Here is a 57,308-nt window from a genome sequence, read left to right on the forward strand (position 1 = left end):
GTCTTTCTGTAAACGAAAAGACCGTGGCTACTAACATGAAATAATTGCGCTTAGAATTATGTTATAAACACGTTCAAATCAAAGCAATCTATAGAACGTTAAACAAATCGACAAGAAGAAGTTCTTTTATTTTGCAAATCGATGTTACGTCAGAAGAACCGAATTATTTAACATTTTATCAAAAAATGTGCTTTGTTGATCAATAATTAAAAAAGAATAATGAAATAGCTATATAACACTCACCGAAATTTTGTCGGGCGATCCTTATAACTATTAAATAAATTCTCGACAGAACTGGTACGTTCATGCACCGTACTGTAGTTAACGAATGTTACATTAAAATTATGAAGTTAGCTACAAACAGACGTCATTTATAGTACGAAAAGAGAAATGATTCGGATGATAACATCATGCAGAAAAACGTACAAGCTGCCTTTGCCGGCGCAAACTTCTAACTACGTTGATTCAACGTCACGAAATACAGAGTCGACACAATGTAACATTTTGCTGAAGCTGAAGGACAAATAAACGACTAAACGAAGCGGCGTTCACAATGTAACACAATTGGCATTACGTAGCTGCTTTAACATCAAAACAAACCAGTCAGTTGAGGTCAGTTGCCTAAACACTCTGTTTGTGGCACAAATTATCCACAGGGGTTTTCAATCAGTGGGGACATTCTCTTTAAACGCTCGAAACAAAGGAAATAATTTGTTTTTATTGCTTAGACATCGACTTACGATTTTGAATCTGGAAAACAATGATGTAATAAGGGTGCGAACAGTGAACATAACACATATTGTTGAAAAATGCCAATTTTAAATTACGTAATTACTTGCCCTTTCTTTTATTTTGAAAGTGCTTTATATACCTCCGCACAAACAAGTTTTACACACATTTTTTTATTTTAATCACTGCACGCTTTAAAAAATGGCATCAGGCTCAGGAAAGGCTTCGCGTTCAGCAATTTGGAAGTATTTTGAATCAGTAGAAAATGAAAATGCGTCTGTTGTGCAGTGCACAGTATGTAAAATTAAAGTTAAGCGTGGGAATAACACTATGAACATGTTTTCCCACTTGAAAAACAAGCACCCAACACAGTACTCTGAAGTGTGTGAAGTATCTGCTAGCGCAAAAGCAACCAGTACGACAGCTGCAGTCAACGATCAACGAACACTAGATTCGCATTTCTTTAAGGCACAAGTGTATGCCTCTACTAGCCGTCAGCACAAGGCAATTACAGATGCAGTGACAAGATTTGTGTGCAAAGACGGTTTACCGATATACACCGTGGAAAAGACTGGGTTCGTAAATCTTATGAAAGTGGTGGATGCACGGTATCAATTACCAAGCAGAAAAACATTTTCTACGAAACACATACCTGACTTGTACGCAGATGAAGTAGCAAAGTTGAGCACAGAGGTGACTAAAGTTCAGCATAATGACTCATTTTATTTCTCTGCTACTACGGACATGTGGTCTAGTGTTACCACTGATCCTTACATGGGGTTCACCATACATTACATTGATTTGGACTGGCACCTTAAGTCAAAGTGTCTGCAGTGTCTATATGTTCCCGAAGACCATACTGGCAAAAATATTGCAGGTGCAATACAAACCACGCTTTCTAACTGGAACTTGAATGAAGAAAGAATGACTGGTATGACAGCTAATAATGGCTCAAATATTGTGAAGGCGTGTGAGCAACAAAATATTACCAGAATGCATTGTTTTGGACATAGGCTTCACTTAGCCATCAATCACTCGCTCCAGGACTCCAGAGTGGAACGAGTACTGGGAAAATGTCGAAAAATCTGCAGCTATTTTAGCAACAGTTTTAAGCGAAAGAAAAAATTCACTGCTATTCAAAAAGAGCTAGGCTTGCCCGAAAAAAAACTGATCTCAGATTGCGTCACCAGATGGAGTTCAAAATTTGATATGGTCGAAAGAATTCGGGAACAGCAGTCAGCAATCAAGCGCATCATGTTGGATGACAGAACATCAAGTCATCTGGTCTTAACTTGGCAAGGATGTTCTTGATTCTGTCTGCAGTGCATTGTCACCACTCAGAAGCTTGACGGACCTATTGTCAGGTTGGTACTGCAAGCAGTCACGCAAGTTTGATGTTTTGAAACTTGAAAGTTTATGGCTGGTAATTTTTAATCTTGTCTAAACCAAATTCTTATTCCATTTCTCAATGAACGTCATTATGCTTCTATCGTTCTACTTTACTTCTATCATTCTATGTTGCAGGAGATCAAGAAGTCACCATTTCCTTGGTAGTTCCAGTGTTGATGCGATTAAAGCAAGAACTTCTGAAGATTCAAGAAGATGACACAGAACTTACGAAAGAGATGAAAACCATAATTGAAAAATATTTGTGGGACAAATATCAGCCAGAATCGCTGGACAATGCCCTCTCGGCAATGCTACATATTGCAACTATTGTTGACCCACCATTTAAGTGCAGCTATCTGGCCAAAATCCCTGCCTTTGAAATTGTTGCAGACTATGCTCGAAAAAATAAAATGATCTGGAACAATTGCAATGACATTATGCAAAGTGAGACTGAGAGGGAAGCTACTGCTCCTCCACCAGCCAAACAATCAAAATTTAATTGGTCATCTTTTTTTGATTCCAATGATTTGTCCCCTCCCACCAATCTTCCATCCACTGCACAACTTGACTACCAAGCACGATTAAAAAATGAGCTGACACTGTATGTGTCATCAAACACAGTTCATAAAGACAGTTGCCCGTTGAGGTGGTGGTCAGTGAAAGAAGGAAATTTTCCCTTCCTTGCACGGTTGGCAAGAAACATTTTGTGCTTACAAGCCACGAGCGTTGCCAGTGAGAGAATATTCTCACTGAGCGGCTCTGTCGCCACTAAAAGGCGTTGCCGTCTAAAACCTGAAAATGTTAATAAATTGACCTTTTTAGCCAAGAACCTTTAAAATGATTAATCTATACCTTTGCATTCTGCAAATTCAATATCTTGTTTTTCCATTGAAAGTTAATTGCTTTGATTGATTGATTAGCGTTTATTTTTGTTGCGAGTATAAATGCACACACTCATTAAGCAAAGTCAAATAATACAAACGATCACGTAGACTGTGTGGATACTGCAACGGGTGGCTTGTTTACTTTACGGAGAACGGAGGTGTTGGTTATTTTCTAGTTTTGTGTTTTCTTTTAGTTTATAGAAGTTGAGAGCCCCCTGTCGTATCTGTACATGCTTTTGTGATGATGTACCATAGTGTTTTACTAACAATTAATACAAGTTTCTCTGCTGTTCATTGTTCTCTGCTGATCATGACTCTGCAGATTTGAAAGTCCGGTTAATAAATCTGACTCAGATCACCCCCACTCAGCTTATATAACCTTGTAGCGTGTCTTATACCTGTCAAAACCGAACAGGTTACTTTTTTTCAGCTTGGAAACTCTTTTATTCTTTAGAATAAAAATATCTAAAAGTATCGAAATATCGAGTATTTTTTCAAATATCGTATCGTTTTATTTTTTTCAATATCGCCCAACACTATATAGGCATTTTTTCTTTTTCTCTTCCAAAGCAAAAGACGAGAAGAGTGCCTATATAAGTTCTAAATTCAACGTGTATGTTCAAGTGATTCTGTGTCGCGTAGGATACGTATCGGGCTGGTGCTCCAGAGGGAATGAGTTCGATACTTCGCGGAAGCATTTTTTTTTTAATTTTTATTTAAATTTTGACCCGAAGTGACTCAATCGTTAGGCTTCTGCATTTTTGTGGTCAATTTTTAATTTGAGTAGCCTACAGCCTAATTTTTTATATCTTTTCAAATATGAGTAATAAAGTTAGAGTTTTTTAATTTTCTTGCATTAAAGAATTTCTCTGGGTAATTTTCCGTTCATCATAAGAGGATGTGACCATGTTTGCCGAACGACGCAAAACTGTAATGACGAACAGAAAATTATTACAAACAGAAAATTACCCAGAGAAGTTCTCAAATTCCAGAAAATTAAAAACTCTTAACTTTATTACTTAATTTCATTTTTTAATTTTCTTGAATTTAAGAATTTCTCTGGATAATTTTCCGTTCGTCATAAGAGGATATGACCGTGTTTGCCGAATGACGCAAAAATGTAATGCGTCGTTCGGCAAACACGGTCAGAATATACGCACTCTTCTCGTCTGTTCGGCAAACACGGAACTTATATACGCACTCTTCTCGTCTTTTGCTTTGAAAGAGAAAAAGAAAAAAATGCCTATATCAAGCCTTAAAGCAGCCGGCGGCCATGGCCGCTAAGTAATGTTTGAATGACCGCCGGTGTTACCTTTTCAGTCGGCCAAGTTTGGCCGCCGGTTTCTTCTAGCCAATTATTTAATTTCGCAACAGAATGAACGTGGATTAACTGTCGAAAATATGTAGTATCAAAGAGTGACGCAGAATTAGGTTAGCGCGTCATAATCACCACTGTTGTATTGTGCGGGAACATTTGCTATTGTATATATGGAATATATCCAGTTGCGATCATCAGCTGTAACCGCGCATTCGCAAATGCGTGAGCGCATTAAGCCAACGCGCGACTCGCATTCACATCCATTGTGCGCGAATGCTCAAGTAATAGCGTTAATTACCGTGACGTGAAACTACAAGTCGCAGGTTTGCGATTTCTTTGCATGATTATAGAGCAGTACTAGACGAATATAATTGAACAAAAACAAGACGAATTTTCCGCTTACTAAATGACCTAGATCTAGAGTAAAGTTTTTAAAAAAACCTTCCCGCATTTGCCTGTTTGACCAAGTCTTGTTTGTAATTCCCGACGTGTATTTTAACAAAGTGTTAATACAAAGTGCTAATTTACATAGGCTGGCAAATTGTCGTTTTTAAATCGATGCAATGTTGGCGGACATTGAATCCTTGAAACAAGGAGAACTAGACTAGTTGACATCCGAGGGGAAAACACGTGTTTTCATAGTTCAGAAATGTTTCCGCTACGAGTTAGTGACTTCACACCTTCAATATTGTGATATCATAACGGTACAATTGGTCAGATTTTATGAAAGGCGGTATTCGGTAATGCAGTTGAAACAATTTACTGAGCAGCTGAAACAATTTAGTGTCGTTAGGTGGTCCCGCAATACCGGATTAATCCCGATAAAGCAGTTATAGCGTGGTACAAGTCAACGATTCTATTGTAGAACGTCGCCCAGACTGCAACAACGCTAAGTGATCATTTTAGCATTGTAGCAAGTTTAATTCTATTTACTTGTGCTATTGTTATTTGTATTTTGGCCTCCAAGCGTGCAGATTTGGCCGCCGAGAAGAAGCTCTCGGTAGGCCACGATGGCTGCCAAAAAAAATTACGAGTTTTAATGCCTGCTATATAGTGACGTTATGACCGGTCAAATAGTGTTTCGGATTCAAAGACCGGCGCCGGTCAAATAGCCACTGCCAAGCTTTTAAAAGTTTGTCAATTGCTGGCATTCAGGCATATTAATTTATTCTGCTGACAGGACGCCACTGTTTCGCCATTAAGGTCTCCTCAGTGCAATAAACCGTACACTAGTTAGGAACGCGTTATTACTACATAAGTAATGCAGCATAGTGATTTTCCCATTTATGGTATGCAAGGAACCACATTTGAGAACTTGCACCCATCTTGCCAAAGTTCTCAAATTACCGAACCGGTGAGCCATGCTCAATGCAACAGCAAGATGTCTCCTAGCAAAGTGCTCAATAGGCGAACCAAGAGCATTACATAACTGCACAGTGCACAAGGGACTCCACTGTTTCTACCTTAAGGTCTCCTCAGTGCAGTAAATCGCACACTAAACAGGATATACTGCTATCTTTTCTAGTGCATGTGAATGAAAATAATCTAGTTAACAACATAGAAAGACAATGAATAAGTGGATTGGTAAAGTTGCTTTAGTAACTGGAGCATCTTCAGGCATTGGTCAAGCAATTGCTCATAAGTTGACTGAAAATGGCATGAAAGTTGTTGGGTGTGCTCGAAATTTAGAAAAACTAAATGAGATTGCATCAAATGCAAATAAAGTTGGAAAAGGAGAAATGTTTCCGTACAAATGTGATCTAAAAAAAGAAGATGATATTCTTGGAATGTTTAAATTCATCAAAGAAAATTTTGGAACCATTCATGTTTGCATCAACAATGCTGGATTAGCACATATATCTCCTCTTTTAAGTGGAAAAACTTCGGTAAGCAGTGATTGTTGAAAGATAGTTTTGGTACATAAGTTAACTTTTTAATTAAACTGTAATAAACAAACAAAGCAAGCTACACCATTGCATTCAATGTCATCATCATGAAGTCCCTTCCTGGTATTGAGGGTTGGATATAGTGCCACATTGTTTTCGACTAGATGAGTTGTTCGTAGTGCACTTTCATAACTTAATTTTGTCCATTTAGTGACGTTTGTTGTCCAAATCATTCTTGGTCTGCCTTTGTTTCTTTTACCGTTTATCTTCCCTTCTATTAATGATCTTTGTAATGAGTTTTACCATATTGTGAAAATTATTTCGATATACTTCAATTTTCTTCTTTTGACTATTTATAAGAGAACTTTAAGAGAGCACTCAATATCATAGTAGATTAAAGCAACAAAAGTGAGTGGTTTTGGGTGTCTCTAGGTAAGCATGTGAAATACGATGCTAATTTATGCTGCATTAGATCTAGACAGCACTGGATTAAAATTGGACTAACACTATATCATACTGTATATATAATGAAAGAAAGGTTGTAGTTTATCTGAAGAATGGCTCCTACAAGTTTGTAGCGTCACTCTAACTTTGCTTCCCAAAGGTAAGAAAAGTAACATTATTATTTTTTTATTGAACCTAATTATATTTTGTTCTGCTTCAGGATTGGAAAGATATATTTGAAGTTAATGTATTTGCTTTGAGCATTGGAACACGTGAAGCGGTAGCTCTGATGCGATCCAGTGGTATTGATGATGGACACATAATCAACATTAACAGTATTTCAGGACATAAAGTATTTGTTAAATCTGTCATGTATTGTGCATCAAAGTATGCTGTGACAGCTCTTACTGAAGGGTTACGTCTGGAATTGCATGAATTAAAATCACATATTCGAACAACTTCCATATCGCCCGGTTTTGTTGAGACTGATTTTGCATTCAGGTGTGTGCTACAGTACAGTATGTGCATTGTGCCATATATATGTATTGTATATATAATATCTGTTTCAAAGTTGTTCTTGAATAATCCTAAGCTGTAATTTTATTTGTAAAATTTCATAATGTTACTTTCTTTGGAAAAATAGGCTCAACTTTTTTTCTGATTCAATATATTGAACTGATGGCATATAGACTACTCATTCTAAGTTCCAACCAAAAGTGGAATTCTAATCCACAGTTTCACATTACTACATAAAAGGAATAAGCTGTAATCAGTAAATTGATGTGTTTTAAAACTGGATTAATAGCATATTCATGAATCAGCTCTCACTCTCATGTATTATCTATGGATTTATCATTGATGCTTTTATGTTCCAGAAAGTACGAAGGTGACCCACAGGCAGCTGTTGAGGAATATGCGAGAATAAAATGTCTTCAGTCTGAGGATGTGGTTGATGCTGTAGTCTATGCGATGTCAGCACCTGCTCATGTAGATGTCAATGAGATTATGGTTAAGCCTGTTGAGCAATAGATTCCACACATATCATGCCACTATGTTACGTGATCATGAGCAAAGTTCAAATAATTTTTTAATCATGCAGTGTTGTAAATTGTGCTATGTCTAAGACTAATGATTTAATCAAACTTTTCATTCCATTTAATTTACATGTAGGCTATTTGACTCTATGCATAGCATAGCGTGTTACACCGCGGTTTAAAACTTTTGGTGTGACCTGTATTTACGATTTGTGTAGTCTGCATGCAATCTGTTGACTGTAGGTTACTTTGCGTTATTAGCCCACTTTTTGCCTGCAATTTTTTATTTCAGTCTGATCTTGTTATTAATAAATGTCAATATAAACATTTTTTCAATCAAATGGGACCAGCAGTGGCAGAGTAGTTAGCGCGTTGGGCTCGCAGTCGAGAGCCTGCGTGTTCGACTCCAGCCACCCGTACCTACTGTTGTTTTTTTGGGCAAGAAACTTTACGATAATTGCCTCTACCCAGTGATCGATTTCAAGTAATGGGTAGTACCAAATTTAAATCATAAGTAGAGTAGACAACCGGAAACAGACATTGCAGTCGGCTGCAGCGTGGGTCAAGTGTACGTCGGAAGGCGTACCGCCGTACACCGATGCATAGCGCTCAGGTCCGCTTTCCCGCAATGCAGGATAAAGATATAACAAACAAATGGGACCATTTGCTCATTTGAAGCTATCTGAATTAAGCTCGAGCTGGTGTGATTAAGCAATTTAGACTCTATTGTAGGCTACAGTATATACCAGACAGAAAAATCCGCCATTTTTACATTGATTCAACGTCTGCAGACCTTCAATCTAATCAATGTAAAAATGGCAGATGTCATTGAAATCTTATTCAAATATAATTCATTTGTGGACACAGAAGTCTGTCCTTTTAACTATGCAAAACAAAGCTTATCAACTTGAGGTAAAGGTCAACACGAAAATCCAACCCTGCAACGTCGCAACCAAACAAAGTGGGCGTTACAGGCTTTTCGTAACTTGTTTGACATGACCAACTTGGCTTTGCGATTAATATCTCATTTTGGTGAGTACGTAATTAATTTTATGTTATAAAGTTTTAAAAACCAAATTTGTTTTCATGTTGCAATTTGGTTTCGTATTATTGGTTACTTGAAAAAAATATGGAATACGTGGAACATATACAATGTTTTTGACTAACGAAGCCAACTTACAATACTGAAGTGCAAAATGAGCGAGCTTGCATACAAAGTGCTTGGTCAAGAAAAACAGCCTTTTGCTCGATTTTCTTCACTTCTAGTTTATAGCGATTACCACTGCCGTGTGTGTACGATTACCACTGCCTGCCGATTATCTCTGTGTAGACAGATTTCACCGTGTTCTTAAATTTTGTAATTTCTCAACCCTACAACAATTTGCGAGTTAAATTTAAAACTACTAATTTCAACCTCAACACATCTAGTTAGCCTAATTGTCTGTGATTAAAATCATTTTTGTTATTTAGAAAACCGCTCATTGTCATTTTCCTGAAGTAAAAGAAATTTGGAACTTTTGCGTGTGGTGCAGCAGAGAGTGACAGTCAGCGCGTAATTTCAATCCGTAAGCAAAGCGGGTGTCCAAGTCCACCAAGCGCGCTAACTTACAGGCCCTGTGTCAAGAGTCTCTACACTACAGGTATGCGAAACTACCAGGAATAACCAATCAAGGCTTTGTCAGTCCAAAGATAAACATTCAATACCAAACCATTCAAGTTTATGTCATAAACCTATTATCGCAAGGAATGTTGCAAGTTTTCTTTCAACTATCGTTAAAGCATTCCAGTGACAAAAAGGAAACCCAAACATATGCTTAGACTACATGGCAGGAAAAATCTGAAACAGTGCCTATCTACAGCATTGATTTTAGAAGTAGCATAGGCTATTGACTCATTAACTACCGATATGAAATAATTTGTGGAGGGACCACAGAACTACCAAAAGCTTTTATGTCACAAGTAGGCTATATCATAAACTTCATAATTGATACTATGTTGTCTAGACCGTCTATAAAAAAGCCTATAAGCTACTAAAAGAAGCACCTTTGTGTATGAGTAGGCTAGGCATTAAAAAAATCCAAGGAAATTAGCAAAAAACTGTTAGACTACCGTACGATAGGCCTACCTACGTAACGTACCCAGAGATGTAGGGGAAGGGCGGGACCTACGAGCCGATTTTTACAAAATCTCATATATTTTTTGTTTAGTGTCTAAGATTCGTCTCAAAGTTTGCGTATATCTTCCTACCTACAGTCTCCATACTTTCATGGATTTTAAGCATGTTCCGGTGGAAGCGAAAGTCCCTAGAGCGAAAAATGTAGCGTCCTCCAAAGTGGGTTCATACGACCCGCAAATGAGGGTCCTACGACCATATGTGGAGAGTCTTCTAAGCCGATTGAAAAAAAAACAGGCAGTATTTTCGATTTTCCATCTATTTGACAGTTTCATGTTGTGCTGATGATGATGGCGTATGAGCGATCTTTCCAGGTTAGATTGGAGGGCAGGAAATCTTCAGGGGGGGAAGAACAATCTTCGGGGGGGAAGAACAAGCACCTTCTCGTGGTCCCTCCCGTCAGTACCATATCTTTAAGAAAAAAGATATGCGAAGCGAAGCTTGTCACACTCGAGCAAACCAGGCCCAGGTTCAGCGCAGGGTGGATAGGGAAACGCCCTTCTCAGGGCGCGGCAGCTCCTCTGTCGAAAAGTACCGACGACCCACCGTATACTGCAGCTGAACACCGAGGGCATTACGGCCAGCAAGCTCAGCATCATCATGTTGTGCTGTTGTCATGCTACTACAAGAAATGTCAAATGGGAAACACTAAATGTATGCGCTCATCGGAAAATCTCTCTGTTAAGAACACAGATGATTTTACTATCAGCACAAAATAGTCCGTGCGCAAAGTTTAATTCGGAATCAGCAAATTGGACAAACCAGACTGTATTTCATCACCACAAACTTGTTTATTCAAAATTGTACACAGAGAAGTCAACAGGTATCAATTAATCTCTTTGGATTGTGTTGTTGACCCAAAACAAAATGGTTTGCAGGTCGCTCCAACAGGGAGGTTCACAGGTCACGCACCACATGACTGGTATTTTTTTTTGCTCCCAGCCTAAAACCTGAACTTCTAGTCTCACTCAACATAGCTAAAAACAATGCTAGTTTGTCGTACATTAATCACTTGTCACTGAAAGCCAAGACATCACTCAAGTTAAAAAACTAGAAAACATGTTGTAGCCTACGACCTCAAAAAATTACAAAATTATATCAAAATCAGCAATAAGGTCTCCTGTACACAAATCATCTCAAAAAATGACGTTACTTCCTAGGAAAACCTAACGAAGCGTGTCAAAGCCAACAATATCCACATTTGGCACTAAAGATTTGTATAAAAAAAATTAAGGGGAGTGGTTTGCAGGTCACCCCTGTTCACAGGTCTCGCTCTTTCCCTATGTATACGCCGCAAACTTACGTCGTAGACTTTTCGTTTACGCTAACGCTTGCGACCACATTCTTTTGGATAGTTTGCGCTTGAGGCTACGCCGTAAAGTTTTCGCGTTTTTTTGCGTCAACGTCAACGCATAGCGCATAGCGTCAACGCATACTTTTTAATGTATTTTTTTCGCTACAACACGCCAATACCTTCCAGCGCTGCAGTTGAAAGAATGTTTTCAATGGGCAAAGACATAGGCTACTGGAACCAAAACACAGCAAAATGGCAGATGAACACTTTCAGATGCTTGTGTTTCTTCGTGGAAATTCAAAATAAAACTTGTTTGTTTCGAGTGGTTTATACCGTGTGAATGTTCGGCACCTAGCAAACAAAATGAGTTTACGCTAGTGTATGCGCTGACGCCGCCAACTTTTTTTATAAGTTACGTTGACGCATACGCCGTATGGTTTTTCGAACGTTTGCGTTTACGCTGACGGCGTCAATATTTTTTGTATGCGCGTACAGCACTGACCGTACCCTATAAAAAAAACAAGACTAAAGACGCCACAAAGATGTTTAAGTTCTCAATTATTGGATGGACCATTTAATTCTCAACAGAAGTTGACAAAATGTAATTTTTTTTTTTTTTTTTTGTAAATTAATTATGTAAATTCTTATCAAGCAAAAATTGTCAATAGCCTACCGGTATTAGGGTACAGACAAATCGTAGCCTACAGCCTGCGTTACGCTAGAGAGAGATACATCCTCATCCATTCCAAAATCCAGTGACACTTTTAGGTTGAAAAAAGACACAACAGTCCCCAATTTCACACCTACACAATAAATTTGCAGGTGTGCCTTAAAAATGCATCAAAAACTGATGTGACACTGGAGACTTCAGCGATGCAATGGGCCTTTTTTTATTATATCAGAAAAGTGGTCTGTTTAGTTACCACAAACAGTAAAAACTTTTAAAATGTCCAAAAAATTTAACACAAGGGGGTAAACGTTGTTTTTCAACGCTAAAAGTAAGATTTTTGTTTTTTTGCATGTGTCTCCATGTTTTGAGAGAGTTAGAACAAAACTTTTGGTTCAAATCCCCCCTACTATAACGACGTTGAAATGGTAGTGCAATCGAGTGATATCATTGGGTTTCAAGGTGGTTTTGACTCCACCAGGTAGTTGCATAGTGCTTCCTAATGTCAAGACAAAAATAACGGTAGCGCGCTACTTTCAAAATAACGGCTGCCAGCGTCTGCAAATATCCACGCACAAGACACGCAAATCACCAAAACGAGAAACATCAATTGCTCATTTGCTACTAGTACCAAAATATAAGTTATCATTCGCTCATCAAAACTAGCAACTCGTTTGTAGATCAAATATTTAGTCTGAGATATAGCAAGAATGCAAGATGATGTAGTAAGAAAGCCAAGGCAATGATAGCAAGCAGTGGCAATACTGCATGACGAAACAATTATCTGAACTTTGCTCATGATCACGTAACAATCTGCATAGTGGCATGATATGTGTGGAATCTATTGCTCGACAGGCTTAACCATAATCTCATTGATATCTACATGAGCAGGTGCTGACATCGCATAGACTACAGCATCAACCACATCCTCAGACTGAAGACATTTTATTCTCGTGTATTCCTCAACAGCTTTCTGTGGGTCGCCTTCGTATTTTCTGAAACATAAAAACATCAATGATTAATCCATAGACAACAAATAGGACTGATGTTGATAAGTACATGTTTCATTTTATGGCTGAATTTACGATTACGCCAGTTGGCTCAGTGGTAAAGCGCCCGGCCCCGACTCAACGTAGCGCTGGTTGTTTGTTTGTTTTTCATATCTTTATCCAGCATTGCGGGAAAGCGGACTTGAGCGCTATGCATCGATGTACGCCTTCCGACGTACACCTAACCCACGCTGCAGCCGACGGCAATGTCTGTTTCCGGTTGTCTACTCTACTTATGACTGAAATTTGGTACTACCCATTACTCGAAATCGATCACTGGGTAGAGGCAATTATCGTAAAGTTTCTTGCCCAGAGAAACAACAGCAAGTGCGGGTGGCTGGAGTCGAACATGCAGGCTCTCGACTGCGAGCCGAACGCGCTAACCACTCAGCCACTGCTGCTACTTTCAGGACGCTTCTCTATTCTGCGGTACCCAGTGGATAGAATACTGTAATTCCTCGGCAACAACATTTCAACAATTGGAAACTTCACTCTGCCAATCTTGGTAACTGGCCCTGCTTCAAAAGCCTCTATAAGTATGAGAAACTACCAAAAATAACCTATCAAGGCTTTCCCAGTCCGAGGATAAAGATTCAAAACCAACCAACCAATCACTTTCTAAATATTGAGTCATTCTTCTCCAAAGCTTCAAGGTCAAGCGGCGCTGGTTCGACTCTCGGGGTGTGCGCTTGAGCAACGCATGTTAGAGACTGCTCTTCATTCAGCGGCATCTAATGGATGGAATAATTCCCCGGCAACAAGACTTCAACAATCAGAAACTTTACTCTATCAATCTCGGTGACCGGACCTGCATCAGTGGTTGAAAGCATCTACAAGTATGCGAAACTGCCAGGATTAAGCTCTGCAAGAAGCTTTCCCAGTCCGAGGATAAAGATTCAATCAATCAAAGGAAATAAAATTAGAACATCAAACTTAATTCGGCCGAATATGCCTCAGCTGTATGGAACCGCAGCAGACACACAAAAAAGATGGATGTGTGCATTAACGACACCTTGCGCATCATCACTAGCTGTCTCCGCCCCACACCTACTGCTTATCTGCCAACTTTGGCTGGCATTGCTCCTGCTCATGTCCGTAGGGAAGAAGCCTCTCACAAACTGGCTCTACATGCGAGACTCGATCCTCAACACCTTCTCTACAGTCACTCCCAAACAAATGGACCAGTCAGACCTCAACGCCTATCATCAAGGCGCCCATTCAATCGATATGCTACACAACTTGTGGATAAGAACTTCAGCTGCATGGAAACATGGACCCAAGAATGGAACGAGCTGCCACATATCCCTCCCCAGTTTTCAGTTATGCCAGCACTCTCCATCCCTCCTGGAGCAGACCTCTCAAGAAAGGCATGGGTCACATTGAACAGGATCAGATGTGACGTTGGCTGTACTGGAGCTAATTTGTTTAGGTGGGGGTTGCATAATTCGCCGATATGTGTCTGCGGAGCGGTAGAACAAACAATGCAACACATACTCCACGAATGTCCCATCTTACGACCCCCAAGTGGAATCACTGGTATTCGACAACTGGACCCAACTACCGTATCTTGGCTGCACGAGGAGGCATTGCCAATCTAAGCTACTGCAAGTCAAACGAGAGAAGAAGAAGAAGAGAAGAATCAAACTTAATAAACAAAATCACAGCTACAACGCTCTTTAAGAATAAATACATTTACTCTTCTTAATCTTCAAGAATAAAAACAAATGCATTTATCCTGTACAATGCAAATACTGTAGCAGTGCTTCCCAACCGGTGGGTCGCGAAGCATTTCTAAAAGTTACTGAATGTTAAAATTTTCTAAAAAAAATACCGACATTAGGCTACTATGGATCTCACAAGCCGCAGTTTGATCTTGAACAATACTGCGCCTTCGCCATCGCTACTCTTATCTTCACTTCATTTGTTGACTTTCCATTTTCATGAATTGTGCACCCTGTTTTCTATTAGATCGGGAAATTATTGCATTATGATTATGTAACAATTATGCAACTATGTAACAACAATGTAACAATTAGATGTGTTGTGTCGCATTAACTATTTCAGTATGTACGCCAGAAGTAAAGACTAAAGATGCCATAATAAAGATGTCATATCTCATTGTGGGTGGCGCAATAGAACTTGCATTACGAGTGGGTCGCGAACTTAAAAGGTTGGGAAGCACTGGTTGGTTGGGAGGGCATGCTGTAGTACAATGTGTACAATACACACAGTCAAACACCTGAATGCAAAATCAGTCTCAACAAAACCCGGTGATATGGAAGTTGTTCGAATATGTGATTTCAATTCATGCAATTCCAGACGTAACCCTTCAGTAAGAGCTCTTACAGCATACTTTGATGCACAATACATGACATAGCCATCAAACACTTTATGCCCTGCAAGGCTGTTAATGTTGATTATGTGCCCATCATCAACACCACTGGATCGCATCAGAGCTACCGCTTCACGAGTTCCAATGCTCAAAGCAAATACATTAACATCAAATATTTCCTTCCAATCCTGAACAGAACAAAATGCTAAAAAAACATTTCAAAAAACAAACAATATTTCTTCAGTATCTCTAGTTATTTGTGTTCAGGTTTTAGCCAGTGTTGTGCCATTGCCGAGCGTGGCAAAATTTCGGCAAATCCGTAGCGTATTTCATGGACTTGACAAGTGAAAAACCATATGGCCAAAGCAACCACACATTTTTGTTTTACACGTTACCACGTTCATGTATGGTCGTCGTCGTCGTGTGAGCATCTGGGGACGAGGGTCTATCCTTTTACCACTCCAAGTGGTGTGTGTGTGGACGAGGCATGTGAAACAATTCTATTTAGTGTCACATTTGCTAGATAGGTTCATTGTAAATGCTCCAGCATTAGTAGGACTTGGCTCAAAGAGGATTCCAACTTAAAAAAGATGTTGCAATGAGATCCCTCGAGTAATTTTTTTGTCGTAGTCAGGCTTACGGCAGGTAATTGAAGATTTAGATTAAATGGATGGGAAAGCAAGGAAGTCAATCTTTGTGTCCACCTTAAGGCATGCCTTTAAGTGTCCCGTCAAAAGACACATGCACTTGAGCAGTGTCGAATCAGCTGTCTTTTGAACGCCGAGCCAGGGCTTTTACTATTTGGCTATACAGCCGACTATGCTATCCACTATGAGATGTCACAAGAAATTCGAAATTTGGTGAAAACTTTCGAAGTTGTTCTCACCTTCTGCTATCTTGGTGACATGGTTAGCCTAGTCAGTCAGGTGATTGCAAGGATGACTTCACAATTAGAATTTCTAAAATCTCTTTCCTATTCTGAAGCAGGAGCATTTTCTTCCAAATTCGAGGATAAGTTCACAATATGTGTGTCAGAAACATATAATATTGCTTTATGCTAGTGATATATTGTCAGTCAATGAGGAGGGTATCAACAATTGGGTCATAATGACAGCGTTATCATGAGGTGAATAGGCTATGTATAAAGCGACTGGCGGGTAGCAATCATAGCATACCATAACAAGAGCTGAAAAAAAAATGATTGGCATCAAGTAAGTTAGATGTCGGGCGATGGGACGGACAATGGTTTGACCACGTAGGCTACAATGAACGGAAGACTTTTGGCCTAATTTCAGTTGCCAGATAAGTGGAATCTACATGGAAAGCAGATGTGGTGTGATGACCTATGGAGGAAAAACGTTACAGCCGTCAAAGTCCAGAATCACAACGCATACAAATTCGCTATCTAGTAGCATCATCACTTGCCGATTTCCACTGCTCGCAATACAGGAAAAAAATAAAAAATGGCTCCCCTTAGCTTTCGTTTCCTTATAATAATTCAATAAATTCAACCACTGTACCAAAATTTGATTTCAACAATTAGTCATTACCGAAGTTTTTCCACTTAGAAGAGGAGTAACATGAGATAATCCAGCATTATTAATGCAAACATGGATTGTTCCAAATTTTTCCTTGATGAATTTAAACATTTCAAGAATATCATCTTCTTTCTTCAGATCACATTTGTATGGGAACATTTCTCCTTTTCCAACTTTATTTGCATTTGATGCAATCTCATTTAGTTTTTCTAAATTTCGAGCACACCCAACAACTTTCATGCCATTTTCAGTCAACTTGTGAGCAATTGCTTGACCAATGCCTGAAGATGCTCCAGTTACTAAAGCGATTTTTCCTATCCACTTATTCATTGTTTTTAACAAAATTATGCTTTTACCATGAGCTGAAAATATGAGCAGCATTATCAGAATAAATTATACTATATACGGTTACACCAGTGATTTTCAAACATTTCAAAATTTTGCATGGCATACCTATTGAATGTGTTCCAGTTACCACTTAGGCTACTTTACTGACCCACTTATTCATTGTCTTTCTATGTTCTTAACTAGTTTATTTTCATTCACATGCACTATAGAAAACATAGCAGTAGCCTAATCATCATAGTTAACTAGGCCGAAAACTGGGGTGGGTGGCCTATGTATCCTTCCCCAGGGGACGATATTGGTTCAAGAGGAGATGCCGTCAGCAAGAACTCCTGTCTATCCAGGAGCGCCGGTGATTGAAAATCGATCACACACGTGGAGGCTCCGTCTCAATAGCTCCCAGTAGCCTAATAACTATAGCCTAATAAGAATAATTTTATATGCCTGTATACTAACGGTAAACAATCTTTTCAAAAACTTTGCATGGTGCAGCTTTTGGATTTTTTACTAATTTGCGGTCCATTAAAAAGCAATAACATGAAAAATTACAGCATAGTAAAAACCGCTATAGTTTAAATAGCCTTGCTAGGCCCTAACCTTTGGCACAAATCATAGTGAATAACAGCAGCCTATCAAAGCATCTACAAAAGAGGCAGCACAATCACCTTTAGCTTTTCCCATTATTTCAAATGGCTTGCAGTTACCACTCAGCTGCTAGAATAGTATGAGCAGGGCTGTGGTGTTGGGCGAAAAATATATGACTCCAACTCCTTGAACAAAGACGGTTATTTTTCTTCTTTCAATTTCCTTGATTACTTTTGCACTCCTTTTGTCACGTGTACTCCGCGAGGCAGTACTCTGTTCTATTCGTATCATTTCATTCTGGCAGGCTAGCGAACAACAGCTTCTTTTGTTCTAGTTCTAGTGTTGAGTTTAACAATCTTACGTTGTGTATTTTGTTGCAGAAATTGCGATTCGATCATTTTTCTTTTGTTAATACATTTAAGAAAAATAACCGTCTTTGTTCATGATCGAATCGCAATTTCTGCAACAAAATACACAACGTAAGGTTGTTAAACTCAACACTAGAACTAGAACAAAAGAAGCTGTTGTTCGCTAGCCTGCCAGAATGAAATGATACGAATAGAACAGAGTACTGCCTCGCGGAGTACACGTGACAAAAGGAGTGCAAAAGTAATCAAGGAAGCATGCTAACTGCAGGCATTTGTGCATCCCCCCAGCTCGTAAGGCAAAACTGTAGACTTACGAGCTCGAACCCTTGATTACCCATTGACCAGAGGATGCGTCTAAATCCAATGCCGGCCGTCGGGACCGCGTAGAACGGCGCAAAACAGGCGATTTTTCAATATGAGGGACTCCACTTGTGGGTTCGGTTGGTTCCACTGAATCGAAAAGTAGCGGCTGCTTTGGAGGTTCAGGTGAGTGCTGTGGCTCACAAAGCTTCGGGCTTGAGGCTGGTGTGGGGCAGGAGAGTGCAGGCGGACTGTGATCTGCATCGAGAGGCAACATCGGTGATTCTCCAATTTCTGGGCTAGGGCCTATCTCGAGATGCGGAGGGTGGGGAGGGCAGTAGTCCGTTTCAGGAGGCTGGGCAAAAGAAGATGATGGGAGGCTCTGTGGGTGAACATTGATGTTTGGTTGAGGAGGGATGGGATCGGCACATGCTTTAGTATGTGGAATTACTCGCAAGAAACGTCGATTCCGTTTTGTGATTCTGCCCGACCCGTCAACTTTCACTACATATTTGTCATGCGGCAACGTTTCGACAACCATTCCCACTTTGTCCCATTTTCGAGGATAGTTACCGTTTTGGTTTTGGATAAATACGCGGTTTCCACATTGTAAAGTACGTAAAGGACGAGTATGCTGAGACAGCGCCTTATCGGTTCGACCAGCTCACAGGCGAAGGGCGTCTTCCTTTGCCTTCCATGTATCCCGCCATGTACGACGAATGTGACGATTGGAGAACTTGACTAGGCGGTTTACAAAACCGAATGCGTCGCGCAGAGGGTGACCGAACACGATCTCTGCTGGAGAGATATCACAGTCAGGATCAGGTGTGTTACGCAACTGTAACAATGCACGTAAGAAGGAATTGTTGTTCAGGTCTCCGTTTGGGCTCACATTAGTCATGAGCAAGCGTTTGACAGTTTTGACAGCCACCTCAGCTCGACCATTAGATTGAGGGAAGTAAGATGACGATATGCGGTGCTGCACACCCCAATTTTTAAGAAAGAGTTCAGTAACGGCAGCAGTAAATTCGGGACCCCCATCTGTAGATATTTCCTCAGGAACACCAAACGTGGCAAAGTACGAGCTCAAAAGTTGAGTCAAAGCAGCTGCTCCTGCGGCACTCGATCCTGATGGCGTGGCAAATACATCCGACCACCCCGAGAATCTGTCCCCAATGACCAAAAAGTGACGGCCCCCATAGTCAAAATAATCTGCAAAAATTTTCTCAAATGGTGTAGCTGGGGGATCACATGGCGTCGGGGGAGGAGCTGCTTGAGATGGAGTATTACGATTACATGATGTACACGAATCACGAATAGCATGGATATCATTAGTCATACCGGGCCAAAATACTATAGCACGTGCCCGGCGTTCCATGGCAGACACACCTTGATGACCAGCATGCAACGTTGAAAGTACTCTAGGCCTAAGCGATGGTGGTACAACAATACGATCATGATATAGAATAACGTCGTCTTCAACAAAGAACCCGTCACGATAGGGGAGATATGGGCGAATGTCGCCGGTCTCTTCTTCTTCTTCTTCTTCTTCTTCTTCTTACAAGTCAAACGAGAGAAGAAGCTACCATTAACTTGCTAAGGTTTGGATCGGCGGCTGTTTCCCGAACGATTTCAGACCATTGCAAGCAAAAGGTATGGGCGGCATCTGCCTGTATGGTAGTAACCAGCGCCATTTCTGCTACATTATTTTCTGCACACGACGCTACAGCAATGAGATCGCATCGGAGACCGTACGTTGGACGAAATCACTAACAATCGCCTGTTTTGCGCCGTTCTACGCGGTCCCGACGGCCGGCATTGGATTTAGACGCATCCTCTGGTCAATGGGTAATCAAGGGTTCGAGCTCGTAAGTCTACAGTTTCGCCTTAACGAGCTGGGGGGGATGCACAAATGCCTGCAGTTAGCATGCTTCCTTGATTACTTTTGCACTCCTTTTGTCACGTGTACTCCGCGAGGCAGTACTCTGTTCTATTCGTATCATTTCATTCTGGCAGGCTAGCGAACAACAGCTTCTTTTGTTCTAGTTCTAGTGTTGAGTTTAACAATCTTACGTTGTGTATTTTGGCATCAAGAAATTGCGATTCGATCATGAACAAAGACGGTTATTTTTCTTAAATGTATTAACAAAAGAAAAATGATCGAATCGCAATTTCTGCAACAAAATACACAACGTAAGATTGTTAAACTCAACACTAGAACTAGAACAAAAGAAGCTGTTGTTCGCTAGCCTGCCAGAATGAAATGATACGAATAGAACAGAGTACTGCCTCGCGGAGTACACGTGACAAAAGGAGTGCAAAAGTAATCAAGGAAGCATGCTAACTGCAGGCATTTGTGCACTCCTCAATTTATAATTGGCTGACCCCTTCTCAAGACACGTCAAAATCGCTCTGACTCCTCTAGGTAGGCTATAACTGGCCGACCTTGCCAAAATCACTCTGACTCGATAGCTCTGAGTGTAAGCCTGATATAAGCTCAAAAAACCATCACATTATTATGAATCGGATTCCCTTGTCATGTAGGCTATATAGCCTACTTACATAGGCGTCGATTTTTTCTTAGAAGAGAGAAATTCTGGGTGGGTGGGCGAGAGTTTCAAACAGATTTCATTGAACGTGTATGTTCGCAAATTCGTGATGGTTGTTCTTTCTCACAAAGACTGCGTTTAGCGTCGCTGCAGCAATTATTTAGAAGTCCATGAATTAAGCTTTAATAGATTTGATGTTTGCTTTCCTGCGCCTTGCGATCTTATGAGCGCTGCTAAACCAAACAAACTTCTTTTATGTTTTCCTTTGCGACCTAAAAAGCACGTGACTCGTGACTTGTTAAAGTGGCGCTTTCGGATTTGCCGCAAAATGTTCGGACAGGTGACTGCTGACTGTGCGGATATTGCGGTTTTGTACTGCGCCAAGCTTACGTACAATGTGGTCATTCAATCACGCAGCACGAGTTCAGTTGTGAAGTAGTCCTGAAACAGAAGAAGTTTTTTTTGACCAACTTTTTCAGATTCAAAATAATTTTTCAATTGATCACGCTACTTAGCTTACTGTACGTTTGGCAAAAATGTATTCAGAACTTCCGAAATGGAAACAAGATGCAGCGTGACATTATACAAAAAAGCAAACGTAACCAAGACGGAAAGAAATGCAACCTGTTGGAAATAGACGTACATATCCGAAATCACTAATAAAAAACCCAACAACAAATGAATGAGATACAGAAAGACAACACATTGTTAACTGCTTTATGTAGTCCATCTAAACTTGTTGCGACGCGTCTGGCTTTGCGAAACAAACTCTTTAACTGCTTCGGCGAGATCAAGTGCCTCAGCATGTTCACGATGGGTGTTCAAAATTGCCAGGTCATTCAAGCGCTGCTACGTTTGTATGGAACGCAGATAATTATGTTTTCAATCTGCGGAGAGTTGAAAAAGAGCGCTCCGCTTCGCACGCAGAACTTGGTAAAACAGTGTAAGTTTTCAATGCTGAGATGAAACTTGGTGACACCTCGGCTAAATCAGAATTTTCGTACATTTGTTCACAAATTTCTTGCACTGAGATTGGTCGGTCAAGTTTTCTGCATCGAGCAAACAGAAGCTGGCGCTCTCGTAAAACAAGCTTTCGTCTTCCATTTCTGCATGGGTCACGACTGGATCTTCCATAAGGCGTCGCAATGCATTTGAAACCTGCAGCGTATCGAAAATGGTTTGCAGATGCTGATTTTTGTTTCTAACCGCGACGATATTCAATATGTAAATAGAAAAGAGGAGTGCGGTAGCCTAAATGCGCGCATCCGATTTAGCGTTTCCAGTACAGACACACTTGTCAGCGCAATTTTGATTACCGCGAAAAGCTTAGGCCACGCGAATTCTAATTGTCTTGGCTTTCTGCTCTAGACAGGTTTTCAACGTGCGACGTCCCAAGAGAAAGATGAGTTCAGCGGTTTTACAGCGTATTGGCTTGATATCAAGTCGTGCCCAAACGCCTTTTTTTCAACGCAGCGTTGTTGCGGAATTGCTTTGTTTTGTCGGATACCTAGCGAGAGACATAGCGTAAAACAAGAAGTTGCGCTGCAGTTGGTTGGATAATTTAGCGTTTAACAAAAATGAAAATAATTGTTACGAACACTTCATAAGTGTCATGAAAACAGGGTGAGCGAAGCATATTTTGCCCACCCTCGTTTCACGGAGGGTAGTGTCTTTTGTGAATGAACTCCTGCCAGCCCATGCTCTTACTGGGTGTGATACGGTAGCATGCTGCTATCAGTGGCGCCGCCAGACCTTCAACAATGGGGGGCCAAAATATTGACAGTGCAAGACAGTAGCGTAGTCAAAAATTTTAAAAGGGGGGGGGGGGTGTTGACAGCCGGCGGGCGAAGCCCGATGGCGTGTTTGCCGAAGGCGACACTTATCGGCGGGGGTCTGGGGGGCTTCCCCCAGAAAATTTTGAAAAATTACTTTCAGTTTGGTGCATTCTGAGAGCATTTTCAACAAAATTGTGGGTATGAATATTTCTGTAAAATGGTGCTGTCCGGTGGCATAGCAAAAGGATAAGATCATGTTTTCTTCAGCATTTTTCGGAAATAAAGTTAAAGCTAAGTCTTTTCTATGTTTTCTTGTTGCTAATTCCAGACTGAGATATTTGAATGTTTGGTATTGGCAAAACTCGCTCTTTTAATGCAGTTTCGTTTAAAATTAGGCAAACTTTGTCTTAGAGACATAGGTTGATTGCTTTTTTTGCGAGTTATTACAGTTTTATTATTTATCAATTTTCTCCTTGGTTGATTCAAAAAGCGATCTTATTCCGGTAAGACACTAACTTTTATCCTCTGAAGTCAACCCAAAGTTTAGAAAATGTAACGTCATAGAGGTCATACATCTTGATGAGTGTCAAGCAAAAAGCTTTGAGACAATGAAGTTACTTTAGGCTATTTCTGATATATTCAAGTTTTGTATAACAAATAGCTGTTTAGATATTAATCTAGATCGAACAAGCGATCTCAGCAGTTGCAGATGGCTTGCATCCTTGCACAGTTTGACGAGAAATTACATCATAGGCTGAAGCTTTTCTTGCAAACAATGTATTAACATCCGTAAATTCAATTTGAAAAGTTGAAACCTCCGATCCCCCCTCCCTTGGTTACGCCACTGGTGCAAGACAGTGGTACATTATTTAATTTATCTTGTTTTCTACCAGGGCTGGAAAAAATGTTTAGCTTCCCGGGAATCTGTTTTTTAGAGAAAAAATTTCCCGCGGCTTACAATCACGATAATGAGAACCTTATATTTTACTGATCTCCGGAGCTGACGTAAACCTTAAAAGTCATGTCGACATATTCTTGATGCTCCCCTTATCGAAAATTGTTCTTTGTAATACCGCTTTGAAGGAGGATTACGACTATGAACAAAAGAATAAATTTTAAACTTCATTTTGAATTGAAAAGACATGACGTAATGTCTTCCAACCTTAGTTATATATTTTTTCATTACGTAACGTCTTGTAGGAATAAATTGAAAATCAGTATGATCACTCAAAATGAAAGCAATGGGACTACGAATCCTCACTAAACCAATCAATCAATGGTTTTGTTGCACCGAAGATGACAACCTTATATTTTACTGATCTCCGGAACTGACGTAAACCTTAAGGCATAGATCTGTTGACTCAATGCAAACCCTTTGAAGGTTGGGGGGGGCTGTCAATTCAACTTTTTTGTATCAACAGTTGTATCTCTAAAACCACTGAGGCTGCGACTACGAGATTTCTTGACTTTTTCTAACTTTTATTCACCTCTATTGAGCTGAAATTTTGAGCGAATAAAGGTTATAAATTGAAAGATATAAGGCATTTCTCAGCACATTCTCTGAAATATTTCATATTCTATTGTGAAACATTTTCCCACCAGCTAGATGAAAGTAATTAATGTGGCCCATGTCTCGTTAATCCTAACTGTTTCACAGCGTGAAGGGCATTGGCTGTATGTAAAATAATGCAAAAAAAGATTAATCACAACCTTACAATGCACGTTATTCACTACTCTACCAAAAAAATAATGTGTAAACTCACGCTACAAATTACACTCATAAGTGACCTCAACATTTCAACGTATATGAGCAGTTCTAAAATTCACATAGTTTTAATTTTCGGATTTGCTCAGGGTGAATAATTTTACAAAGTGAATCCCAAATTTTGAAACCGTGCCAACATAACAGAGATATCACTCCTAAAGCATAAGAAGAATCGACAGCCCCCTCCCCCCAAACTGAGCAAGACTCCAGGAGCCCAACCTTCTAAAGGTTAAAAGTCATGTCGACTTATTCTTGATGCCCCCCTTATCGAAAACTGTTCTTTGTTGTACCGCTTTGAAGGTGGATTACGACTATGAACAAAAGAATAAATTTTAAACTTCAATTTTTATTGAAAATACATGACTTCATGTCTTCCAACCTTATCACATTTTTTTCATTACGTAATATTTACCACCACCAAACCACTTTTGACGATCGAATTTGTTAATTTATTATTCGGTAAAATGTTTAGATGATGTCACGTCATTACGCCGATTTAGGATATAATTTCATTCATGTCGTCGTATGGATGAAAAACTTTTACAAGTTTTATACTCTGCTGAGATTAAAGAAGAAACATAAATGATAAATATTGGAGAAATTGAGTCTCCTTTACAACTTAAGAATCGAACAACTCAAAACTGCTGAAACAAAACGTTTTGTTTAAGTGAAAGAATCACCGCAAGCAACCAATGCCAAAATGCGCGCGGAAGAAGTCATGGGAGTGTTTTTTTTTTTGGGAGTGAGGTATCAAAAATTTAAATGGGAGTGTGAGTGTGAGTGTAAAAAAAAATGGGAGTGTAAGGTATCAAAAATTTAACAGGTTGTTATTTTTCTACATCAATGTGACGTTAGTTAAAACTTTGAAAAGTCTATATCTTTGCTTCAGTAGAAAATCTTTTTATCTACTGTACAATTTAGTCATCAATGTTTTCCATACTTTTTTTTAAAGAGAGTGCTTTTACCCCCCCCCCCCCCCCCTTCTTGCAACTTGAGTTGACTTACTTGAGGTTGGGATCCAAATATAAAAAAAATATTAATATGTATTAGTAAAAAAAAAATTAAAAAGATGATGCCCAAAACATTGGGGGGGCAGCTGCCTCGCCTGCCCCCCCCTGCCGGCGCCACTGGCTGCTATGGGGTTGGCAATGGTCTACTGCATTGAAGGTTCTGAAAGATGGTCACTCACTGTCACTTTTAGAGGTCATTGATTCTCCCATAGAATCAGTGCATGATTGAGCAGGCAACCACATTCATATCAGCCTGTTACGGTCAATATAGGCTACTACGAGTAAATCAATGTCCGAAACACGCTGGAAGGTATGGGCATCCAAAACGGGTCTAGTCTTCGCGGTACCACCAAAACTTTGTTCCCTTCCTCCTACAAGTGAGGCCTTTAAAGAGAATGTAAGAAGGGCCCATCACCAAGCCATTGTGTGGCGTTCACTGGAAGACAGCAATCCGCCTGAACTTGATGCAGAAATGTACGGATGGGTGAGAAGACTCGAAACAAACGCTACAACCGGTCCTCCTTCCCGCAAATGTTGAACTCGCCTCAGAAACTGTCATGCGCATGATCAGATGTGGATGCAAGAGTTAAAACCCCTGCAGAACGCTTTCTTGCAGCTGCACAAGGGATGGTTTGAAATGTACAATATTCTGTGCGTGTTATGCTGCAGGTTGCAGCCAGACTCTTACTTAGCATTTTAATTCAATTGGACAACGTCACAGATTTATGGACTAGCTAAATGACGAGATGATAACCACTACTGACTGTCCTGTGACTGTGAGAGAGGCTTGTACATTACCAATGGTAACATTTGTGATAACTAGTGGTGACATTTGTGAGTGATGTTATATGTTAGATGGTATTTCACAAGCAAAGTCACAGAAATAATGATTTTCTGTAAGTATTCAGCAAATAGAACAGTAGCCATTTTGGATTTTCCTGTGATGTAATTCATATGCAACTGTTTTAATCCCTTAAATGGATTCCTTGTCAACGAAACATATGGATAGACACCAAAATTATCATTCTAGACCAAATACAAGTAAATTTGTTTGTTTTTGTTTGAATTTTGTAATATGGCAGCCCTATTGGCGGCATTATTGCATTTTTACATGATGCGATCCCTAACCAGTCAAATAAATAGTTTCAATGTATTCCTTGCCCCTCAAAACATATCGTTAGACACCAAAATTATCATCCTAGGTCAAATACTAATTGAGTTATAAGGAGTTATCTGAAACGGCAGCCATTTTAGACGCCATCTTAAAATTTCTCAAAAAGTTCAAGGATGAACGGAGTGCACCCGGCAGATTCTGAAAGAGTAGACCCTAGGCTACCAAAATCAATAAAAAAAAACAACTTTGCATAAAATTTCCAGGTTCAGTCATACTTCTGCGGTGCAGTGTAGGCTACTGCCAGGCATAGAGGAACCATTTTAAAAGTAGGTGGGCCCAAAACCGCAGAACTCAAAGCCAATCCAACATCTGGGGGGGCTTCGTCCCCCAGACCCCCCATAACATTGTTGCATTCCTAATACTTGAAATCGTTAATACATTGTGATTTCATTATTGCCTTTCGTGCCAACAAGCGAAAATTTTCCATTTTGGGGCACGATTTGGCCAAACAATTTACAAAATATGGCGATGTAGCCTACACACAAATAAACAGGCAACTGTTGACTCAATCACGGTTGCTGGTTTGAATTTTTATCCTGTTGGATTTTAATGTCAGTGGCTAAACCTTTTTTATTTACTGAAGTAGTGAGCCTGCCTCTGCACAAATATGTGCAATTGTGCATGAATGTGTAGTTAGATGTATTAATTATGGGTTAGGGTTAGATGACTGCTTATGGTCTTTCGCTACCATCCTGATTGCGCCATAATTTAACCAACAGCTGTAACTTACAATGCATTGTTTCTACTTTTCATTTACTCTGCTTGTTTGTTTACGGTATATGTGGTGCCAGTGAAACAAAATAAATTGACTTAACTCGGAAGAAATGGTAGCACTTGTTCGTAAAAAAATAGTGTGTATTAGCGGAAAGGCAATACCAGATCAACAACAAACAATGAAAATCGTATTAAATAAAAAGTCCAGGAGTGTTTCTATGAAAACAACTTAATCGCGGCAGATGGTGATTGATCGATACTTCATTCCACACGTCACTTTAACTGAAAGGGGGAATTTCCTTGTTTGACTTGCTTTAGGATGGAAAATAGACTCACAGCAGCCTTAGCGTTCGGACACAGTTCTGACCAAAACTCAGGGGAATGTTGCTCAAGTCGAATTAAATCCTGATAAAAAATGATAAATGTTATTATAATGTATGAGCGCGCGACGTTCGAAAGGGGGACGGTTCACCGCTCGAGAGCATGTGGCTGGGCCTTTGGACGGACAAGGAAATTGGCTCCCTTGCCTCCTGTACATTTGATATTCCAGCCACTAAGAGCTCGTCCAGATGCGAGGACATCCTTAGGCTTTCACACAGCAGAGGTCTCATTTTATAGCAATGAGGTAGCCATACGCGATCATAAACATTGGACTTTCCCACCCTAGGGCTTCTTTTTGTTGTGTAAAAACAGCTATGTACATGAAAGTAGACTACTGCACACAACAGACAAGCAAAACATACACACAAGTGCACCAGAAGGCCTCGAAAATACGCAAGGTTATCGAGCCGAGGCCTTCTTTGGCACTGTGTAGAATAGCAGTCTATCTTTTTACCATCACAGACTTTCGGTGGCCAAGTCAATTGTTAGCTCAAAAGTAACCGGGACAAGTGGTTAAGTTTTCAATGTAAATTGCAATACCACTAACTTTTTCTCGACGAAATATCAACTGAGTAGACTCGTCCGTTTCGGCCCCGCCCTTTTTAAACCGCTCTTCGATCTCATTGGTCGATAAACTGCACCTGAGATGACGAAATGAAAATAAATATGACGTTAACGTTGCGTCGCATCCAGGTGTATGCCTGGCCTCACAAAGCAAAATCCGTCATTTTTTTTCATTGGCTTAACGTTAGCAGACGTTGAATCAATGTAAAAATGACGGATTTTGCTGCCATGGGCAGTTGAACATTTAAACTGAATAAATAGGAAGGCAAGGAAGCCAATTTAATCTTTGAACTGAAAACAGGCATTCTTGCAGAATGTGCAAATACAATCGTTCTTTGAAAATGCTTCAATTATATCAACTGAAAGATATAAAGAAAGGCCAAGATAAACTCTTTATTGAGACAAAGAAATTTTAAAATTATTGCTTTTGAAACGATAAAATTGGTGATGTATTGCTATTACCGCCTCACAGTCTCAACATGTAATTTTTATACCACAGAAATTGCGTGATATTAATTAAAATAACCAGTATGTTTGCAACAAAACTGGACTATATACTATGTAGTGTTGTACACATACGTTTGACAAACCTTATATAAAAATAACAAACGGGTCTTCCTGCGCTCTGGACGTTTCGAACCAGCCCCATCATCCTTGGCTCTCTGAGGCACTCTAGCGGAACATTAAGCTAAGAAAATACCAAACATTTATAAAGACATACGCTTGATCAGATATCAATATATCTAATATTCTACTGGTCCCATGACAAGTCCTAGTAGCGAGATGGCGCAGTAGTTGGAGAGATCGCCCCATAATGGCCGCGTTGACTAACCACCACTTGGTAGCTAAATGGGTGACGGTTCTTAGACAAGATAAAGGAAACTAGGCAGGTTGATAAGTAAAGGAAATTAGGCAGGTTGATAAGTAAAGGAAATTAGGCAGGTTGATAAGTAAAGGAAATTAGGCAGGTTGATAAGTAAACGAAATTAGGCAGGTTGATAAGTAAATTCGTCGCCAAACAAACAAAATTTAAGTCTTGGACTTAAAAAACGCCTAGAAAAATAGTTACACCAACAATGTGGACCACATCGATATATTTCAAGGACCACCACCCAGTAGGGGTATCACCCAGTAGGGGGTATCACCCAGTAGGGTATCACCCAGTAGGGGGTCCAGAGAGTACATTTGGACACGATCCCAGAAAAATTTTAGGGGCTCATAGCCTTTTTAAGGGGCCGAGCATCTCCTATTTTTTGAATGTAGTGCAAATTTCATAGAAGTGTGTTGATTTGAGGCTCGAGTATCTCATTGGTACGGGGCCCAAAATTTCAACGGCCCTGCCACCACCATCAGTTCTGATTTTGCTATGGATGCAAAAGTGGATGAATGTAATTTTTTATCACTGTATTAGACGACAACAACTTTGTTACTAATCAAAATCTCTACCTCATCTCGAACTTCTTTCAATTGTGACGCAAAAACCTCGCTCATCACGTCATCCGGTCGGAGATGGACAAGATCGATCTCTGATTGGTCGGTTTGGTGGGCGGCTTCCTGGTCATATTGACGAGTCAGCCAATCAGGTAGGTTAATTTGGAATTTAAATTTTACTCCATGCCAGAATTACAAAAATGTCTCAAAACTACAATTATCTGTCAAAATAAATCATTAAATTAAGAGTTTACAAGAATTCCAGTCAACGAGAAGAAAGACTTTCCAAAGTTGTGTCAAATCAAAAAATCTCGTTGTCAGTCTTGCCAGATCCACTCATTTCTTTTCTGAAATCACCAAACTCACCGTGGGTTCGGGGTGACCGCCAGGTACGTCGAGCTTCCCGGCTCCTTCCGCTACCCAGTGGTTACGACGTTGGAATACTACGTGATCATCAGAGGTCGTTACAACTCCAGCCACACCAAGAGGATCAGATAGGAATGCCTAAAGAGACATTGCAGTGTTGTTAACATATTAACTCGCATCATTATTCATTTTGCTTCAAAGAAGCCTGGTGTTCATCCCGAAATATCAGGGTCGACCAGTTGTCTGCAGCGACTCCTCCATCTCTATTGTTGGCGTAGTCAATTTACTTTGGTCTTCCGTTTCTCAGATGTTCCTTGGTTGGGCCATTAGCAAACCAAACCACACAACAACGTGGCAATTATAATGTAACAAAAAAAGCGAACGTTTTCGGCTACGTAACAATTCATTGTCAAACGTTAGAAAAACTAATTTAACTACTATTCAATTGAGTTATTTGATTATGCGACACGCGCACAATCTTCGAGGGTGACGTATGTGGCCGCTTTTGAATTCATTCTGATTAAATTGTTGCATGATCAAGCACCTGTGTGTTGTCGAGCCGATGCGACCCCATGACGCGCAGGCGTTCTACATCACGTGACCAATTCGTTTCCATGTAGTCTCTGGAAGAAAATGTGGTAACAACCACGTCATTATTATGTCATACAACAATGCGGTTACGTCATTCCTCTTGATGAACAAATGGTTCAACACATGAACATCGGTAAAAATGAAGGGATTTCACAAAGAAGTTTAACAATAAAGGAAACAAAGTGAATTGGAAACCTACTTGTAGCACGTTAAGCCGAGATTAAATTGCAGCGTTTCTCCTTTTTCTTCTATAGAATCCATTCGAAATTTCAAACCGTTAAACAATCTAAAACAATTAGGTAAGATTTAAATTATCAATTAATGCTTAGCCACAGGGACCGTTCCAGTGTTCCTCTTGCAGGCATGCAGTATACTTTTGTACACACTTTTGTACACAGTATACACTGTACAGTACATAGTTTAGTACACAATTTAAAAGTTAAAATTGATTTTTAATTTTTAATTTAAAATTAATATAAAATTTTAATTTAAAATTTTAACAATTCTGTCATTTCTAAACTATTTGAGCATGTTGTACTTTTTTTTTATTAATGATTATCTCACAACAAATGATAATCAATTTGGCTTTAAACCTAAGCATAGCACAGATATGTGCATTTTTGTACTAAGCAAGCTGTGTCTTACTACAGAAAATGTGGAAGTCCTGTTTTTTCTGTTTTTTTAGATGCTTCGAAAGCATTTGATAGGGTAAACCACAACCTCCTATTCAAGAAACTAATTCAACGAGGAGTGCCGATATGCCTTATTCGTCTAATTGTTTATTGGTATACCCATCAGCGGATGTACATACGCTGGGGTTGTCATTACTCACAGTCTTTTTCTGTCAGCAATGGTGTCAAACAGGGTGGTGTCCTCAGTCCTTACTTATTTGCCGTGTATATGGATGATCTATCGACTGTGTTAACCAAAAGCAAGGCAGGCTGTTACATAGGTAATACACTTGTCAACCATCTCATGTTTGCTGATGATATTTGTTGTATCTCTCCAAGTGTTCATGGTCTGCAGAGTATCTTGAATGTGTGTGAAGATTATGCGCTTTCTAACGATGTCATTTTTAACTGCGAAAAGTCATTTGCTATGTACTTCCAAACCAATCACTTAAAGTTAAATTTGAATCCAATTGTAAGGCTCAATGAAAGTGAGATCAAATGCGTAGACCAGTGGTTCCCAACCTTTTTGACCTTGCGGCACCCTATCAAAGAGATAAATAGTTTGCGGCACCCTGGCAAAACTGGATCAATTTTATGAGGTTTCTGTATTTCAAATAACTGTATGAAATAACACAGAATGAGTTGTACAGTATAGCCTAGTGTGCGTAAATAAATGTATTTATTCAAAAGTCAGTGTGAAATTTGGGGTTGACTTCTTGCACAAAGTCCCTTAATATCTGGGGGCACATTCGATAAAGCCACCCGCATGTCTTCCTCAACTATAAGCAGTCGTTCTCGTTTTTTATTTGCTGTGTTCGTAGATACGGAAAATCCACTCTCACATAGGTATGACGTGGAAAACTGCAGCAAAAGCACAATAGCTTTCTTTCCAACGCAAGAATATTAATTTCGAATTTTTATCCAGAACTCGTTAATTTTTATCAAACAAAAATTTCCAACATTATAATGGTTCGGCAAACAGTCGTGCAATTTTATAATCGTGCTGGTTTACACAATCCGATAATCCATCACTGCAAATTGACTTTGTGAGCCGTGAAACGCAAAATAAAATCATGAAACCTGGCAATAATGATGCGTTTGGTTTTTTTGAATCTTTATCCTCGGACTGACAAAGCCTTGACAGGTCATTCCTGGTAGTTTCACATACTGTAGGCCTACTTGTAGAGGCTCTTCACACAGGGCCTGTTACAGAGATTGGCAGAGTGAAGTTTCCGATTGTTGAAGTGTTGTTGCAGGGGAATTATATACTGAAAAGCAGCGTCCGCTACATATTTCTGGTGACCTCGACATCTCATCAGAAGTCAAACGGCTACCCCGTTTTCCTTCTTGCGGGGGTATCTGTAGCGCTAGAGAGCTCTTTCGTCTCTGACGTCACACGTATACGTCACTAGATTTGTCCAGAATTGCCGTGCCTTGAGCGCATACTTGCACGTCTCGGGAATTCAATTTCAGTAATCAACCGTTTGTAAGGCGCTATGCTGAATTCCTATCTTGGCTCATCGTTATGTAGATTTTGCAGTCGTGTTGCGTTGTGTGATCGTATGTAGAACTCGCCATTCCACATTAGAACCTTCTTAAAGAAGTTTAATTTAAACTTCTTTAAACTGTTTAAATCATGATTCTTTTTCAATATAGAAAATCAGTCTTGGTAATTCTAAATCAGTATATCAGTTTCGTTGTTGCTACTGCTTCTATTTTTTGCCGCTGCCAGTATGACGTTTGAATCAGTTTAGTGTTATGTTCAGAGGCTGTATATTATGATTTCTGGTGCAGCAGCTATAACTTCTGAATCAAGACTGTTAATCATGTAGAGGCGACAACATTTTTGTATCCAGTTTTTGGTGGTGGAGCTTTAACCATTCCGGTGATTTTCTTTACTTTTTTGTGTTGCTGGATCGAAGATTAAAAATCGTAAACGATTACATTGTGAGCAAGCATTGACCGTCTGAGTTTGAGTTAGCAAACAATACAGCAGCGTAGTCGACCTCGTGTCCTATCATTCCTTGCCGACTTCGCCCAGGAATGTTGCCATCCCACTGATGGCTGTGTATGGGTGGATATGCTGAAAAGCAGCGTCCGCTACAATTCCATTCACTAGGTGCCGCTGAATGGAGAGCAGTCCTTAGAATGCGTTGCTCAAGCGCACACTCCGAGTGTTGAACCAGCGCCGCGTGATCTTGAGCCGGGCGCGTAACCACTGAGCTATTGGGGCGAACAGCAACGAGTCAAAATCTCTTTCACGCTATTTTTCCTGGGCGAGAAAACAAAGGCTTACGGCGGATTAGAGTTAGAATAAATAACTAAATTCCGCACTTAACCGATTAAAGTTAACATAAAGATTGGGTCACAGTATTGCAATATCTCGCGGAACCGTTAAGCATTGCAATTGGCACCCCCAGGGTGCCGCGGCACCCCGGTTGGGAACCACTGGCGTAGACAGTGTCAAATATTTGGGTGTTTTTCTTGACACGGCAATGTGTGACGACAAGGATATAAATCGACAAGTGCGATCAATCTACTGTTCTGCAAACAAATTAAAATCAAAATTTTACAAGTGCTCCAGTGATATTAAAAATGTTCTATTCCGTTCATATTGTACTCCAATGTATGCATGTCATCTGTGGGAAAATTATCATCAACGTGACATTAATCGCCTGCGTGTTGCCTTCAATAATGCATTTAGAATTATACACAATTTGCCTAAACACTATAGCGTACGTGAACATCAAGTCTTGTGCAACATCATAACATTTGATGCATTACTTCGTAAATATGTTTTTTCTTTTGTTGGAAGATGCGAAGTATCGTCTAACTCTATAGTTGCTTCCCTGATGAGGTCTGATTGTCATCGTATATCAAATTACCGTATTCATTATAATAATTCTATGTATGCTGTTATCTAGTTTTGATGGCTGCCATGTCATCTGATTGTTTTTATCGTTCTGATATACTTTCAGTTCTTCTAACTTGTAACACTACCGTACCATTGTCTGTAAACTTGTAACAGTAGATAGCCTATTTAGTGAGATTTTGTGCATTTGCAGTTTGTATATTATTTCGTTGTTTTACATTGTTATTTCGTTGTTGTTGTTCGTTATTTGTGCATTTGCAGTTTGTGTAGTATTTTGTTGTTTTGGATATGGACAGCTTTGTCTGATGCAAATAAATATTATTATAATATCAATGGTGAACCGCTAGAAACTGACATTTTTGGGTGAGAAATTGAATTCAGCGCAGCCCTTACTAAGCTTAGCCTACTGCACGTAAACGTACAATCTAAGAGCATAGGTAATTTTTTATCAAACCCTCGTCACATGCATCGATATTATTTGCATTATTCAAGCTACTTTGTCAATTTTTCTTTACACACCTGGGATTTGTTTCGCGTCTCTCCTGCCATCTGGTGTCAATTTCCAACTCGAAAGTTTCGTCAATCTGGAAATACGTCAGACGACGTTATTTCGATGCAAATGATAGAACATAGCAATGTAGAAAAGGTCGCTATGGGATAGAGCTACAAGTTATGACACAATTCATTGGCAGTCAGCTGAGTGATAACACGTACATTGCTCAAGAGGACCAGGGTTCGATTCCGCAGCAAAACATGTTTTTGGACTATAATGTGACATGATGAGCAATAGCATCCAACAACCTGATAGTTACAAACAGGTTGGCGCCGCCGGTAGTTTACATTGGTTGACCAATAAGTGAAGACATATAAGACACAGTGGTGACATATCACTCTCTTCTAATCTGCCTTGAGCCAGCATGGAAGCAGTACGGCTCATAAAATCACATGGAACCTTGTCAAGTAACCCATGTTGATGCGCAATCTACTGCAAGCGGAGATAGTGAATGATTATTAAGACACAGTGAAGTAGTGTGACCTGACAAAAGGAACTTAAAAATTGAAGATGCCAACAACAGAGAAAAGTCATGTAGACAACTAGTCGGCCCTGATGCTTCTGGATGAAGATCAGGCTTCTTTGAAGCAACAAAGAAGGAGGGTTAGAAATAAGACAAAACCACAACATACCACGATGTAACTCAACGCCAAAACAATCTAACTACCTTCCTATTGTATTCCTGCGCCAGTTTAGCAGTGCACTGTTGCAGGGGGGTTCCATCGACATCGGTGGATATATACATGAGCGATATGTCATCGTCCAACTTGAAGCTGTCGTACGCGCCGTCCAGCTGAGGAGTGTCAGCTGGCACAGAGGAGGAGCCTAAAAACAAAATTCAAACATTTTCGACTTCTCTTTAAACGTCATCAAAACTCGATATTTGATGACGTCATCAAGGCCTTGGCAGCATCACGAAACATCATCGGCAGATTCGCGAAACGTCATAAACCTATGTTAGGGTGGTCCTCAAATGTATGGTAAAATTTTAAAGTTGGAAAAGTTTGGTTCTTACCCTCTCATTTGGTTCCATTTCACTAAAAAACAGTTCACTAAAAGTTTGAAGCATTTTGATAAAGGTTTAAAGGTGCCACATGACCAGTGAAAAATGACAAAAATACGAAAATTTTGTCAAAATAGGTAAATCGCCTAAATAAATGTCTTAAAAACAAAACCTCAGCAATATACAATGCACTGCAGAGTGCAGATGCAGACACAAATGAAGAAAAATAGGCAACAATCTTGCCAAATCCGGCAGTAGCAACTACTCCAGTCTGTAATGGGCTATAAAATATACTGTAATGATATGCTGAATATGTTTATAAGTTAGATCGCACCCACCTGGAGTGGACACATTTACAGGTCTCGTATATCAAATATGATTCAGTCTGTGGACTTTAAGTGGTTCTCAATATTCTTATTGCAATTTCGAAGATGACACAGAATATACTGCATTTGATTTTCATCTTTTGTCAGCAAATTGTTAAAATTTTGCATCAATGCAACACCTCTTTCAGCAAAATCGGTGATCACATGAAGACTAACTAACAACGCTTTTTGTTCTCTTATTACTTTCATCCAAATCCCATGCTACAACTTCCAGCTTTAGAAAGTCAGATGGCAAATCCAGAATCTGGAACAATCGTATGGTGTTGGATGTGACAAAGTCTGATAAATCTTTTGAAAAGACATCATCTGGCAATGAAGAAATACGCTTCAATGGTGGACTACTCATACTTTTATGGGTCAAGGCAAAAACCATAGCTTCTTTTTCAATACTTGAAACACCATCATCAAAAAATACAAGGCCAATGAGTTCTTCACATAAAGTTAGGGTTAAGCGGAAACTCCGATCCGTGTGCTATTTTGGCTTTTTTTAATTTTTTTCTCGATTTTTTTAGGGTACCAAATGAGGGTACGAATGGTTCAGGGTACGAATTAGGTTGCATCCTCACTTATGTACCATCAGTGCATTGAGAATGTTTTCATTGCTTCTTTGGCTACCGCTGAATCATGTTGCTAATATTCCTTTAGTCTTTTTATCTGGGGTTGCAGATCATTCCGTGGGTCGCACGTTGTTAGAGAAGCAGTCAACCAAGATTAGAAGTATAAGCAATGCGTCTGCACATTGCAATACAAGAAAGAAGTATACTTTTAACACAAAAATGACAATTTTTTTGAAACCATATTGCTCCTTATTGGTCAAATCAAACTGCATTCTGAACAGCCAAATCTTCAATGCATATATACTAGCAGTGGCCATCCATCTTGTCTGGTGAAGGGCGCCGGGATAACAAAACCGAATGCCATGTGGTGGTGCTCGATTAAGAATTTGATAGATAATTCAAGGAACTCTTGGTCATCTCTTAATTGAGTTTTTTCCAACTGGTCTTTGCAAAAACTAATGATCTCATCAGCACAGCAGAAGTCATCATTTTCTAAGGTGACATAACGATCTTTGTCAAAACTAGGCTATCCCACTTTGCTTTAAATCACCTGAAAACAAGAATATCCTGTCCAGATGATGGCCCAATGTTGAGAACGCTCTTTGCAACACAAGTTCTAGAATATGGTGACAGCAAGCCAAATGGAGCAAGTCCTTGTTTAATTCTTTTGCAATCAAATACAGGCACCAGACCAAACACCAGTGTTGCTGGATGTCGTGTCAAAACACATTGCTCTTACATTGTCAACAACACCTCAATCTTTAACACATAGGCCTACCATTAGTCCAGTAGCTTGCGCACTTCCTGATGAAGACTGCAACTTTGGCACTCCAAGCAATTTGTTAGTAGTCATTCCAGTGACAATTAGTGGTAACCGTTCAACTTTTTTTGTTACCAGTTATATCTGGAAGGAGTTTTCCATTCCAGTGAACAATGGGCAGTAGAAATTAGAAAGGCTGTTTCAGCAATGATTTCCATTTCTGAAACACCCTTTCTAATTTCTACTGCCCATTGAACTTAACATATCTGCTTGGTAACAAAAACACCAACTTTCTTAGCCAAATAGTGAACAAGTGCCACTGCTATGTCTTGTGTTGATACTAAATAAAGTCATGGAAAGCTGAGGAATGGAAGCCACATGGTTGTGTCATACTGTGATTGGAAGATTAACCCGTATATAGGAAACTACTTTTTTAATAGGTGCATTGGTGCAATTAAATAAATGAATACAATTACAGCAACAGGCAGACACATACAGGCTGCCTGCAGTAAAGCATAGATAATTAATTCACTGAAGCAACATAAAGCGAAAAATTAAATGATATGAGATGTTCTATTGGTGCAAATTAAGCTAAACTATCACAAGATGTATACAGTGACAATCTGCTTTTATTCCGACGTTTCGTCAATCAGACCTATAAAATTGTAAGTGCTGATTTGACGTTTTTTTAAATTGGTTTCATGCTGATTGTAAAACTGTGCAGTAGTGTGTACAAAACTCGATTCATGACTCATGCCGTTCACTCTCCTATCTTGTTGTTATTTAAGTTTCTTGTTGATCGCAATTAAGTCCCCCCTTTTTTCTAACTTATTTCAAACTTTGCGCGCGATAAGTTTTTGTCCAGAAGTTGAATTTTCATTTTGCATGTTTAGTTGTTTTCAGCAATATGTCCTGTGTTTTGCCATGCTAGACAGGTAGTCACTACCTGGTCTAGCCCCCTGAAGAAGTCAGTCGTGTCTGATTGACGAAACGTCGGAATAAAAGCAGATTGTCACTGTATACATCTTGTGATAGTTTAGCTTAATTTGCACCAGTAGAACATCTCATATCATTTAATTTAATGCCTGGTGAACAGCCTCATTCAATAAAGCGAAGAAGTTTGATTTTAACCCTATTTTCAGTTTTTTTGCATTTTCTCAAAAATTAAAGCAGTTAGAGCATACTTTCCTCTTGAGCACAAATAGGAATATGGTTGCTTTGCATCTTTTGACACCAAGCACAGTTCTCTATCTCATCTGGTTCTGGAGTTATGTAAATTTGAGCAAAACTTCCCCGCAACCCCCCAGCTCGATTTTCAAGTTCATTGTGGCACCCCTAAACGTAGTCCAATGGGTCTCAGTTTTTTATAGGTTTAGTTTTAAGTCATTTAGAGACTTTTCAGAGGGTAAGACATAGCAATTTCAAAAATTCGATTTTGGGGACCACCCTAACCTATGTCTTGTGAAGTCATCAAACTTTAACTGGAACAATCAGGCTCGCGCTCATCGCTTCAAAGCGACACAGCGAGCACTCTGGCCGGGATCGCTGCTTTATCGATGGGACCACTAAGATATCAGCAACCACTAACGCACCTTCAATGACGCTCGCATTCTGGTGCTCTGTACTCGAATGTGATTGGTCGGTGTCGGTTGTTTCCATGGCAACCTAAGCAAGTATCAATTACTTTTTGCAATCACGTTTGCTGATGTTTCAAAATTTAAACAGAAAGTTGCCTGAAACGACAGCAAACGTGCAAATGTTTAAACTGAAGACGCTAAAAGTATATTTGCTCTGCTGTTCTTTGATGTGCAACGCAGCAGCATACTAGAACACAACTCTTATGAAACTAGGCTGAAAACTGTTACAATAATTTATTAAAACGTCCAGAAGATTTAATTACAGTTTCTATTTTCTTATATCGTTTATTGTTAAGGTTTTACATATTAAGAGAAGACCACGAAATACAAACGTGTTATCACTGTCATAAGCAGTTGCTGAGATCTAGAACAATGTACACTTTGTACAGTATTTAAGTTACAATCAGGATTGCGAAACTGAGCAAAATTTATATCGGCATCCAAAAGTTTGAAAAACCGACTTCGAAAACGCCAAACGCCTTCTGGCTTCTACAACTGCTGTGAAGTCCCAATCAAAAGTGCTTGAAAATGACATCAAAGTAATTTACAGATCTGAATATCCTGGTGCAATCTCACCTTGATCCACGTTCCGCTCACACTGAGAGACTTTCCATCCGTAGCGCCATCAGGGAGACGCGAGAGTATCACCTGCAATCAAACACAACTGGTGGACTAGTGCACCTTGCATGGACCGGTGCACCTTGCATGGAATGGTGCACCTTGCATGGAATGGTGGCTTCATTTCACTTTCAGAACCAATAAACAAAACCAAACTCCTCTGAGCGTTGTACAGCAGAGGAACAAAAATGTGAAAACGAAAAGTGAAACCGGAAAAAAGTATTCAGGACAAATAAAAGGAATTCGGCATGAAAGCATGAAGTGTTCCTCTTCGTCGTGTGAGCCTCTGGGGACAAGGGTTTATCCTTTTACCATCCCGGATTCACGATGTTCCCGTTAACGAAGTTAACAACTATCTTCATGCATCACTGAATCTAAACTACACGTCATCACAAAAGTCGTACAAGCCTAACCTACGCATCAAGCGTGACGAGTGGTTCAGAAGTGAGCAATTCGTGTTCATTGTGGTAGCTCTTTCATCATGAAAACATAGTCTTACATTCATAGAAAGGATTAAAATGCAATTGCATAAAAAAAAAAAATTGATGACAAATGTAAAACTAAATCAGCCTATTTACGTAAAACTAGACCCCATCTCACAAAGCCGACTTACCTCAGGCTTGTTATCCTTAGTCGACATGTGCCCAATGACCATACTGCTTGTAGTGTGCCCCCACATCAACTCAGCTAGGACAACAACAGAGGGATCAAGTTTGACCGACAAATCAAAATGTATTGAAAGAAATAATTCTTGACAAGCAGCTATTATCCCTTAGAAATTAATGGAAGGGCCTCACACCTTTCACTAAATCAAATTAAAAATCATTTTCTGCTACAAAAACGATTTCGAGCAACTAGTATACTTATTAGACCCCGTAAAGCTGGCAGATAATTCAAGTTAGAAGTTTGTTTCTTACTTTTTCCAAACTAAAGACTACTTTCGACGTTGTATGCTTGCTTTCGTATCTCCAAAAGGCAGATGAATTAATTGTAAGCACTATGTTTGTGACTTCAAGAAACAGGCAATTGATAAATCGTTTAAAACAACGTTACAACTGGCAGCATAGTAGACCAAGGGACTCACTGATAGAGTTATCGTCATCATTGGTTTGGTGCAGGGCCAGTAGTCCAGCATGCTTGCCGGTGTCACTCGGGATGTGAGGCGAATCTACAGCAGAGCCTTGTTGAGAATGTTCACAGAAATATAAAGAGTGGCCTCAACCGTTACTTTATCACTCGTTTATCGTGATCACAAAATAAGTAATATTGACATTGATTCAATGTTTGTAGATGCCGAATAAACGTAGCAAGAATAAATTTTGTGAGCTAACACCGCATCGCACAGTTTATGTGTAAATAAGGCTTGTATAAGACGTGAACGTAGACGTTTAGGGTAGACGTTAATATCTTAAAATTGATTCAAATATTTTTTTTTCACTATATTTAGATGCTTTAAGTATCTGCTTTATGTGGATCCCTTGTGGACTTTACGCCCATTCAAGGTTAAAAAGTGTCGTAAACCCCCCCTCTTTTTTAATTTATATAAGACTTACAGCATAAATGTGTGTCATGCAGTCAACTGTCGCGGCACCAACTCAAGGAAACTCTGATGTTATCAACTACACGTGACCAAACAAGGCCTTTTAACACATACACAGAAGGTATGATCAGATTCCCTGCTCAACCTTGGGAGCACGCCAGACTCACTCAAGAAATCCCGCAGTAATGTGTCTTGCATGGCGGCGTACGGTTCTTCACAACTCCGTAGGTTGTCGGCGCACTTTTTAGCGGCGGTCGTGTACATCAGCTGCTCTCCACAACCTGTTTGAAGAACATGTCACAAACGTGTCATTCCGCGTCACAATCAAGTCTTTGTGACGTCACTCAGTGTAGCAGCGGTGTTTCCGAGCACGACAAAATCAATGCTGCGCGAACAACTGGTGAACATTTGTCTTGCTGATGATGTGATGAATGAACAAAGGTGGAGCACTGAAGATGAACATAAATTTCGATCACATCAAGCGTCACCAACTCAATTGAAACGTGTGGGAAAGGCGTATCACCGTTAAATAGGGCAACAAACAGGGTTTCTCACAAGTCAGAAACGTCAAAAAATGTAAAGGAAATATGACCTACCGCTTGTTGTCACGGCAACGGTTGGTTTGGAGTTGGTGCCTTTTTCAGCCCAACATCCACAGCCGTACATGGCAGCCTGAGATAGATGGGAAGGTGTTAAATAATTATCTCTCAGTTGGTACTGTCTCATAGCCGTTTACAAGAGAATTAATAAAGTTTCCCATATCATGTATGTGGTTTACCGTCTATATTATCTGTTATGTTATACTGTATAATAATTATCAAAATATTACATGCGGCGTGGAAAGTAACTTGCTGAAAATACCTGTTCAATTGCGGCTTTTGCTTCATTACCAGATTGCAAACGACATAGTCTCAAGTGATCTCATAAAAGTTCTACTTGTTTCGCTACTTTCTTACAAATTGCTTCTCTTTTAACGTTGTATGTTTGCTTTTGTTACAAGGTCCACGGTTCGGTTCTCGATCGGATTGCAAAAACAAAACAAAAATATTTTGATCGCCGACAAACGTTACCTGACCGATTCGTCCAGGCAGCTTCATGAGAAGTCCGCCACTAGAGACAGCAGATGCAACACCTCCTCTTACGTCAACCGCGATAGCTCCAACAGTGTCTAACCTAGAAGTTGGAGAGCTGCTATCAATGCATGGTGTCACAAATTAAGCTAAAACGACTCTCGAAAGACGTAGTAAAACATGAGCAACGAACCTCTGTGCATTGTCATCTTCTTCTTCGTCCATTTGCTTCTAAACACGTCAGTTAAATTCATCAAATGACATTCGAGGTTGAAAGAGACATTTATAGCAAGTTTAGTTTTCCAAAGTTGTTGCTTGGGAATCAACGTGATTGATCTACTTGAATGAAGAAACTGAATATTACATTGGGCAACACAAAATTTGGTGTCGGGAATGTTTGATCTATTTTGGGGTATATCTGGGGAGCTGATTCTAAAATGTGATAAGTTTTTCCCATTAGGTTTAGTTTTTGAGAGATGGTATACCCCTGAGATAGGGGGTATACCATCTCTCAAAAACTAAACCTATCAAATCTATATATCAATATCAAATCTATCCATATCAAATCTACCCCCAAATCCATATCAAATCTACCCCCCATCTAATCTATCCATATCAAATCTACCCCCTTATAGGGCTAACACGAGATCAACAGAATCAGACTTCATTCGAACGGTTACCTCATTATTCTTGGTCAAATCATCGAAGATCATTCTGCTGTACTTCTGCCAATGCTTGTGGCTTCTTTCTGGAATACAAACTCAACATGGAACCACCACACGCACAGTCTGCGATTGTTGACAACTTGATTATTCTGCCTTCAAATTGAAGCAAAATTTTTCAGAAGGTAAATCGTGGCATCATCCTTTCAAAAGGTGGCACCTTCGCATACTTGCAGAGGCTTTGAGCAGACCGGTCACTGGAGGTTGACAGAGTAGAATTACTACTTGGTGTTGCCAATATATTACTCAATCCACTATTCGACCGCACACAACGTTTTTTTTTTAACGTACATGCCGTCTCTGAATTGGCAGACGTGGGTTCGGTACCTTGCTGGGTCATACCAAGGACTTTTGGTGCTGAATCTTCTGTATGGCACTCAGCAAAGGAATAGATTCAAGGTTACAATGTAGGCTATCCGGCTGCGGTGATATGATTTGTTTAAAGAACGTTTCCGATGGATGTAGGGCTATTCAATCACATATTCCTACTATTCAACCCCGGAAAATGTACTGACCGCTTACAAGGTCCTTCTTGTCGCAGGTTTCAATGTGATGAGCTCTCGACCAGTTCTCAGCCCCAACTCCGGACATGACGCTATAAACAACAAACAATATTACAAATAAGGGCGTGATGAGTTTGGTGGAGATTGAACTCTTGAGAAAGCTCACCAGGGAGGTATTCTTCCGAATGATCGTTTCGGTTGACTGACTTGTTGCTTGGCAATCTGATGGGCGGTACACACAGGGTTCCTGAGGCACGACACACCAGTAACCGCTCCAAACGTCGCGCGACCATCTGGAAAACAGATTCTATTTGGAACAGCTTGCTTTGACCCGATTAGTGAGCTATGAGTCAGACTCAACACTTGTGCCCAGACGCAAAAAAAATTTTCCCACGAACTTTTTGCTACTTCGCAATAGAGTTTGTATGTATTCCGTGTGAATGCAAACATTTTTCGTTGGCGTGTTTGGTTCAGTGGTTTCGCCTTTTGCCTTACATTCGTGAGGACATCGATTCGACGCCCATCGAAGTCTTTTTTTTTTCTTTAGGCCTACATTATTTTTTGCAGTGCACAAAAGCTTTTCAAAAAAAGTAAGGTTAGGGTTAATTCTTAATCAATTCGGAAAATCTTACTTTTAGACTGGTGACCAGAATCAATTTCTTTTCTCAACTTTTTTTGAACTTGACTAGACTAGGTGTGTCTCCAGGCTACGTATTTTTTCAAGTTCAATGTTTACATTTGGACTTGCTGGAGGGCGAAAATCGGTAAAAACAGTTACGCGCGCCGCGCGGTAACCAGTAATGGCTACGCTTACACAAATATGCAAATGAAACAGAAAGTTCGTGGGAAAAAAAATTCGCTGCCCGGACGAGAAATGGTCGGTTTAGTAGACCCAAGACCGAAGAAGCGTTGTAGGTATCTCTCTCTAAAGCAGTGGGAAATCTGAGAAATTCATAATCTTGAGAGAACTCAAGGGCTATAGTTGAAGGGGGACCACTTCGTAATCGCTCGCACGCTTTTAAGTGTCTTGCCGAAGACACAGCCGCATGCTCTTGAGCGGTGCCGAACCGGCGCCCTATCGAACATCAAACCAGGGCTCTCACCACTCGGTATGCAGCCGAGGTGTTCGCAGTATCACAATATAATTAACGAGTTTATATCAAAAGCATTTAAAAACTATTTAGTATTTACATTATTTTTCGATATGTTTTTGGTATAGTCCGATTTTGTGCTCCATATTAGGAATTTACTTCACAAAAACACTTCCTTTCAACCAACCTAGTAACAAGGAGGCGTCCATCACGGCGGCATCACATTCCACATGTCCATCCTCAGTTAGATTCGACCCGAAACCAGCGTTTGTGAGGTCACTATCCTGGAAGCGCTCAACAATATCACAAACAATCATCCAGACTGGCCTACCGCCCATGGTAAGGATACAAGCAGAAGAGACGACACAAAATGAAGCATCCAAACGTTATTCTTGCCAATAAAAATAGAATAGTATGGTTTTTAAGATTTGACATACTATACCATATGTTTTCTATAACATAAACACTAAACAGACATAACTCAGCAACAACACTACATTTAACATCATAAAAACAAAAAATACAATAAGCGAACGTTTTCGGCTAATCATACAGCCCTTTTCAAGCCTATAAGAAAGACATTGTTTTTAAAGAAATACTGAAGATTCATACAGTATCACAGCAAAAATATGATCAAATCTAAACATTTGAGAAACTGCTTAATTAGCTCACACAAAATATTGGTGCAATGATTCGATTTGAATAAGTTTGTGCATAAGCTTCTCTTGTCAGTTTTTGCTGTTAAAGTTGAAAATCATACATGGACATTGTACAGCGACATTAGAATCTGTTTTACCTCTAAAACTTTAACCGCGACAGCCACAGCCTCGCCAGCTGTTCCCCCGTTCTTGAGGCATGCCATAGCCAGCCAACATGCCGTTTTACAAAGATGCTGGTACCCCGGCCATCTCTCGTTGGAATGGAATCCAGCACCTGGTGGAACACGATTCGGTCATGGAGAGGTGAAATATGCCACATGATGTGAATGTTGGATGCAATTATGATGCCAAACTATGCGAGTTGGAACAAGAAGCACAGTACTATCGACTAGGTGAATTTAAAGGTACTTGTTTTTGTCGTGGAAGCGTATGTCGAATTCACAATACAGAAGTCGATAATGCAAATACAAACAAATGAAATCACTGATACGAAAGTACCCAGACAGCAAATCGGCCAAATCGACTGATTTGCTGTCTGGGTAATCTTAGCACGGTCTACGATTTTATGTCGCGAAAGCGAATGACGCCATCCCTCGGCCGCAATACACGAATGACGTAATACCTGAATGCCGCAATGCACGAATGAGGCGAGATTTGATTATTTCGTACCAAAATTAATTGAATTCGGTAATAATTTTATTTGTCACGGTAGAAATTTCAATTTTCATTTTTTACGTGCTACTTTAAACACAGTATAGAACCGCTGACCTGCGTGGACGGCTATCAATCCTATGCCCGAACCAGAATGTCTGAAATGATAAAAGAAAAGTTAAGATGGATAGAACGCAAAGTAGAAACGTTTCAAAAGTAACATACGGTTGTGAAGCTTGTTTATCGGTGTGAGCTTTTAAAAATGACACAAAATGCAAGGTTTGACGTCATAATGGAACACAATTCAACTTATGATCCACTCGCTTACGCGCTCGCATCGCTTGCAAAGCCATCTTGTTCAACACTGATCTCAATCGGTGAAGCCTGGATAGACGTCAACGGGTTGACTTGAAGCTTTTTCATAGGACCCACAGCTGCTACCACGTGGTTATATATCACCTGCAAAAACATCCGCAAGGAGCCCTTTACAATGCAGCATACTGTAAAAGTGGCATGCGCTTCACAAAATAGGTAAAAGAGCTCGAGCAATAGCGAGTGAGGTTGAGTTTGTGATAAACAAAACATTTGCAATAAATCACCGTTTTTGTAGGGAAATATCTTGTGTTGTCAGGCCTGGGTAGGTCGTCTACTTCCAAATGTCCAAATAACGTTGTTTTGACGTAATCTGACAACAATGATTGTATGTTGTCGAGATCATATATCCCTGCGACATACGAAGATACTTTGAAGATGATGATTGACCAGCAATCAGCAAATACAAAAGTTGAATAAACGAATATATACAAAACTTGATTTGCAGTGAACAAGAACATACAAAAATATATTTATCTGATAACTGCAGACAGGACGTCACTGTTTCGACCTTAAGGTCTCTTCAATGCAGTAAACGTATGCTAGACTTGAACGCCTTATTACTGTTATACAGTAAGTAATTCAGCCTCGTCAATGGTCATATCTGATATGTATGCAGTGATTGTACAGAGAAATACACATCGTTGCACCTCGTAATCAAGCAGAAAATTGAAGTCGGTTGATCGCATATTATTGTGCAAAATATTCTGCCCAGTATATTCTTGGGAAGCAAAATTATTTTTAGCAAAGCTACATATCTTTTACATGCCAACAATCGCCACTTTTACCGCTTTTCGCAAGTTCTTTTATCTTCTTCACCACCCTCCTATCAATTCTTTTCCGTGATAGCCCAGCTAAGGATGGCTTGTGGTAGAGATGAGCACCATGCATAGGGAACCGGCAATAGTAGACAACTAACAACCGAAAAGATTCATTAGCGGCTAAATAATAATAAATTTATTTATAATTATAATACATATTATAAATTATATAATACAATACTAACAATTATATATTAATTACAATACTAATTAATAATATATAATACATAATTATAAATTATAATACAGAAATCCATTTCAACAATTTCATTTTTTTCCCGCTCAAAACTACAACGAGAAATACGTTTAAAAGATGCAAGACTATTGCTCTGTGACAAACCCACAAAAATAATATTTACAAAATTACTTTTTGATCGTTTAACTACTAATAGGCTAAGCGCATATATAGTAAAATTGGAGTCTCCTACAAGTCAGCAGTTGTGAACTGAGCAGTGAGCAAGCGCCAACTGAGCAAATGAAAACTGAGCTAGCAACATTTTAGCAAGTAGCTGAAGTCACTTGCTAAACCCCGACATGCGAAACATCATGCAACAGGAAAACTAAATAAATGTCTTGTAAAACGTGAAACCAACTAGCTCTGCTCTACATTTTTACAACAACAAAAAGCTATGAAAAATAAATATCAAAAAAATTTTTGAAACTAGCTTAGTATCATTTGCATAATTCTTCCTAAATTGTTATTTAAAACGTGAACTTAGGACCTTTAAAAGGAGGTTCTTCTCCTTTATTCAACTTTTCCAAGAGCAATGCTTTTACTTCCTCTTGTCTTTTTTTACTCTCTGACGATCGTATATTATTTTGAATGGCATGCTCTGTGTATGTCTTCACAGTGCGAACCTGGACGTTTTATACAAAAAAAAAAAAATAAACACAACACAGAAAAAAACATACAAACTGTCTGATATTATGGTTCTAATGGATCTCAAGATTCAGAGGTTGATATATAAATTTACAAATTACATGTAAAAAAGCACAACTACTCGTAATATTTATACATTGGTTAAAGTAAAATATTTCATGTATATAACAAAATTACTTGTATGGCTGCAGGACATTGAGTAGATGATTTCCGTTTTAATCTGGATGTCGATGCCTCTGAGACCTATGTAGTAATTCCACAAAATACATTGCTTTTAACTAAACGCATTTAAGCTATATGCATGCCAAGAGTTATAAATCAGTAATTTATCGGGACATAAGAAGCATGTTGCAAGATAAATTCAAAGAAATTCCAGTGCCGCATTTATCCCAAATTCTTAGAGGTACCTGTACATATTCATAACATTGAATCATCCCAAAACAATGTTTGTATAACATATTCATAACATTATTTCGTTTCCCTCTTAACTCTCATCAAAAATTGTTCATCATAAGATCTTTCCATCTAAAAGCTTCCCCAATCTTGTTGCACTAAAGTGATAGCCTACAGTGTTATGATTAAGATGCCGGCAAAAACCAATTCAGAGCCCTAATCTCATTAAGCCTTCTGCAAAATTATTTTACCATTTTGTGTGATGATTGTATGAAGTACACTTGAGCAATGAGCATGTTAATACTTGTCGGCCCTCGGGTCATAGCTAAGACTTAAATTTAAAAATGGGACTAAATCTAATTCCTGCTTGGCACTGAGCAATGGAATGGATTCAAGTAATAATGTAGGCCTACTCAGTTGCGCCTCTATACGGCTGTATTGGCACTGTCTGCTTTGTAAAGCACTGAAGTGGAAGAAATGCATTCTGTGATGGATACAGCGCTATATATAAAAACAAGCATTATTGTTAATCTCTTAAGCTGGTAAATACAGCAGTGTGGAAATTGCATAAACAATGAAATTAAGAGTCAGGAGTTTGATGCAACTTCAACATCTGCGAGGCTGTGAGTCGAAAGCACTTAGGGTAGACTATCCAGACTTCATCTTTCCACAAGTGCTGTGTTGCCTACTCAACCTCTCTGCCCTGACAGAGACCTTGGAAAAGCTGTGCGATGGTACACTATCAAGAAAATGCTAATTCCAGACAATAGACTGACAATTCCAGACTGACTGACAGACAATTCCAGACTGACTGACACTGTTAGTTCAGATACAGAATATGGAAATTAATTTCTAACTACATGCTTTAGTTAGTCAATCATCATTACACAAAAGCTTATAATAATACTAAACTTTATGTTCTGATGTAAAATTATGATGCAATGTAAACAACACAAAAAAAAAACTGTTTCATAAAAGCAAATTTAAATGTCAAGTCACTACTTAGCGAAGAACCTTTTTATCAGTTTCTTCACAGCAGTCCCAAGTTTCAGTTCCAACAATTTCAAATAAATATCCATTGAAAGGAATTGGTATCAAACTGTTCATGTGACTGAACCACAAGTCTGGAAAATGGTGAAAGAGATTAATTTTTATGTCACTTTAATCTCAGTTGCAGTTAAAAAGAACTAAATCACATTGATTGCACAGCTAAACAGTAAACACACAAGCTATATTTTTATCGTAAACCGTATTACAGTCAATCTTTGTAAATTCTATTATTTTTTGTTTGAGCCTCTGTGGCTGAGTAAAAGATAAAGGACTAAAGGTGAGTCCTATACTTGAACCCTAGCAGTGGTAGATGAGAAAATAAGGTTCTCCTTATATTAATCTTTCGACACAACAGAAGTAGGGTGGCCAGTTCTTTTCCCTCGACTGCCTTTCCTTCAGCAACTATACCTACCCAGTTTGTTGCACCTTGGGTAGAAGTGAGCGATGTTTTACAACAACCAGCTTAAGCCGGGAGTTGAACTAGGATTACATGATAGGCAGCCGAGCGCATCTAGATGTTATTTCATTTAAAACTTATATTTCCTGTGGATGATTATTTATATCATTACAAGACACCTACTAACATGCTTGAAAATGGACACAGATTAGTCACATTGTCTGAGTTCAACTCTTCAATCACAAGGTATAAGCTATATTATATAACTTAGAAAATAAGATAAAATTTTGTTGTTGTTGGAATCTAGGGTGAATCACTGCATAGTTTCTTGTAAGCAATGAAAGTGAAAGAATATCAGCACATCGATGATTTAATGGCTTTTCTCATATAAAAAAACTATTTTGTCTTTTTTTAAGAACTTTTACGTCAAGCACTTAAAAGTCACAAATATAAAATTGATTGCAAGAATATGGGTCAGATGCATCAATTTTGTACCCTGTAGTCTCCAGAACGCATTTTTGCAGTTTTGGTATTTCTTAAGGTTTCAGTCTACTTTTTTAGGCTTTAAGTTACAGTTTAGATATGTGCCCCCCCTATGTAATGCTAATTTTCAATGGAAATTGTTAACTTCTTAGCAAAAATTTTGGATTTATCACAAAATTGCCCACTTTTTTTGGATTTTTCACGTTTTTACTTCTGTAATTCCCTTGTGATTTTTCACAGGCAAATACTGCAGTGCTAAACTGACTTTTATTTAACACTGTGCAGCTTTAGCTACATTTTAATGTTGAAATGACACTGGCTTTACAATTTTGGCCTTGTATTTTTCTCAATTTTACGAATCTGCAATTTTGGCTCCACTATGTTGTAGTCTCCAGAACGACCCATGGTACTACTCTACCAATGCCTACTCTGTGCTCCTGTTTGGGTGTAAAATGATGCAAATTTATATATAAACAAACCTACTAAACAAGAAAACAGATTTACTAAAAAGTGTGATAATAGTTCACTCTTCTATGGAAGCTATTTAGCCTGGCTCCAAAATTGTGTAGTCTCCAGAACAAACTTTAACAAAAAATGTATGCTTCCCTGTTTAAAATGGCAAACATTCTTCCAGTATGTGATGGACTAGAATGCTCACTTAGCAGGATTTCATAGAGAGGACTCGGAATAAATAAAAGATTAGGAATTTCTTTCTTATTGAATTTGTCTGTAGTCTCCAGAACACTGTAGTCTCCAGAACTTTTTCTTTTTCTTTTTTTTTGTAAAACCAGTAAGCACTCCTTTGTACAGTTATTTTTACATGTAATGTTACTATAAAAGTTGCTCATAAGAAATGATACCTGTTGAAGCATTCTGTAACCTATTTCTGATCTTAGAGAACATAGATATATACAGTTAAAGTTGTTAAATTTTAATTTAGCTGTGATTGTGAGGTGCTTTTTACGCATATTTGATTGGCAATGGCTCCATATGAAAAAAGTATTGCTATTACTATTGCTAGCATATGATTTATTACTACCTTGAGGTCAAACAATACATGACTTTGGCTGAAGTATCAGAATATTTAGGTACATTATCGCACAACTGCAGTAAACCTGCTAGAAACTGATAAAATAGGTATACTCACACTGATATTTAATTTTCAGTATAAAAACATGATATTTTTTGGGGGCAGTCTTTTGATTTAGTTGGTAGAGAAGTATCTCAAGACTTTTAAATCAAAATTTTATGGCACCAAGCATTCTGAATTTTTTCTCCGTTCTGGAGACTACAGGTACAAAATTGATGCATCTGACCCATATGTATAGATTGAACAGAAATTGAAACACTAGCTTACTTTTAGGCTTCGAAGGATCATGTTTAAATCTTTTGGAAGCTCCTTTATGGTGAGCTGAAGCTCTTCTAAATGCCAAATTTGTTATAGCCAGATAACTTTCAACCAAAGTAGTTAATGATCCACAATATTTTCCCATGCAATAATTGTCCTTTTCTGTATAGCCTTGCAAGTTTTTTTTAAAATATTCTATAATGCCCATTTTCTGTTTGTTTCTAGAAATTGATCAATATGAAAACAACAGATATTCTGAAACAACATCATACATACATATAATATAATACCATTATAATGTTGCCTATATAATATCACATTTACCAAGATACAGATGTTAGTAAACATCACAATTTTAATCACGGCACAAAACTATGTTACATTTCTGTTATATTACTTTCAAGTGCAACTTGGGAAAACTTGCTATGTTAAATATTACGCTCATTAGTCATATGATAATAAGCTTTCCTATATGCTATATCTGCTGTATTGTTTTCTATTATTGCTGTATATAATTGTATTTATTTTCTTGTAAGATGTCATCCATTTAAAAGTTTTCCAAATTGTAGTATGACTGACTACATCATTATTCATACAATTCTCTGGGTGTGCGCTTGAGCAACGCATTTCAGGACTGCTCTCCATTCAGCGGCACCTAATGAATGGAATAATTCTCCGGCAATAAGACTTCAAAAATCGGAAAACTTCACTCTGCCAATCTCGGTAACTGGCCTTGCATCAAAAGCCTCTACAAGTATGCAAAACTATCAGGAATAACCTATCAAGGCTTTGTCAGTCCAAAGATAAAGATTTAAAACCAACAAAACAACCACCAAACCCGCTCATTAACAGTGAACATGTAGCGCACACAATCAGTCATTACTCCAAACTAGACAAGTAAACAACTATACTGAAACAACAGAAAGAAGTTGTGTGGTAAACATCGTATGCAATTTTGTTCAGGAAATGTGGCTCAAAAATTCACCTACAGAAGCCTGCAAATTCCAACACAATTGAACTTTACTATTCATGATGGAACAATCATAGTAAACAGTCCTAATTTGAAAAAAAAAAGAATGAAATAACACTGGTACAGCTGCGCCCTTTTGGGGCAAATTTTTAATTTCAATTGGGGGGATATCTAAATATCTGTGTATGCCTGAAAAATGAAGGCATGCAAAAAAAATTTTTTTTTCGTCAATGTTTAGACCCTGCTCCCCGGAACATTTGCAGGTTACCGGAATTTTGAAATCTTCATAAAATCTTAATCTTTTGTGCTAGGTAGGGCATGTTGGTATTCATTTCTATTGTTTTTGGATAATTAATCCATTTATTAAGTTTACAGACAAATTTAGACATGTTTTAAAATTTTAATTTTTGCAACAATGACATATTTTCTTGCATTTTATGTAAATTTTTGTGGTTTCTGAAGGTTATGATAGTAGCAAGTTGGATTTACTGGTTCCGGTACATTCTGAAGCAATATAAATAGACTCATTAGTTAAACATTTTAACAAAAACAATGGCTAAGGAAGTCCAGATGAAAAAATAGTATTATAATTCTTATTTATGTAACAAATTACATCACAGACATGTAAGTATGTATGCTGTTTCTCCACCCATTAACTTGATTACGATTTTACCTTCCAGGAAACTACGAAATATACCTACCTGACTCATTCTTTTGAATGTATTGTAATAGCTGAGTGTAAGAATGGCATAACGATCTTCAATAAAGGATAGTCCTTTAGAAATAGAAAAGTATGAGTCACTGAAAACATCCGAACTTCCGCTTCATTTGAATGTACTCAGACATTTTCTCTATCTCCGTACATTTCAATTTATGAATTCCACAACATCTAGTCAACTGCACAATTAACTCTATGAAGACATCATCAACATATATTCACCTGCATCTATAGCAGCCACAAATTGCAAGAAGACCATCATAGACCAAATAAAAGAGCTTGAAACCAAAAGAAAGACTGTGAACAAAAACAAGAATAACCAGTAGATTCTTAAGTTCAATAAATTTTTTTTAGGAAGTCTTAACTTTAAAATTTGTATTCTACAGGAAAATGTGTTGCTGAAGGTGTCGTGGATCATCTCACCTCAATGAAAATTAACATATCTAACATATGTGTTATTTGAGGAGATGGTACAAACTCTAATACTAGCTGGAAGGATGGTTCAATGGCCCATATCGAAAGAAGTATAGGAAGACCTTGTCAGCATGTAGTTCGCTTACTTCACCACTGCGAGTTATTACTTCGCAAACTTTTTGAACACATTGATGGATCAACTTCAGGGCCAAACAGTTTTAATGGCCCAATCGGAAAAATGCTTGCCAAAAATGTATGAGAAATGGAGCCCCTACTATTTGAACCACTAAATAATATATATACCAAAATATCCTGAAATTTCGGTTCAAGTTAGCAGAATCTCTCAAATGATGCAAAGCACCTGCATAAGCTGGGCAAGGCGACCACTAGTGGAAATCTTCCAGAAAGTTTAATCAAGAAAAAAATTGGCCCACTGTGTCACTTGCGTTGGTTAACTCTAACTTATTGAACCTAAGAATCTGCTGGTTATTCTTGTTTTTGTTCACAGTCTTTCTTTTGGTTTCAAGCTCTTTTACTTGGTCTATGATGGTCTTCTTGCAATTTGTGGCTGCTATAGATGCAGATGAATATATATTGATGATGTCTTCGTAGACTTGATTGTGCAGTTGACTAGATGTTGTGGAATTCATAAATTGAAATGTACGGAGATAGAGAAAATGTCTGAGTACATTCAAACGAAGCGGAAGTTCGGATGTTTTCAGTGACTCATACTTTTCTATTTCTAAAGGACTATCCTTTATTGAAGATCGTTATGACATTTTTACACTCAGCTATTACAATACATTCAAAAGAATGAGTCAGGTAGGTATATTTCGTAGTTTCCTGGAAGGTATAATTGGAATCAAGTTAATGGGTGAGAAACAGCATACGGTACTTAGATTACTTACATGCCTGTGATGTAAATTGTTACATAAATAAGAATAATAATACTATTTTTTCACCTGGACTTCCTTAGCCATTGTTTCTGTTGAAATGTTTAACTAATGAGTCTATTTATATTGCTTCAGAATGTACCAGAACCAGTAAATCCAACTTGCTACTATCATAACCTTCAGAAACCACAAAAATTTACATAAAATGCAAGAAAATTCGTCATTGTTGCAAAAATTAAAATTTTAAAACATGTCTAAATTTGTCTGTAAACTTAATAAATGGATTAATTATCCAAAAACAATAGAAATGAATACCAACATGCCCTACCTAGCACAAAAGATTAAGATTTTATGAAGATTTCAAAATTCCGGTAACCTGCAAATGTTTCGGGGCCGACAGCAGGGTCTAAACATTGACGAAAAAAAAATTTTTTTTTGCATGCCTTCATTTTTCAGGCATACACAGATATTTAGATATCCCCCCAATTGAAATTAAAAATTTGCCCCAAAAGGGCGCAGCTCAAGTTTTAATCAGAGACCCAATTAAGGCAATTTTTGAAGAGTGTTTGGCCCTGATTCCGAAAATGTCCTATTTTTTCTCCAGCAGAACCAGGTGTTTGAGATATTTGAATTTTGTTGTTTAAATTTGACCTATAGCAACGCAAATGTTCCGATGCAGATAATAAGGTTAGATGAAAGTAAATTAATAATACGTGTACAGTACACCATATAATATATTGATACAAGAATGATACTATAGGCTACCTATAGATTGGTTGGTTTGAATTATTTTGCACGTTCAAAAAGGGTCAAAAAAGAGCCAACTTCTAAAACAAGGGGCCAAAAATAGGGCCAACTCAATTTTCAAGTACTAAGAAGCAATTTCACTGAATTAGCAACACATTCTTAGCAATATAGCCACATATTTCACCTGTAAACAAAATAATTAAAGTAATACCTTAGTAAATAGTTACCGTACTATGTACACAAAAATAAGGAAAATCGACAAACATTATTGTTTGAAATAGGAATCAATCAGCCAGTTTAACGTTATTTCCAGAAGTAGCACAGACATTGCAGCACTGAAACATAACATACCATACAGCATGTAAGATCATGCTTCTGGAGAGACACAACAATAACAAATAAACGGTGATGAACTGCTTTATTTTGGTTAACAACGCACGAGTACAAAATAATTGACACGGCGAGAAGAACACAATAAACATAATTTACAAAAAGGTATGCAGAGAATGTGATCCGACTAAATTCCACCAAGCAAGTTATCTAACAGTTAAATAAACATTTCCTCATTCAATTCACCATCATCCTCCCATTCGAGTTCACAGCATACACAATGTCTGTGGTAAGTTTTTCCCCAATTACCGTACTATTGTATTCCTACCGCTCTCGTATCCTGCTTTCTACTTCTTTGGCATCCTAGTCTTCCTAGATCAAGTCCAACAAACACTATAATAATAATACTGTACTTTGAAAACGGCCAAACAAGGTCCAAAAAAAAACTAAAGGGCTAAACTAAAATTTAAAGAACCAACTGGTTTTCAAAAAGGGCCAATAAGCCAAACCAAAATTGGAGAGCTAACTAGCTTTCAAAAGGCCAAATTTCTGAAATTGGCCCCAAAAAAGCCAACCTGGCAATCCTTCAACTCACTATAGAAAAAGGTCATGCTGATGTTAGACTCGGAACTCGGTCAGAGCCGCGTATGAAAAGAAAACAGGATGAAAAATCAGAAAGTCTAGAGTTGCCAAAACAATACGTTTTATTTCCATATTGCTGAAGCTTTACAGAAAAATCTAGGAAATAGTTCTCAGCCTGCTCAAAAAGAGCCAACAAAGAGCCAACGGGCCAACCAAAAATTTGGGGGCCAAACAGCTTCAAAAAGAGCCAGATTTCTGAAAGTTGGCCCCAAACAGGCCAACCTGGCTAGTTGATTGATTAAACATGCCCAATCTCATTGCATTATGCCAGTGTTGCCAGACATTACCAAATGACTATGCCACGCCACGCAAACTCACTACGAAAAATTTTCATTCTCATTCTGTCACATTCTTATTTGAAAAACAAACTAATTTCACTCACAGTTTTTTTAATTTGAATAAATTTTAGCGTAGTTGGAGAAAGTAATAGTAATTTGTGAAATTGTGTAGTTCTAAAAAAAAAGGTTTGGGACAAAGCCTGCACTGAAAAGCTGGCAATGTGGGCGTTGAAGAAGGTCAATAATATATATTTTTTAAATATTATCAAAAGAGTTTGCGGAAAAACAGCTTTAAAGCAATGTGAAGAACTTTTTCTTATTTTTTTTTTAGAGTCATTACAATGAAATAGGACTGCTCAATGGTTGTGCAAATCGAAATATTTTATTAGAAATTGTGATAAATAAAATGCTTCTGGCAACATTTGTTGCAATTAAGACTGCAGAATGCACCATTGCTGCAATGCATTGGCTGAATTTTGCAAGAAAAACTATGTTAGCTTCTGATCCTTAAACGTTGTTGCTCTTTAGGCTGTATTATAAGTGTTTTTTAAAGTTCACAATAGGTTGCATTTAAGCAAAATACTATTTTTATGTTTTAAAAACAATATAATGGCAATCGATTGT

At 38.7% G+C, this 57,308-nt stretch overlaps 5 protein-coding genes across 7 annotated transcripts; 3 read left to right on the forward strand and 2 right to left on the reverse strand.

Moving 5' to 3' along the window:
- Positions 1 to 930: 930 nt before the first annotated feature.
- LOC145773928 (E3 SUMO-protein ligase ZBED1-like) lies at positions 931 to 2,384 on the forward strand. Its single transcript, XM_082585053.1, has 2 exons — positions 931 to 2,093; positions 2,254 to 2,384. The coding sequence occupies exon 1, from the start codon at positions 931 to 933 to the stop codon at positions 2,038 to 2,040; it is 1,110 nt and encodes a 369-aa protein (XP_082441179.1). The 3' UTR covers positions 2,041 to 2,093; positions 2,254 to 2,384.
- Positions 2,146 to 2,954, forward strand: LOC145773929 (E3 SUMO-protein ligase ZBED1-like). The gene is made up of 2 exons (XM_082585054.1): positions 2,146 to 2,152; positions 2,254 to 2,954. Exons 1-2 carry the CDS (start codon positions 2,146 to 2,148, stop codon positions 2,952 to 2,954), a joined length of 708 nt encoding a protein of 235 aa, XP_082441180.1.
- Positions 2,955 to 5,859: 2,905 nt separating this feature from the next.
- Positions 5,860 to 9,200, forward strand: LOC145774294 (dehydrogenase/reductase SDR family member 11-like). The gene is made up of 3 exons (XM_082585497.1): positions 5,860 to 6,206; positions 6,871 to 7,151; positions 7,526 to 9,200. The coding sequence occupies exons 1-3, from the start codon at positions 5,889 to 5,891 to the stop codon at positions 7,677 to 7,679; spliced, it is 753 nt and encodes a 250-aa protein (XP_082441623.1). The 5' UTR covers positions 5,860 to 5,888; the 3' UTR covers positions 7,680 to 9,200.
- Positions 9,201 to 12,129: 2,929 nt separating this feature from the next.
- On the reverse strand, positions 12,130 to 17,094 carry LOC145774601 (dehydrogenase/reductase SDR family member 11-like). Its single transcript, XM_082585873.1, has 3 exons — positions 16,750 to 17,094; positions 15,107 to 15,387; positions 12,130 to 12,813 (listed from the first exon to the last, which is right to left on the reverse strand). The coding sequence occupies exons 1-3, from the start codon at positions 17,065 to 17,067 to the stop codon at positions 12,660 to 12,662; spliced, it is 753 nt and encodes a 250-aa protein (XP_082441999.1). The 5' UTR covers positions 17,068 to 17,094; the 3' UTR covers positions 12,130 to 12,659.
- A 10,354-nt stretch (positions 17,095 to 27,448) lies between these two features.
- Positions 27,449 to 51,934, reverse strand: LOC145774146 (uncharacterized). 3 transcript variants are annotated; one of them, XM_082585309.1, is made up of 30 exons: positions 51,702 to 51,934; positions 49,429 to 49,538; positions 48,199 to 48,264; positions 47,864 to 47,999; positions 47,109 to 47,234; positions 46,548 to 46,672; positions 46,277 to 46,407; positions 46,066 to 46,106; positions 45,435 to 45,571; positions 44,826 to 44,922; positions 43,714 to 43,840; positions 43,560 to 43,639; positions 43,003 to 43,070; positions 42,516 to 42,550; positions 42,323 to 42,425; positions 41,849 to 41,924; positions 41,420 to 41,533; positions 40,797 to 40,892; positions 40,326 to 40,399; positions 39,671 to 39,742; positions 39,050 to 39,122; positions 35,419 to 35,576; positions 34,718 to 34,782; positions 30,855 to 30,941; positions 30,609 to 30,687; positions 30,065 to 30,202; positions 29,714 to 29,821; positions 28,858 to 28,955; positions 28,251 to 28,344; positions 27,449 to 27,727 (listed from the first exon to the last, which is right to left on the reverse strand). In XM_082585309.1, exons 1-30 carry the CDS (start codon positions 51,898 to 51,900, stop codon positions 27,596 to 27,598), a joined length of 3,045 nt encoding a protein of 1,014 aa, XP_082441435.1. In that variant the 5' UTR covers positions 51,901 to 51,934; the 3' UTR covers positions 27,449 to 27,595. The 3 variants fall into 3 exon arrangements, with proteins under 3 accessions (XP_082441435.1, XP_082441437.1, XP_082441434.1); XM_082585311.1 differs by having other exon boundaries at positions 40,797 to 40,880; positions 42,516 to 42,553; XM_082585308.1 differs by having other exon boundaries at positions 42,516 to 42,553.
- Positions 51,935 to 57,308: the final 5,374 nt, after the last annotated feature.

The sequence above is a fragment of the Aplidium turbinatum genome, chromosome 7 (genome assembly GCF_918807975.1).
Source record: "Aplidium turbinatum chromosome 7, kaAplTurb1.1, whole genome shotgun sequence".
Classification (NCBI taxonomy): domain Eukaryota; kingdom Metazoa; phylum Chordata; class Ascidiacea; order Aplousobranchia; family Polyclinidae; genus Aplidium; species Aplidium turbinatum.

Bases quoted from the DNA above. Each gene is read 5' to 3' on its own strand.
- LOC145773928 (XM_082585053.1), top strand. From the start codon at position 931: ATGGCATCAGGCTCAGGAAAGGCTTCGCGTTCAGCAATTTGGAAGTAT.
- LOC145774294 (XM_082585497.1), top strand. From the start codon at position 5,889: ATGAATAAGTGGATTGGTAAAGTTGCTTTAGTAACTGGAGCATCTTCA. The intron at 6,207-6,870 runs GTAAGCAGTGAT...GTTCTGCTTCAG, and splicing joins TTTTAAGTGGAAAAACTTCG to GATTGGAAAGATATATTTGA. The intron at 7,152-7,525 runs GTGTGTGCTACA...TTTATGTTCCAG, and splicing joins GAGACTGATTTTGCATTCAG to AAAGTACGAAGGTGACCCAC.
- LOC145774601 (XM_082585873.1), bottom strand. From the start codon at position 17,067: ATGAATAAGTGGATAGGAAAAATCGCTTTAGTAACTGGAGCATCTTCA. The intron at 15,388-16,749 runs GTAATGACTAAT...TGTTCTGTTCAG, and splicing joins TTCTAAGTGGAAAAACTTCG to GATTGGAAGGAAATATTTGA. The intron at 12,814-15,106 runs GTGTTTGACTGT...TTTATGTTTCAG, and splicing joins GAGACTGATTTTGCATTCAG to AAAATACGAAGGCGACCCAC.
- LOC145774146 (XM_082585308.1), bottom strand. From the start codon at position 51,900: ATGGGCATTATAGAATATTTTAAAAAAAACTTGCAAGGCTATACAGAA. The intron at 35,577-39,049 runs GTGCGTTAGTGG...TTTTGTTTTTAG, and splicing joins GAATGCGAGCGTCATTGAAG to GCTCCTCCTCTGTGCCAGCT. The intron at 28,956-29,713 runs GTAGAGATTTTG...GTATTTTCTTAG, and splicing joins TGAAAGAAGTTCGAGATGAG to CTTAATGTTCCGCTAGAGTG.